At 43.9% G+C, this 58,462-nt stretch overlaps 3 protein-coding genes across 8 annotated transcripts; all 3 read left to right on the top strand.

Moving 5' to 3' along the window:
- Positions 1-27,849: 27,849 nt before the first annotated feature.
- On the top strand, positions 27,850-31,004 carry lancl1 (LanC antibiotic synthetase component C-like 1 (bacterial)). Of its 3 annotated transcripts, none has more exons than XM_028430210.1 (10): positions 27,850-27,902; positions 28,192-28,316; positions 28,382-28,499; positions 28,609-28,819; positions 28,949-29,096; positions 29,167-29,313; positions 29,393-29,575; positions 29,640-29,816; positions 30,340-30,412; positions 30,645-31,002. In XM_028430210.1, the coding sequence occupies exons 2-10, from the start codon at positions 28,230-28,232 to the stop codon at positions 30,719-30,721; spliced, it is 1,221 nt and encodes a 406-aa protein (XP_028286011.1). In that variant the 5' UTR covers positions 27,850-27,902; positions 28,192-28,229; the 3' UTR covers positions 30,722-31,002. The 3 variants fall into 3 exon arrangements, with proteins under 3 accessions (XP_028286011.1, XP_028286020.1, XP_028286030.1); XM_028430219.1 differs by having other exon boundaries at positions 27,855-27,902; positions 28,214-28,316; XM_028430229.1 differs by lacking the exons at positions 27,850-27,902; positions 28,192-28,316 and having other exon boundaries at positions 28,586-28,819; positions 30,645-31,004.
- Positions 31,005-32,744: 1,740 nt separating this feature from the next.
- Positions 32,745-34,721, top strand: mylz3 (myosin, light polypeptide 3, skeletal muscle). Its single transcript, XM_028430243.1, has 6 exons — positions 32,745-32,856; positions 33,024-33,072; positions 33,516-33,659; positions 33,743-33,913; positions 34,012-34,089; positions 34,163-34,721. Exons 1-6 carry the CDS (start codon positions 32,854-32,856, stop codon positions 34,189-34,191), a joined length of 474 nt encoding a protein of 157 aa, XP_028286044.1. The 5' UTR covers positions 32,745-32,853; the 3' UTR covers positions 34,192-34,721.
- Positions 34,722-35,384: 663 nt separating this feature from the next.
- LOC114432635 (cyclin-Y-like protein 1) lies at positions 35,385-52,606 on the top strand. Of its 4 annotated transcripts, none has more exons than XR_003670293.1 (14): positions 35,385-36,130; positions 36,204-36,278; positions 36,391-36,425; positions 37,257-37,357; positions 37,428-37,463; positions 37,545-37,596; positions 37,674-37,793; positions 37,861-38,027; positions 38,095-38,257; positions 38,341-38,489; positions 38,824-38,881; positions 39,007-39,156; positions 39,403-39,468; positions 52,528-52,606. XR_003670293.1 is itself a non-coding variant. In XM_028400773.1 (11 exons), the coding sequence occupies exons 2-11, from the start codon at positions 35,971-35,973 to the stop codon at positions 38,455-38,457; spliced, it is 1,026 nt and encodes a 341-aa protein (XP_028256574.1). In that variant the 5' UTR covers positions 35,387-35,475; positions 35,882-35,970; the 3' UTR covers positions 38,458-38,735. The 4 variants fall into 4 exon arrangements, 2 of the variants coding, with proteins under 2 accessions (XP_028256573.1, XP_028256574.1); XR_003670292.1 differs by lacking the exon at positions 52,528-52,606 and adding an exon at positions 43,046-43,247; XM_028400773.1 differs by lacking the exons at positions 38,824-38,881; positions 39,007-39,156; positions 39,403-39,468; positions 52,528-52,606 and having other exon boundaries at positions 35,387-35,475; positions 35,882-36,130; positions 38,341-38,735.
- The last annotated feature ends 5,856 nt before the right edge of the window (positions 52,607-58,462 follow it).

The following is a 58,462-nucleotide window of genomic DNA, read 5'->3' as shown; positions in this document are numbered from 1 at the left end:
ACATTTGACCAGGAACCAAAGAGATTTGTTTCATCGCTGCCCTCAAGTGGCCACTCAAAGAACTGCAGTTGTTACAAGCTTACATTCTGTAGCCCTAACCATGATTTTTCTCCTAACCATTGATCATTCTGGTCTTTCTACTACCTTGCCAGTATCAGGTTCATCATGTTAGCATCACATGGTTAGTTTCACAATATGGCAAAGATGCTCTATCCGGTAGCTGTGGAGGCAGAATACAGCATGCCTGAGCCAGAAAAATCCTCTTCTTTCCGGTCTTGCCTTGAACACTTTGATGTGTCTGAATGGAGCAAAAGAAGCTTCTAACCTCCAACCTCCTACTTTCCTGCACTAAGCCCGTCAGCTTGCAGCTAGATTCCCACAAATGTGAGAAAGTCACAGTAAGCAATAGCTATGTCCTGAGGAGCTGTGATTTAATTAATGTAACCACTGAGGGCCACAATGGCTCAACCGCTGTGATGAATCAGAATGAGTGCGAGCACTTGTTCTTTCAGTCCACGTATATTTAGTACTGTTCAAGCACAAAAGTTGTCTTGTGTGTGTCTGTGTCGGTGTGTTTGTCCTACCAGCTCCTGCAGTGACTGAGTGTCTCTAATTGAGTGTGCAGCTCACTCAGACAGGAGGTCTCAGACAGTGTTGACATTCAGGCAGTGGAAGGCCACCATTGGGGATGACAGCTGATCATTCTTCCAGCCAGCACCCTAATTACGCAGAGATGGAGGGAGAGATGGAGAGAAGCATACAGAGATGGAAAGAGAGAAGCTTTTTAAACAACAAACAGGTTCCGGTTGCTTCCAATCAAGCCTCCCGTCCTGCTGTTTGGTCCATTTATAATGGCTGGCCCCCCTGGTGGTTGGAGAAGCAGCCAACACCCCACTGTCTTCCTCCTCTTTCTCCGAGCTCCTCCTCCTCCTCACCGCCTAACATCTTTTGCAGCACCTCTATCCCAATTACACCAAAATCGTGAGCTCCTGTGTGTTTTTTGTGTGTGTCATCCGAATGCCTCTAACACAGAAACTCTGATGTATGGAGTCAATCAGACTTCATTGGACAGTGTAGCGATAGCCTCAGGATATTACCAAACTTGCTCTCTGCTCACCCAGATGATAAACTCTTTATGTGTCCACCGGCTTTTGTGGAGCAATAACAGCATCTCTGCCCTTTCTCGCCCCTCACCATCCATTTTAGCTATTTTTTTTCTTCCTATGAACAGCTGCACATGTTCATCTAACAACATCACAAGATTATCATAAACGCATGCATTTCTTTGTACAAAAGTGAATTGGTTTCATCTGGAAATATGGCTGCAGCTGATATGGCAGAATACAGCTCATGATCAGTGCAGCTATTGCGTTTTCAATTTAATTTTAGAAGTAATTTCTATAATCTAAAAAAAATAATTATTGTTCTCCAATATTTATTTCTAAATATACTCAATTAAAAAGCAAATCTTATTTATTTTATTAATAAGTAAATGTATTGATTTATTCTGACTATTAATTTTTGGATATTTTATTGTTTTACCTAAATTTAAATATTTATTTTAAATTAAATATTTTTTCTGTGCAACAAAACAAATTGTGATTAGCAATTTAGCATCAGCTGGCATTTTTTGTGCACTTTTTAATCAATAAATTTAATATAACTACCAAAACGAGAGTATTAGCTAAAAGCTATTTCTTTAGCAACTGCTAGATGCTAATGCCTATAAGCACGAATGCTAAAAGCTCTATTTGTCATATAGATAATATGTGATCCACTTGCCACAGCTAACACACATGTCATGCAGGGGGACTCATAAGCATTTAATGAATGTGTGGTGGGTGACAGTGTGTCTGACCTTGCTGTTATTCCTCTCTTATTGTCATACATCACACAGACAGAGCGCTGCAGACTGTCACACGACAGGGAAGTGACTGACAATTCTGTGTATGCATTTAAAATAATATGAGAAACACACACAAGCAGTTTGAGGAGATGCACATGTATGTTGGGTGTGCGTGCGTGTGTGTATGCGCGCACGTGTGGGTGTCCAACATGGTTGTCAAGTGCTTGAGAGGCCCAATCTCTCATCTGCCATCCGCTCAGATGAACTGACATGCGGCCAAACCAAACAGACATAAAGATGGAGCGGAAGGCATCACTATGCAGCTCAGCAGTGCAGTTTGTCCTGACCCTGTCTGGGGCCCTCTCCTCTTCGCCGATTCTAATGAGCTCCCCTGGGATTAGATTTAGGCGCCCAGCGTCACAATGAGGTGTTTGTGGTGGCAGTGGTGTTGGGGTTTGGTAGTGGGGGGGAGCGACATCAATACACACACACAAACAGTACACACACCTTCGCACACAAACTTGTAGGGAAGTGTTCAAAATTCCATCATCCACAATACCTACAGTAGGAGACATCAACATTTATTTATAGGCATCACCAAAATATATGAAGAGTTTCAGGATGTACCAAGATGTTTTTCTATACTGACGATAGCATGTTCTTCACAGAGAGTATTAGAGCAGCTCCTAACATCCTTTAGGAGAGCCCATTCTATCATGCCACAGTACCAGAACTGGTTGCAATTCACTGGTTTGCGCTCCAGAGATTGAAATTATTCATAATTCTACAACACTATTTTCTAGATTTTTCAAGAGCTCAGGAGCGCCACCTACTGACAGTGAGGTTTGTCTTTATACTTACTCTATAGTCTCATTCCATAAGTTGCAAGCATGTGTTGCTGCTGTTTAAACATAAACTTATTTATGACTGCAGCTGTAACTGAATCGAAGTAAAGCAGCATCCAGTAGGGAACTTCCATCCAACTACTATCCAGTTTTTAAAGTCATGTTCAGCCTTCACGACTGACACAAAAGCCTTATTTGTCTGCAATTTCCCGCACTGGTATCAAAGGTTAAATGGTAAGAGGGCTGATCAGGTATTGTCTGTGCTAGACAAGCTCATTAATGTGTCACAATTCATTATCAGAGCCTTGTCCTCACCTTGTCAGGTGGCTAATGGGAATATCAATCATAGGCTTCCCCATCACGACCCTCCTCACATCTCAGCTTTGCATCTCGCCTCTGTTGACTCCTTATCCCAAAATACCAGCAGGCCCAAACAGATCTGTCTGGAACAAATGTCAAACACAATTCGGCTCAGGAGTAAACACCCACAAACATGGCTGACATACAGAGGGGTCTTCTTCTTTTCACAAAGCCGAGGTGGCCGGTGATGTTGTCGTACAGATGTTTCCCAGCTTGATACAGAAGGTCCACTGTGACAGGGTGACGAGCCTGCTGCAGACAAAGGAACGGGATGATCTTTAACAAGAGGAATAAGTTCTAGTAAACTTTGTTATGTATTTTGATGTTTTTAATTTAATTTAATTTTAAAATGTAAAAAAAAGCATATAGTGGACTGAGAGACAGGAAGTAGAGATGACAGATCAAGTCAGTCGGTTTAGGTGAAACCAGTTGTGAGAGCACCTCAACACAACTCCCCAAACTTCAAATATAGTTCACATGTATTTATAATCTTTTTTAATGATTATTTTTTAGTCCATTGCTTCATCAAACACATTCATTTAGCCATTAACAACCTCATCACTGCGATTTGATTCAATTAAACAAACATAATAATAAAGTTTGTCAAAGAATTTAGTGATTTTTTTTTTTCCACTTTAAATCGAATCAGTATTTACAATGAGCTCCTTCACAAATGAGTCCCTGTAATTTAACTTAATATAACAGTGTTTATGCAGCAGGGTAAAAGCATGTCATTATAACACCTGAGCAGCAGGCAGACCTGTGGAGCCCTGCAGGCTCATTGTTGCATGCTCAACAGGGTGCCTTCTGTGATATAATGATTTAACACTGGTAGCCTAAGAAGCAGTGAAAGACGTGAAGAAATTTTAGAAATGACAGCTGGTCAGGAGGCCAAGCTTGAATCCCCTGTGTTGTTTTTTTTTATTCTTCATCTTTTGTTTCGAGCACCAACCCTTGCGAGGAGTTCATCGACTTGGACAGCTCGATAGCAGGCATTGCCACCAAAGCTCCTGCTCTCAAATTGCCTGTAATTTCATTTTTGTGTGTAAATATGTGTTTCTTGTCAGGTGCGTGGCAGCGAGAAGAAAAACAGGCACGCAGACAGCTCTGACAAGCAATTACGGCGCGCCTCGTTTGGGAGGCAGGTCGGGATGAGCTCTGGCCTGCTGGCGGGGTGGAAGATTGAACACTCCAGATATGTGGGGAGAAAATGGCCGCGGGGGAGAGATGCTGGTGAGGGTTTTATTTTATTCTAATTTGTGCGCTGTTGATTTGAGCATATGATGGAGGACGGTGAGCCGCGATGTCAAACACATAACACCTCCATGCAACACCTGCCTGGCCTGAAATGACATTTGAAGGGCTAGTTTTGTTAATTTTATGCTGATGATGTCATTGAATTATGTGAAATCTTTATACAACCACAAGATGGTGCTATATAGATTAAATACATAAAAAATTTTAAACATAAAAGTTTTAATGACCAAGTTATGTTCATAGAGTTCATAGAAGATGGCTAATGAAGTTAGCATTTAGCATGCTTGGATGAAATATCACTGTGGTCAGGTCACCCTCAACCTTTTGGCGACCACTGGCAAGATTCTGCACTTCACAACCTTTACAGGCATCCTGTCATCACATCTGACATGTAACTGTCCCACAGTGCGCACATATGTGTGTGTGTCAGAGCTGGCGGTTTTGAAGGATGGGACTGGGGCTGGTGTCATGAACCAGGAAGTGTCACCCACAGGGAGGTGCGGGAAACCCCGGAGCATCATGAGTCCGTCCAGTGGGAGAGTAAAGTTAGTCCATTCTCAGATGTTCCATTAAGTAGATTAATGGCCTAATTACTGCCAGTAAACACTGCCAGGAGATTGGAAACAGGAAGGCGGAGGAGAGTTGGGGCATGCTGGCTCATGGTCATCAGAACAGATTTTGTTTGTTTGCAGAGGTTGTATCACCTGGAAGTATTGATAGAGTTTGAGAGCTCCACTCAAGGGCACCTAAACAGAGGAGGAGTTCTGTTTTCCATCCTGACTGTTTAGGGCCAATCAGAAGCTGACTAAAGTGTTAGCCCAGCACTCACAATGCCGTTCCAGGGGGCTGTCCCAGTGTGTAGCTACTCTTAACAACTGGGCCCCCACATAGCTCATAAAAATAGTACAGAGTGATTTGCCAACATAAATGCAGCCATTTTTACAATTAGCCTGTAAAACAATGGAACAGGCTAATTGTAACACACACACACACACACACACATTTTTAGTAGCGTGTCTGGTGTCCACCCCAACCCTCCACCACCACCACCACCCTCCTCTGCCATCTCCCATCTCTGCGTGTGGGCGGCCGGCTCCAGCCTCGCTTCCCTCTCCCCTCGCCTCCCTCTACAGATGTGGGTTGAGTGCGTTTGCGAGGCCTTTGCTCTCCATCGCGAGGAAGCGGGCCTTCATCCTCCTCCGCACCCGTCTGAAACGCAGCCAAGTTCAGTGAGGCGGCCGCGACCCCACCCCGCGTCGCACTTACATGTAGTTCAGAAGCTGCCTCTTGTTGTAGTGACGTGGAACAGGAGTGTGGGTTTCTCCTGTAATCGGCAGATTAAAGCTGTGAAATGAGCTGAATTGATTGTGTAATTTGTGTAAAGGCGTTAACATTATGTATTGCCAGAATCAATCAATGATCGCGCCTGCTTGTCACTCTTAAATACTCCTAAATGGAGCGTCTTTAGCTCCGCTCAGCATCACAACGCAGATTATTTCCTTTAGGTCTTTGGCCCTTTCACAGCAACAGTATAAAATAGAACTCTAAGATATTGTTTTCATTGATTCTCTCATGGCAACCTTGTAACAGAGCTGCGCTTTATAATTGGATCGCTGCTACATTGGACACAATACCCCACCACTACCTTGCCTGAGCCAGAGAGAGGGAAACATAAAGAGTTGATTTGTTAGCATTTCATCTTTTACCTCGTGTGCAAGCATTAATTCAAATCCAGGGAGCAGAGTTAATGATTAGAGTTTAATGACCTATTTTCTTGTATGTATCCTCAGGCGCACTATGCGAGGGTTATTGAAGAATGCTAAACGCTCTTCTCTCTCCACTCCATTGGTAATCAATGATGATAGAAGTTGATAACTGCAGGCATTTCCACCTGAAATGTATATACAAAATTTATACACCCAAAGGTCCAAGCATTTGTCTCTCTTCCCCATTTGTGGCTTAGGGGGAAGGTTCTGCAGGTCACGTGAACAGGTCCACTACACTTTATTTTGTAGCAAAGTGATGCCTAGTGCACAAATACCCTTAGCAAGTAGCAGCAGCATTTTTCCAACTTCTTTGTATGTCCTGTTTTTAGCGACATTAGCCGAGAGAGTCTTAGCTGCAATCAGTTTTTTGGAGTTTTACAGTAATTGGGCGACATTCAGAACCTCGCCAGAAAGGCTTAACAGGGCAAGAAAATGACTGCCAGGGACATAAAACTGGATAATAAGGACACCACCCTGTCAATACACAGACTTTTTAATGATGGACTCTGGCGGCGGGGGCGTCGCAGCTTCACCGGACTCGCTTCTGTTCGTTTGGAGAATTTTCTTTGAGGCATGCTGTGCGGCACAAACAGGCACCGGCTGTGAGATAACTCTTAAGGAGAAGTTATCCAACTGAATCTAACTTATGTGTTACATTTATGGGGAGTGATTAAAGCTGCAGCTAGCTTAGAATCAGCCACTGCATGCGATTCCTCCAGCCTGAGATTTGTGAGCCACAAACTGAACCAAATCCAGCTGCCAGGCTCGGAGCTATGTGCTTGCAGCCAAACCACAAGCAGTTCTGACCTATTGGAATCCTTTGAGTAGTTAAAATGTGAAGGGCTAAGGGCAGACTAGAGGTTATGTTGACTCACTATCCCATCTTGTGGTGCAAAGCGGTATTACACAGTTTTATAGTTATTCTTTTATATCTAATTTATAATTTTCAACTTTTTTATGCTAACAAATTTTCAGATTTACCTTTAAGATGGTAAGCTAGCCAGCCTAAAATCCTTTAGTGAAGCCGAATGCAACAATGTTAATAAAAACATATTAAAAATGTCACTATGAGTAATATTTATGGTGACAGGGAGATGATTGTGTTTTTGGGTGTCCCACAGCAGAATGCACAAACTGCTGGAGGCTTGCCGCACGCCAGACATGACAGGCTGAGTCAAAATTAAAATCGCTAGCAGTCCCTGCAATCATTGCAAATCACTAGATGTCCACAGCTCATATTGATCCTGAGCTGTAGTGGGAGTGACAGCTGTAATTTGTGCTAAAAGTTTTCCACCTTCTTTCTTTCATGTTTTATTGTGATATTTGTGTCCTGTTGAGTTTTTAGCAAAGTGAAATGGAAAGCACAACAGATGGCATCTCACACCCTCGCCGTCCCCTGAGCCCACTCAGCGACCAGTGCCATGCTGCCACTCCGGGCACAGGCAATGTACGACAGAATTCATTAGCAGGATCAGGCTGGCATAAGGAGGTCCACAACATGAGGACTAGCCAATCAGAACATTTCCTGCATCGTTTCCTCCACGAGGAGCTCAGTTTGTCACCCGAGTTGTTGCTGCGAGTGCAAAAAAAGAAAAAAAAACTGCACACGAATGAACGATTATCACTTATCCTTGTGGCGAAGCTCCCTGAAAACGACTCATTGATTCAGGAAATGAAACTACCTTGAGCTAAACCAACTGTGTGTAAAGACTCTTTGTCGCCACACACCAAAACAAATCCATACAGAAGACACAGTCCTTCAGCTGAGATTTTCAAACGCCACAGTGTCTGGACCGCACCGGGGATGAATGGACAGAGGCAACCAATTTACAGCGGCCTAACCTTTCCCTGTAACCTCACCGCTGACCGCATCTCAGCTTTTTGTGTTTGGCCTTTTTTTTATACAAATCACATTACAGATTGTGTTATTCAATACTGAAGCGAAGTGGAGATAGACAATACAACAAAGTGAGGCTGTTTTAAAAAGCACTTTTATTTCCCTGTAAAACAGTCATCTTGAACCAAAGATGTTTCCCCTTCTCTCCACATCTGCTGCAAATTGGCACCAGCTGAGAACAGTTGGTCAGCTCTATTTCTGTCCAGCCTGCCTGTTTATCTGTGAACAACTTAGTCCCCAGAAAGGAGAAGAAGAAGAAGAAGAAAAAGAAGTTGCAGCAAGGTCCCTATTACATATTCTCCCTGAAGAACTCCACACTGTCTTGAGTGAAAAACTCCCGAAAACAGACTGACTGACTCTCTTACAAACAACATGCTTCTACAAACCTGAGCTGAATAACAAGCAGGAACCAGTTTTTTTAACAGATTGTTTCTTGATAGCTGCATCTCCTAAAGTCATCATGTTGTATGATTGGCTCAGGCTGAATTAGTGGAACACAAATCTTAAATTGTTTCCTTATCAATATGCCTCAGAGTAAATAATGATTTCCCTTGCATGCCTCTGTTTAACTCCCAGTTAAATCTGTCCTGTCTGAATGTAATGCAATATGCATTATCAGTTTGTGTCTAAGGAACAAGCGGTGTGCCTTTGGAAGTTCAGGTCCAATAGCACCACTGTCTGTCTGTCCTCAGGAACTGCCGGTGGTGCTTCAAATTAGAATCATCTCTTCCCTGTCAGTGGGTTGGGTGTATAAGTGAGCATTTAGGATTCAAGTGACAATGGCCTGGACCAGAGCATCTCCAAAACTGCATCTCCTTTGGGGTGATCCTGGTCTGCAGTGGTCAGTACCTAGAAAATGTGTTCCAAGGAAGAAAAAGCAGGGATTAGGGGTGACTAAGAGTAGTCTGATCCTAAAGATAAGCTACTGTAGCTCACAGATGTAGCCAGGTCTGTGTAGCCTCCGGGTGCAGGCACATCAGAACCAGACTATCGGGCACCTGTATAATTAGGAGTAGAGTGTTACCTTGGAAAATGTTCTTCTAAAAATCCTTGAGTTCTGCCGTTGTGGATAAATACACTCTCCACAAAGCAACAATGGTTCAGAAGCAGCTTGAAAAATCAAAGGTCAAGGTGTTGGCTTGGCCTCCAAAATCCAAAGATCTTTAGATCTAGTAGAGTACATGTTGTATATTCTGCACACAGGACTTTAAGGATCTGCTGCCAGACACACCTGCAGAGGTCTTGTGGAGTCCATGCCTCAATGAGTTAGGACTGTTTCGTTAGTGTACCCGGTACTAGAAGAAGTCTTTGACACTCCTGCGGAGTTGTTCTGACACTTTGTCTGACTCGTCGGCCACACTATCAGCTGGCATTTTCACCGAACTCGTCTCCTGAGAGTCCGCCCGAGGTCCAGGGCTGCCTTTAAAAAAAAAAATCCCCAGCAACATCATGTCAGACTCGCTCTCCTCCCATAACAAAAAGATGTGCACACACACACTCACACAAACATCTACACACTCCTGTCTGTCACCGCTCACCGCCCGGGTTGCCACAGACATGCACTGACATCACAATTAAACCGAGAACGCCCCGGCACTGCACGGTCATCCATCACATGCACACACACCAACAGAGAGAAAGAGAGAGAGAGAGAGCAGTGGCAGAAGTGTCTTTCTGCATGCTAAGAAGGATGTGTGTCCACAAAGCATCTTTATTGGGATGGGAAAACAAATTTGGTGGAGTGGATTTTCCTCCTAAATAAAAGAGCAAACTGCATCTCCATTACTCATATATGCTAATATCACCACTGTCTTCTCCAGCTAATACCCCCTCAGCGAGCACTCAGTCATGCCACAGAGGTGAAGATAATTCCCAGAGTATCAAAGAAGATGCCCTCTGAGGGGCCCCTGGCACTCAGCAGACGGACGGCTCGCGATTCTGATCTCATCAAGCGAGCACGTCCACCTCCATTAGTCTCTGGCATTGTGCTCGAAATTGCTCTGACTTGTCGGGTGATTACCTCAAATGAACAATTAGGTGGCTGGCTGTCACAATAACTTGCTCCCCGTCTGTGAATTGGTTCGACGGTTTTAACGGCCGTCGCCGCCGCCGTCGAGGTGCTCCAAATAAATGATCTGTTCTGGAGGGGGAAATGTCAGCTCATGGCGCTGGTAATGAATTGGTGCGCAACATCTCGTCACATGCACAGTAATGGGATGATGAAGGAGATAATGCTGTTATTGGGCAATGAATAAGTTGGAAGTATCTTGTTTTTTTTAGGTTTTTGTTTGGGGAGGTTTGTTTTGTAGGGCCTGGTTTTGTCCCTGTCTGACTTTATTAAGAGGTTTGGTTCTCTGGACTTGCCAGATGTCCTCTGAGAAGCGAGCCGTGTGTGTTTTGAACAATGAAGAGTGATCTGATTGGCCTTTTTCTGAAATGGAACATCATAATCTTGTTGGCCAAGAAAAGTTTCTGACACTGGTTCGAGAACAAAAAGATCTTCAGATGTTTTCATGGGATTGATATGGCAACTTGATCAAGTTGTTTGCTTTCACACTTCCACATGCCCAAGGAGCACATCTCTTTTATAGAGATTGGTCTCAGCTGTGGTGGGCAAGTCTTCAGAATCCTCAGGCATTTGTTCCAGACACATCTCAATGAGGCAAAGGCGTCTTCTGGAAATGTAATCTCTCTACACTTTTCAGCTAACAAGGAAGGAAATCCTGCATCAGTTCAGACCAGATTACCGATCAGAGTGTGACCAGTGTCAGAAAGCACCAGGCAGAGTAATGTGGCCTAATGGTGAGGCGAGCCAGGGACTCTTTAATGATAATGAATACACAATGTGAGCCCAAGGCGGGATGAGAAGGGGGGCTGGGGGGGAGTCGTGACAAGACTGGCGAGGAGGCAGAGATAACCACAGCGTGTGAGAAAGGAAAAGGTGTGTGTCAGTGTTTTGTTTTATATACACCAGCACATCTAGTAAGGCAGTCTGACAGAAGCTGTGGTCAGCACCGACAGATGTTCTCTTAGCTGTTAACAAGCAGTAATCAATACTCAAGACTGAGCCAGAGATTTTGGAGATGTAAAAACATCAGCTCTGTTCGGGTGTGATCTGGAAAAATGTGTGTAACAAGAACATTGAGCGGTTGAGCTGTAAGTCTGAAGTATGGGCTTTAAATATTTAAATATTATATAGTTTTAGTAAAGAAAATCAGAAGCTTGTTTATATGACACCATCAGAGCAGAATGTTTAGGACAACATAAGAATATTTTGCCTTCAAACGTGGTTTATACAGGGGTCTGGGGTGGCCAAAAAATGTATTGAATTAATTCATTTGTTCCCCACGTGTTCCCACATTAGTGCTAACGTGTTCCCATCTTTTGACTTATTCATCTCCACATTTCTGTTAATTCATTCCCTATATTTTGATGTTTTTGGCAGTGAGCCACCACAAAGAATTGTTTGACACTGAACAACTACAGTATAAAATAACGTTTTAGTGTTTGTTGGGTGTTTGTGTTATCTTTTCCATCACTGTGTAATTAGAGTTTTCACAAGAAGTAAACAGAGAAGTGATGGAGGCAGAGATGAGCTTGTATTGTTGTATTTCTTATTTCATGTCCTTGTGTGTCGTGAGTGCAGCCTTTCTCTTCGCCTTTGTGTAACAAAAGATTCCTACAGTGCTCAGCCAATAAAAAAAGGGGGATTAAACGCGATCAGAGGGGCTCTATACCTGCCTCATATCCTCCTGTGGAAGCCCCACCAGACAGACTCTCTCTGTCCTCTGTTAGCTTGAGGGGGATTTGGGAGTTGCACTATTTGGCGTTTTTATTAGTGCGTTTGATCAGAGACTGTGGCTAGCGGTCATGCAGGAAGCATCAAGTACACTAAATAGCTCTTCTAATATAACTAATTCCTAGTGAAATATACACACATTGAAGCAAGTGTACATTTGTAGTGTGCTCTTCCCTCTGTGTGTTACTTTCTCATCCTGAAGCTGAAAACCGATTACATTTTTGTTGTTTTAACAGTGAGACTAAAGAAGACTTAAACAGACTCAGCGTGAACACTTTGCACACGATTGTGCTGACAAAAGGGAACAAGTGCTAATGCCTTTTCCCTTCAGTCTCCTAATCTATCGCAGAATGTAATCTAGGGATGTGTGTTGAAACAGATCAATTTGCCTGAGAGATCTCACCTCCTGATTGGATCCAATAGACTGTGAGGGACACTGAGTTGCATTCTAATGCCGGTCCGAAGCTTGGCTCGTGAGCAATAGGCAATCATGCAAATGCAAATAATAGATTTTTTTTAAAAAAGGCTTAAATAATTTCAGCAGCAGCATGTTTTTAAATTATGCATTATACATTACCTAGTGCGTTAACATTTTCATAGCACTGCCTTGTTTACATAGCAACGGCCTGCAGAGCCATTGACCAATCAGAATAAAATATATCTAGTATTCATAGAAATTTGATGACTCATCCTGCACTCACAGGCGTGTTTCTTGCACCCAATGATCCATGTTAAGCTAACAGCTGGCTTCTCTGATGTACAAAGGTCAATGGAGTCTGCCCAAAACTGACCAATCACAGGGGAATAAGAGGAAGCATGGCTTCCTAGCATCCTGTATCCATTTCTTATATTTCCCAGAATTCATCAGAAACCTTATTTTGTGAAAAGAAAGTATATATATCACAGACACACACAAACAAAATAAAGCGTCCTTGTAGCATGACATGACAGCATCAAATATATTGAACATTTGTTTTCAATAGACGTCTTGTAACCAAATGACAGTGTCTTTCTTTTTTGTCATTTCTGCTTCCATTTACGCTCCATTAGGCAGCATCTCGCTGGCACCGTCTCTTCCCTTTTTAGAGCTGTGGTTTACTGCTGGCATGCTTGGTCGGGCATCAGAAAAAAAAAGAAAAGAAAAAAAAGATGATGAAGTAAGGGCTTATACCTGGCCAAAAAAATATATGGCTCTGAAAATGGATGTCTTAAATTTGGGCCACTTGGAGGGAGATGCAGTGCTTGAAGCACATCACACTATTTTACATATTTATTTGGTTTTGTTGTTGTTGATTTCTAATATTGTGTGATTTATTTTTTGGAGTCATGAGAATAATGGCTAATAATGTGAAGGAGAGATAAAAGAAGAGCATCTGAAATCAATAGAGGTGGATTAAGGAGGCCCTCAAGGCTTCCACCTTCTCTATTCAGACACACGCTTCCGCGACGAGAGGTGTAAATAGCACAATCACCGCGCCTGACCTCTTTATATTTTATATCGCTTCACCGGTTTTGATAGTATTTTATTGAATCCAGCCCGGAGCCATCTCTTTTTATGTTTATTGGCTGTTTAATGGAACATTATTTGGTTTAAAACTGAAATTTTTCTGCTTCTAAACATCACAGGGGATCACAGTTGGGGGTGGGCTGACATTTCAGTTTCAGTTAATACACATGGCCTATCATCTGAGGACACCGGCAAGATTATGGAAACGCAACCTCAGCAAGGAAGTGACCGCCCTCAGCTAGGAAATTACACTGCCGCACAATAATTAAAAGCCATGTCTAATTTAAATACATGCGCGCTAAAATACCCCTTGGACCTCTCTCGCTCTCGGTCTGGAAAATGCCGCTTCCGCGGGTTTTCAAAGCCCTCACAGGCGAACAATGATTGGATTGAAGTAACAGAAATAAGATGTAACCCTTTCAGCAGGATCAAGAATTCAGTGTGGAAAAATAAGCAATGAAGATGGAATAAAAGCATCTTCTTCATTCACACATATGTTGCCCCATTATGAAGCGGTGAAGCAGCTCAGGCACTATCCCAGACCTCGCTGACAACACTGTAATGTAGAGGGTGCCGTGCTCTCCGTGCCGGGATTCAATTAGGTGAGGGCCTGCCTGGAATGGGATGGAGGAGTTAGAGCCCTGTCATATGGGCCCAGTGGGGCGGCAAGCCTCCACTCTGTCTGCCTAATACTGGTGTCACAGCCGCAGGGAGGAGAAGCCCGCTGCCTATAGCTCCGACTGACTGAATTAACTTACTGGATTTGTTTTTTCATCGGGCTGCACTGCTCACAAGCGGCAAAGCTTTTTGTGCTAAATTGAATTTACACTCCTTCACCTAGACAACTCTTCAGGTTAAGGTCTTCAGTTAATGCTAGTTGCCTCTTGCACTTTCCATCTATTAGAGGCTGTACAAGCACATAAAATGTATGACATTTTTCATTAACCATAAAACAATTTGGATGAAAGTTCATTTCTCAGGCAAAATGTATAAAGCTCAATGGGTCCTGCTTGAAGACATTAGACTCCTGTCAGGCTGCAATATTTAACAGAGCTAAATTTAAACCCTCTAAAATTTGAGTCTTACCGTTCTTAAACTTCAAAAAAGAGACTAAAATATGATTTGGTATCAACATTTGATCACAGAGAATCTTCAGCTTGCAAGGGATGCAAATCTTGGCAGGTCCGTGGTTGGCTCTGCTGAATGTTGCATCCCCTGCTTGTAATGTCCTGCAGAGTCTCTGGACTCAAATGATGATAACAATGATATTTTGGTCTGACACAATTATATAATTGCATAACTACATCATTATTAGCATCAGAGGGGGTATTCTCAAAGGTTTAAGATGCTTGCATAAACTAAAATTAGTCCAACAGAACAGAAGCATTTCATAAAATCCAAACAAAATGTAAATTTGATGTTTTTAAAAGTTGCGCAAGTACCTGTTTCCCCCAACTTAAATCTTCTATTTTGAGTTGTCCTGCCCTTCCCAAACATCACACCTGCCTCTTTTAACTCTCCCCCTCCTTGGTGCAGCTGCTGAACACTATATCTTGATTTCAAGACCGTGTCCACAAGGCAAACCAAACAACTTTCCTCACGCGGAGGCCACATCGGAGTGTAATCAGCGACGGAGCCTCAGAAGCACAGCCCTTCTTCAAAACACTCAACGCGAGCGCAGGCAACCAGGCAGAGATATTCCTCCAACTGTCCTCACCGAGGCAGCAGCCAGCAGGGTGTTGGCCCCACCGCCAGCGACTCAGTGTGGGATAATCAGTGTGGAACCGCGGCCCAGGGCAGGTATGGCACGATGGTATGGGCTGAGGGCGAGCAAGGTGACGGGCATGGGTGGAGGTGAGGGAGCTTCTTCTGCCATCAGCAGACCCAGCGTGAGATGTGATAATCACAACCCCTCCACAAGCTGCCGAGTCGGCCCGCTAACCAGCCTTCACTGAGTGCAATCACGGAGGCACATCAGAAAGAAAGAAACAAAAAGACACAGCAGGCTGAAAACATATGTTACTGAGTGAGTACTTAAAAATCAGCGTGTTTGTGACATTTTAACTGAAAGTTTTGTGACATTCAGAAACCTTTTATATATATTTTATCATTTAAAATGTATGATTGTTGTGGTCTTGCATGGCCCGCCTTGTGTTGAGATACCAGACAGATGTCTTGTCATGTTCACTGGTATAATTCAGAATTCATTGTTACATCCTGGTTCAGATGCGGCAAAACAGGCCTAAACCATGATGCTACCACCACCGTGTTTAACAGGTGGGATAGGATCAATAGGCAACAGTTCTATTCTGGTCTCATGTGTCCACACAATATTTTCCCAGCAGCCCCTCTGGTTTGTCCACATGATCTTCAGACTGGTTTTAAATGCAATGACTTAGAGGTTACCCTTATTTATGTAGAAATATAGAACGTTCTACAGGGTTCACAAACTTTTCTTTAGTGTACTTTTCCCAGTTATTGGCTAATTTGGCACTGAGCCCAAATACCAAATGTTATTTTGCCTCTAGAGATACCCCATTGGTGTCATTAACACAAAATCTTTTTTTCTTTACTTTTCATGTACCTAATTGCTTTGCTCTTCACAGATGAATACACACAATGAGAGTGGTATTGTTATGATAACTGCCAAATGTACAATTACAAGTCCCATTAACATCCTTTTGAAAAGGACTCAGATGCACAAAAGAGATGGAATGGATACATGAGACAGAATAACAGACTGTCGATACCACTGTTCCACTGATTGGCACAGAAACACAATGAAGTCTTTAGTGGGTTGCACAAAAAAGGGAGGTATGGTGTTTTCCATTTCAGAGGTGACCAGGCTGGAATGTGACAGGGTCACTTTAAATCACACTTTTAATTCAACAGAAGATGACAGCTATTGTCAGCGTGCTTTGTGTCTAATTTAATCACTGAAAAAGAAGTAGGAAGGTAGGTTGATTTTTTTTCACTGTATGTGTCAGATTGTGTTCTTTTAAATGTGTATCTCAGGTGTCAGCATCTGTGTGTAGACACATTTCTCACATTCTGTAATGGCAGTGAGGAAAACGCAGTAAGATTAGTTAAATATGTGTAACTGCAGTTCCACAAATGGCCACTTTGTTTTGTTCTTTGTAGCTAATTATCACATTTGTGTCAAATGTGTGCTAATGTTGCTAATGATGCATGTCCCCTTTTGGCACTGGATTTGCCAGCATTGGACACTACAGTGATGAACATAGGACATTCACTTATCAAAACCTTACCTTGGCTGAATCTGATTGGACAGTTTCACCCTGAACAGGACGAAACCTCCTACCTTAAGTCGCCATTGAGGGTGACTCCTAAAGTTTCTACCAGGAAGTGGTAGATAATTGATGGGCATTTCATTAGACCAAATCAAGCTCAGGCCTTTTTGGATGGAGTTTGCATGTCCTCTAAATTGTGAGTGGTTGACTGTCTCTCTCTGTGTTACCTACAACAGACTGGCAACTGTCCAGCCGGTTTAGGGCAGTTGGTTGTTACCCCCAAGAAACAACCTAATGCAGGACTGAGAAAAAGAGGAAGTGCCAAAAATTGCGGTTCTTTTTGGCTCCCATCCTCACAGACGTCCATGTCAAACTGTGAAATAAGCAAGTTTGCAGTCACAGAAGGTTTATCCATCTTTATTTGTAGTCTATACTGCGCAGTACAAATCTATATTTCCAGGTTTCTGCAGGTCTGAAGCAATTCACTGTTTCCAAACACCTGTAGGATTCGTGGACACACTGCAGTGTCGTGAGCTGAAATTTAATCGGGTCTGAGAGCAGCTATACTGGAGGCTGTTTCTATTGTGTTGGACTTTATTGTTGAGCTGTAAAGAATCCTGGGTTTAAGTCAGCGGAGCACATGAGAGAAGTTTCTGAAAGAAAAAATAAAGTCTTTGAAAGTGATGAAAAATTTCCTGTTAGATAAGCTGATGGGGGGGGGGGGGGTGTTTACCTGGGTCACCAGTCCACAAATACAAATTAGACCCGAAAAAAAAAGCCATGCGTGTCATTTTCAGCCTTCTGTCTATCTTTGTGAGGACCGATCAGAGGTGAAGACCTTGGTTGTGACTTGGGGGAACAGATCTTCTGGATCAGGCTGCAATTCTCATACAACTGTGTGTTTGTGTGTGTTCGTGCTGACAGCAGCTTGTTCCACTCCACATCTCAGCGGTAAAATCTTAAAATATTCATGTTACCTCTTCAGCAACAATCTGAGCTTTAGTTTTGTCCTTCCTGGCAAACGTGGGTTTTACCGTAACACAGAAACGGATTATTATCTTGTCTGGCAGCGTCGATACGTCTGAGTGAAAAACAAATAATCAGAATTCACAGTGGAGGATTCACAGACTCAAACTTTTAACAGTCGTGTAATGATGTGTTGAGGCTCCTTCAGGAAACAGTGAGCAGAGTCCTGTTTTTAAAAAAAAAATTTCGCCACATCACATTTCAGCCAACATTCGAAGAAACTGGACAGATCCACGAAAGGATAATGAAAATGATTGTGAAGACGAGAGAAGTGTGGCTGATCTGTCCTGCTCTGAATGTGCGAATTTGAATTTCTTTCAGGCGAACTAAATGATGGATTTCATGCCGACGGCCTTCTTCATACTGAGATGTGTTCCCATTCCAGAAAGCTCTTTCAAAGACTGAAAAAATGTCAATAGTATGCAGAGCTTTTTGTGACAGATATGGCCATCACTCATGCCGCCTCTCAGTGAAGTACATCCTTGAACAATGGCTCCGTCTGACAGTAACAATAAGGCTCCTCGAGGTCGAGATGCCTTTGTATCAGTGTGCATCACTTTCAGCTGCACTTTGCTGGCTGTGCTCTCACATGGGATGAAGGATGTCCAACTGCGACCCTCTGGACAAAAGAAGTGGGGTGAGACAAGGCTGACAATCCTCTGAACTCAAATACTCTGCAAGTATTTAGCCTTTTTTTTTCAAATAACACAGCTTTATGAATGTTAAGCTTACCCTGCGTGAGGTTTTAGGCTGACAAAAGTGCCAAAAACTGCAGTCCCTCTGAGTAGACACTTGAGAAAGGCTCCAAAAGTGAGTTGGTCACATGTAGAAGGTCCAAAATGGGGGTACATTTTGAAGAAACTAGCTTGTATTAAGACCATGACCACTTGTTTCTTATGGCAATATGCCTACTTACGAACTTAAGGGAAATAGGGTGATTCATCCAGTTTTTTCTCTCTTCTCTCTTTCTCTCTTTTTCTAATGTTTTTACACACTTCTTTAACATCTCCTGACTCTTAATTTCAATAAACCAACACAAACACACGCTCTCACAGCCACGAGAGACAAACAGGACCCCACCTCATTCTGGCTCATTATAAACAAAAGGGTCAGGTTGGACACAGTGCCAAACAAGACGCTAGACAAAGGTACAATCCCAAAAAAAAAAGATATCAGACAGCAGGCTGCATTGAGACACAATGGCTAATGAGTAGCACTGTATTTCTGCAGCATTACTGTTTCCCATGCTGCGATCTGTGTTTTGTCAGCCCACTTGAAAAATGCATAATTTGGTGAGTCGATGCTTGTGACGAAAGAGAGGCTCCCGCAGCGCAGCAACTAATGACATTATGGTGTATGTGAAAGCCAGTTATTAGATAGATGGGTGTAATATTGGTAATAACTGATTGCACACAGTGTTTCTTCTTCATCTTGTGGTCAATACAGAAATCAGATTTCAGGTGTTTACAATCTTTCTGGGTGGTTTCTCTGGACTGCCAGTGGGGGTCCTCCTCTCTGCAGGGGAGAAGTTTTGGAGAGAGGAGAACTACCAGGTTTATGATTCTGTCCACGTCCCGTCCACGTGGTTCCCAGCCACTCGTGGATCAATAGCACTCTTTGAGCAAAGCAGAGGCCCTATTGTGGGCTGCGTTCACTAGGGCCAAGCTACTGACGCCATGGGTGCAGCTAAACCATGACGGATTCAGCGCAGCCTCGTTCTCCCATTACTCAGCCACCACGGGTGAAAACACAAACCTAAGGTCCCCTAATGGGAATTTAATGCACTTCAATGTACCTGCAGCCAAATAAAAAGAAAACGGTCGCTCCACAGATGATGACTCACAGTGGATATTAGATCTCCGTAGTCAGCGAGGACGACATGTATCATAAGTAGAGTCTTTTTGTGTGCAGAAGCGGCTCCAAATTGGAATTGGGACATTGAGTGCACTTGTGTGCCGCCGTTGGGTGTGAGGTTTAGTGGATGGATTGGTTGTTTTACAGAGAAGGAAGTGTGTGTTAAATGTGGAGTGAGGCTTGTCTGTCTGTGTGTGTTACCTTGACCTTAAGTGTGCACATGTAAGCACCTCTCAGTTGTGCAATAGAGATACAACAAAAATGGCTGTCTGTGGTTGGAATACATTATTTAAAGACACATTTTTGTTGTTGCATTCTCTAGAAAGGGGGTGCTGTTGAGTGGACAGACAGGTTGGGGCTAGCTGGTTAGCATGCTAAGTAGCATAAAATGTGTCATCTTTTGGTGTTTTCTTCAAACTGTTGACCCATGAAGTAGCTTAGGTAAGAGGTAAGAATTTGTATTTTTATATCCTCAGCTTTGGCCCTAATTGATCTAATTACTCGCTCAGTTTGACTCTCCTATCTAAACTTCCCTTAAAGAACCCTCGTTCTTTGTTACAGCAGTGCATGGAGGGGTGAATATTTTAATAGTGTCCATATGCTGAAAGTAAACAGTGTTTGTAATGCTAAATACTGAGCTTGGAAAATATTCCAGTTGTGTATTCACTGAATGCTCATTTGTAATGTGCAGCGGTAGCCTCTGAGTCTCAACAGGGCAGCAGTTAAATTAGCAGCATACTTCCAAGCCTTTCATTTTGTTCAGCCGTTAAGTTGCACTTTTACATTCTTGTTTAAACGGTACTACTTCTGCTTTATCAGCACTTCCAGTAACTGTTTGCCATTAGGATTCTATGTCTGTGGTTTCCGCCTGTGCAGTCAGCCAAAACATCATAGGCTGTGCTACCTCTGCGCTCCGTGCTCTGGCCCCTTTGTGCTGCTTATGCCAAGAGGTATGACACTGACCCCCCCCCCCAGACGAGTATAAAACATGACAGTATTGGCAGGTCCCAGGATGTTTCAGGCTATGTCTGGTCCTCCAAGGCGTTGGGACTCGTAATGACCCTGTGCGCTTCTGTCCGATGTGTATTGAGCGCAAACGACACATAAAACTGTCACGGCATGATACGAAATAAACGCTGTCAGGCCACATATGCGCTTCAAAAGATTTAAGGATGGACCGGCGGGTGGAGAGGTGGTGGGGTGGGGGGCAAAGGGGAGCCAAGCATGATTCATGACAGGACACAGGCTGCCGAGCAATACCAAAATTTAGGACACACTGCATGTCAGTGTCGGTGATCTGATCTTTAGAGGTCACAAAAAGTCCAAACTAATACAAAAAGTTTTTTGGTGTGTTCTTTGATATTTGGCTGCAGTGCTCCAATAAATGAATCAACAGCAGTAGTGTAGTTGTCGGGTTTAGGAGTTGAAAGTTTTGTGAGTTCCAAGTGAACAGAACTGGACCCTGGATAGACTCTTGGTGGACACCACACAGCAAGGAGTGTACTGTATTTACAGCTACAGGCCCACATAGAGAGTGAAGACTACCTAAGTGGATTACTTTCAGAAATGTGTCATTTGTGATGCAAGCTAGCTCACCAATGTAGCTTAACACAGACAGATCATATTCATTAATGTAAAAGTCCTGCCAGGAAAGTCATTTTCATCACTTCCCAGAGGATCCGGCTCCGTTTGCATACCGCTCTCTGCAGCAAATTACCCTTTAAGAGATCAAATCAGAGCCACATTCTTATTTCCAGTGTGCCTGTTAGACATGAAAAACACTTAGCCACAGGTTGTGCATCTAATTTAACACAGAGTAAAACACAAGTAAACAGTGTTTGATGTGTTTTCCCCCCCTCTCCCTTCACCGTGATGCTTCCAGGCGTGGTGGACTAATGTGATTTTGAATGATGAGACGCGCTCAGCATGTCTTCGAGCTCACACAGGGGTTCCAGGTGGGTCTACCTGTTAACCGGTGGTTAGCCTAAGCGTCTGAGCCCGCTTGCCTGTGGCGAGGCGAGAACTTCAACTCTGCAGGGAACGAGAAGGGAGGCAGAGGCGATGGGAATCATGCGCTGCTTCCCGATCGTGTCATCAGTCTTGCAAGATGAGGGACGTTTGTGGTAAAGTCAGGATCTCTGACATGTGACTAAATCTGATCTTCTTTTAAGTTATGAGGGGCTCACAGTAACTGCCCCCTCCCCTACCTGTTGTTTCCATGGAGTTCCCCACCACATCCGTTGCTTCGCTTCACCTCTCTCTCTTTTTCCTAGCCTCCAGTAGGTTTATGAACTGGCTTGTGTGTTTTTGTTTGGAGCAGTGGGAGGTCTCCGGACGCAACAGAATTTTTAATTTGACTCCTTCCTGAGCCTCTCTGTGCACGCTTCCTGAGGTGCCATGTGGGAGAACTGGGCTGGTGGTGTGGTGATGGTGTCGGTAGGATGGGTGTTGTTCTGTGGTTTTTAATGAGGATCCTGTTTATTAAGTCCACTCAGGGAGGCTGTGCAAGTGCTTAGCATTTGCTCTCTAATTAGCAAAGCTAAACAGTCCCAATTGCTAAGGATCAACCATTAGGGGGGAGAGGAGGCTCTCAGCAGGGCTGTGCATGGGGTCCAGCTTGCTGACGCAAACAGTGGAGGAAGAAGGAAAAGAAACAATCAAATGTAGAGTTATTATCATGGCAAACAAACGGCTCAGATTTTTGGAAGCATAGAATTGATTTCTACACTCACTCTTCTAGCAATGTTGAAGAAAGCAATCACATACAGAGCGCCAGCAGGTACTGCTATATGTGAGGGGAGATTGATCAAGTGTGGCCAAGGCATTACAAGGGCTCCACCTAGTGGACTGTAGCAGAGCTTGCTGCTGAGGCTGTAAGGCAGGGGTGGCCAAACTTTTTTCGGGGAGGGCCAGATTCGATAATGTGAAAGTCTCCGAGGGCCAACAGTCCCCGATGTCATTATTTTAAACAATAAAAAAATGTGTATGCTGTTTTGTAACATATTACATCTTACACAGCAAACAAAATAACATCGTAGCATTCAGACGACAGATCAGAAAATGTTCTGAATTTACAGCATAAATTTAAAACATTCAGAAACTGTGTGGTTGTGATAACAGAGCAACAGGCAAGTTATTGACTCTATTGTGAAGGTGAGATCTGATCATGTGTGGCAGGTCTGGTTTAGGAGCAGCAGACATCAGTAAAATGTCAGGTAGACCAGGTGGGAGTCATTTAGTGCTGATCTCAAAGGGTCTGGTAATTTAATGTTTACACAGGTTTGCAGTGCATGTCAACGAGATGTAAAAACGTAATGACGTGCCTTACGACAGATGTGTAATGAATGACGGAGTCAGTTTGAGAGAAGTGACGCGTCTCACTGTACAGCTGACAGTTTAACAACAGAGAACAAGCAAAGACGGACTGCTCTGCTGTTCCAGTAAAACATCACAGTTTATAACAGACAGTCTGCTCACACGACACAAACTAATTCATGGTTTACAAATGTTCGCATTTCTGGAGAGTTGCTTTTTTCCAGCCGCTGGTAAAAAGGCCCGAGCAGGCTGCCGACCAGGACGCAGCCTCCCCGTGCAGCAGGGAGCAACGAGCGTCCCTCTCCCGCTCCATCATGTCGCTTTAACTTCTCTAATGGCTCCAGCATCGCTCCCTGCTGCCCGCTCCTGCCCGCACCGGGCAGCAGGGAGCGACACGATGGACAGGGAGAGGGACGCTCCGCTCCACTCCCCTGCGCTCCTGGAGCCCCCCAGTACTCCGGCACATTCCCCAGAGAGGGACGCTCATTGCTGCACGGGGAGGCTGCTCTCTGGCCGGGCAGCCCACTCCCATGCGCCCCGTCCAAGACTTCTAATAGGGCTACTATACTACAACTAATAATAACAATATTTCGTGCGCACGTTATACGTAATTCGTGGCCACAATGTATTTCTTTTTTTACCATGTAAGGAGGGGCTCCGTAGTTTTGGAGGACTTGACTTGTACAGAAGCTCTCTAATAGCAGGCTGTATGCAGAAGCATGTTTAGTCTCGTAGTGAATTGTGTCGAAGTGCTGAAGCGGTGTTGTGCACCTTTGGAGCCCTCTGCGTAGCTGGAACCAACAACCAAGCCCTGCAGCACCGCATGACGCACCACGATGCAGACAGCAACAGAGAGTGATAATGTTCTGCTCAGAGAATCATGATGCAAACGTTACACAATAAGTTAAAAACAAAAACAAGAATTGCCTGTTGATTTTGTATGATTTACTTGGCTGGCGGGCCAAAAATAACACATTTTAAGATAGAAGCCGCGGGCCGTAGTTTGGACACCCCTGCTGTAAGGGAACAAGGTCCACATTTGTGCAGTCTATATTCGGGGAAACATGCTTCTCAGGGAGAATCAGGGATAAATCAACAAAAGTGGGTTAGACCCTACTCATTTGGTTATCCTGTGTGATGCCAAAGTCTATTCCAAGGTTACAAATACCTGTAGAAATCTTGATTGACAGATCTTGATTTAAAATAGATTGTGTTGTCAAAAAATTGGGGAAGAAAAATGGACATCCATATCTGGACTTCTGAGGGTTCTAATATCTCAGGTGTTTTGGTCATGTGATTGTAGGTCATATGACATCATGACATCTGAACCATCTGAGAAAAGGCTAAAATACCCCTTGACCATATGCTCCTGCTCTTCTTAAGAAATGCATGTTTTCCTCTGGATTTCCTCCATTATTACACCAAGCACAGTGTCCTCCTCCTCCTCCATTGCTTTCATTCATCCTCTCTATCTTTCTCTTTCTGTGTCTCAACTGATTCAGCTTGTATCTGTCTGTCATCTCTCTCTTTCTTTGCTACCCCTTTCCTCGCCCAGACAGTTGACTGGTATGGCGACACCAGACTGCATGTATTTTTAGCGCTGCCACAGATGGGGCCATGGCAACATGTCAGAGACCAGAATGTTCTTTATCTCAGCTGTCAGGCCATTCCACAGGATCGAAATGGATCCACTTGGGGAGAGAAAGAGGGATAAGGGAGGCTTTTTAAAACGTGTCTTCTTTGGCCATCTATGTCAGTGATCAATTCCTTTGCAGGTATTTTCTGCTATTGTCCAGATCAGTTTCAATTTCTAATCCAGGATTTAGCCACGGCCGAAAGCAGCATTCATAGCTGGGAGGTACCGATCAACTGGAAGCTGCAAGCAATGGGCGAAAATGGGTTCAAGCAGTCAACTTCATGCGCTTGCTGGGACTCTCCTCATGCAGCATTCATACACTTTAACAGCAGTCCAACTGTCCACATCAGAATCATGTTAATTGCCATGTAAGTGAAGAGGATTCACATCACTAGGAATTTGCCTTAGTGATTGGTGCATACATAAAAACGTATAATAATTAACATGAAATAAGATAAAACTAAGATTAAAAAATAAGCTCAATAAGATGAAATAAGGTCAAGTAAACAAGGTAAACAATGTAATCTAAAAGTAAGGCTATACATTGACATGACATAACAGACATACAATGAACAGAACAGGACATGAATGGAGGTTGTAATGGAAAACATAGGCCCTGATATAAAAGAGTCTAACAGTGTAACAGGTACCACATGGATCAGTGAGGTGGTACTGGTGTGCATAGTAGTGCAAGATGGAAGTAACAGTGCAAATTGTCATCATTGCGCAGTGACTATGCTAAAGTGTCATTGTGAAGCGACAGTTCAGAGCAGTGTATTAATTACAGTTCAACCATCCAACAGCAGAGGGGAAGAAGCTGTTCTTGTGGCGTGAGGTTCTGGTCCGAATGGACCGTAACCTCCTGCCTGAAGGAAGTGGCTCAAAGAGTCCATGTCCAGGGTAAGGCGGGTCAGCTGTGAGCCGACCTGCACACCTGGAGATGTACAGGTCTTGGAGAGATAGCAGGCTGCAGCCGATCACCTTCTTGATGAGGGAGCTGATGGTGAGCTCCCACTTCAGGTCCTAGGTGATGGTGGTACCCAGGAAGTGAAAGGAGTCCACTGTGGAGATGGGAGTGTCTGTCAGGGTGAGGGGGAGCGATGGAGCTGGCACCTTCCGAAAGTCTACAGTCATCTCCACTGTCTTCTGGGCATTCAGCTCCAGGTTGTTGTCAGCACACCAGGACACCAGCCAATCCACCTCCCTCCTGTAGGCAAACTCGTCCCCGTCTGAGATGAGTTCAATGAGGGTGGTGTCGTCAGCAAACTTCTTGACAGAATGGTGACCGGAGGTGCAGCAGTTGGTGTACAGGGAGAAGAGCAGAGGGGACACAGGGGGTGCCGGTGCTGATGGTCCGGGTGTCCGAGACATTCTTCCCCAGCCTCACATGCTGCCTCCTGCCTGTCAGGAAGTCAGTGATCCACTGGCAGATGGAGTCAGGCACATGCAGCAGGGACAGCTTGTCTTGGAGGAGAGCAGGGTGGATTGTGTTGAAGGCAGAGCTGAAGTCCACAAACAGGTTCCTAGCATAGGTTCCCGGGGAGTCCAGATGCTGCAGGATGTAGTGAAGGGCCAGGTTGACAGCATCATCCACAGATCTGTCATGAACATCAAGGAGCAAATTGAGATAGAGGTGGTGATGGGTGACAGGGTAAATCACTAGTTATTAATCACATCATAAGGAGGTACAACTTACTATTTAGAATTGATTAGTTGATAGGTTTCCTCACACACATTCCCCAAAAAACCCACAGCTGATAATCAGTCATCACTGTGTTACACTCTGTCTCAGTGTAAGCATGTACAAGCATGTACAAGGTCATGAGAACTGGACCCAGGACAGACCCCTGGGGGACACCTAACAGCATATTGGTTTTCCCACAGGAAGTACACCTGGAGGTTGCCACTTAAGCTAACCTAACCTAAGAGAATTTAGCATTTATTATTAGCATTTTAGCACAATATCATGAGGTTTGAATAAGTTGTTTGCTATTAAGTAGCTAAAATGTTAACGCAGTTTGGTATCCAACAGCTTTGTATCTATTTTAGCCACAAAATGGTGTTCATTTGTGAAGATTAGCCTTGTTATCTCCTCATCATCAGCAAAATAATGCCTGATTTAGCTTGCCGTGTGCTGGATAAACAAACAAACGATGATCAATACCCCTTTGATTTAATATTTTTGCTCCGTAAAGCTGCTTTTCTCAGCAGCACAGAGGGAGGGAGGCTCAGTTCGATAATGTGTCTTTCAACATAAAGCGCTAATCAAGCTCGAAGGTCTCTATCTGATCCCTGTTCCTCAAGGCAAAACAGTTCCGAGGTATGTGTAGCCTTCACCTGCAGCCCCGTCACTTGATGTGGAAATGATTGGCAGCCTTCTAAGTGAAGGAAAATGATGGAGCAGACAGAAAAAGCTGAGGGGTAAACACTAAAGCAGAAGACACATCGGGATGACTCAAGCAAATCTGGCCAATCAGCGTCATGTTCAAAGACAAGGTTACACATCATCAAGAAGGAAGGACGACAAACAATCCTGCATATCAGCAACACAAACATGTTGTGATGTTGTCCTGCCACAGTTTGCTCTCAATTCACAGTGTGGCGCATTCAAAGAGGGAGATCTGAGGGCCTCTGCAGAGCGCCAATCAATACCTCTCTGTGGCTGCAGTAATTATCATCACCATCCGCATGTTGTTATAGGGCTTCACCTAAGGTCTAGAGCAGATTGGTGGCACATGGCGTTTCCATGGTAGCGGCGTATGCTTGCCCCACCTTGTGATCATAAATGTATGCTTTTTTATTTGTATTGGAAGTCATTAGCATCGACAGCGCTAGCCACGGCATGCTCACTGATGCAGGTGAGGTGCAATTACCTCAAACATGTTGCTGGGCTAATGTGTAAGATTAGACACCTGCGTGACTGGAGCTCCACAAGGGGACATCATGTACTGGATGAGGCTATTGTTTGTTGTTGATGTCATCGCCACTTGATTCTGTCTCAGATTTCTTTTTGCATTCATTTTCACAGTGATTTGCTATCACTGCAGCACAACTTCTGAAAAAATTTTCACCATAATAATGTGTTATTATAACAATTACAATAATTCGTTACAGGTGTTATGTTATATTTGTATATATTTTGTTGTATATTATATTTTTAACATTTACGTATATCTTAAACTGTACTTGAGTGGAAATTCCTCAAGACAAGTCAGACTGAGGCTCAGTAGTGTGTGTGGCCTCCACTTGCCTGTATGACCTCCCTACAACACCTGGGCATGCTCCTGATGAGGCGGTGGATGTCTGGACACAGTGTATATGTAGCATATGTTATTTTAACTCTATTTTATATATATATATATATATATAAAATTAGTAAGTATGTTGCTTTTATCTATCCTATTTTTGTATATTTGCATTTGTTAGTGTTGTGAGACGCAGTACCACTTCCTGACCAGCAGGTGTCAGTAGCGTGACTGTTGATTCCATTGCTGTCCGGAAACCGTGAAGAAGAGTGAGCATCAACAGTGCAGCACTGCAGAGGTACTTGTCTTTTATCGTTATTAGGCTGTAGAAATATTATCTGCGTAGCATAGATATGACGCAGATGTAAATCATAATATAAGGTATTGCAGTTTTAGGACATTATTTGCACTATCGGGAGTTAGCCGCTAGCTGTTGCTACGCAGTTAGTGTGTGTGGGTGTGTAGCCCTGCAGAGCATGCTTGCTACGTTATGTGGTTTAATATTATGTATGTGTTAGTTAGAAGATAGACCGTTCACTATTTTTAGCCTTCACTCGCCTCTTCTTCGTGTCCTAATTTCTCTGCAGATAATTTTCTTGTCTGATCCAGAAACAGCGTTGAGAAAATGGACACGAGAGCTTTGAGGAATCCATATCACGACTATGATGGCAGTCCTGCGTCCACACAGGCGCTGTTCGACTCTCAGGGAAAGGTAATACTTGTTAAAAATCTGCGTGTTTTGCTTCCAGCATATTGTTTACGTTTCTTTACCTTCAGCTCACTGCGGAGTTTGCACAGCGCCTGAGCAGCAAAATCAGCGAGCTGCTAGCTGTCATGGAAAATGGGCTAAAGTCTGCTGATCCAAGAGATTGCACTACATATACTGGATGGACAGGTAGTATAGATATTCATTATTTATTACATATTCATTACATGTAATATTGTGGACCTTTGCTAAATTTCAACTATCTGCTACAACAGCATGCACCTGTGTTCCCACACAGGCATTGCTTTGCTCTACCTGCATCTCCACAGCATCTTTAGGGACTCCTCCCTACTGCAGAAAGCTTTAGAGCACATCAGCCATGCCCTGAAGTGCCTGACCCGCCGCCATGATGTCACCTTCCTGTGCGGAGATGCCGGGCCGCTGGCCGTGGCCGCTGTGGTCTACTACCGCCTTCAGAGGATGCAGGAGGCTGACGAGTGCCTCGGCAGGTCTGAATGTTGCATCCAGTCTTCTATTACTGTGTTTAATTTCCTGCTTAATGGTCTGGATCCTGGTTAATTAGCTGAGGTTGCATTTATGGGACAATTAATTGCACTTATGGATCTCTCACCTCCCAGACTGCTGCAGTATCACCAGACGGTGGTGAACGGTTCAGGCGGCCTGCCGGATGAGCTGCTGTATGGGAGGATGGGCTACCTCTACTCCCTCGTTTTCATCAACCAGCAGCTCGGACAGGACAGGATCCCGCTGCAGTACATCCAGCAGGTGTTTTTTTTTTTCAGTAACCACAGAATAAGAAGATATCAGTTTATTGATGGTGCATTTCCTCCTTCAGATTAGTGAGTGTGTGCTGGCGTCAGGTGAGCACCTCAGCAGGAAGTTCCGGGTCCAGAACCACAGCCCACTGATGTATGAGTGGTACCAGGAGCAGTATGTGGGTGCCGCCCACGGCCTGGCCGGCATCTACTACTTCCTCATGCAGGTTTTAGATCTTATCTAGCTAAACTAGTTCAAAATGTCACATTTTTGGGGGACTGCTAATCAATTTTCCATCTTCACAGCCAGGCTTCGTGTCAGCAGTGGAGCATGTGCACCGTTTGGTGAAGCCCAGCGTCGACCACGTCTGCCGCCTCAGGTTCCCCTCAGGGAACTACCCCCCCTGCATCGGGGATGATCGAGACCTTCTGGTGCACTGGTGCCACGGATCCCCAGGCGTCGTCTACATGCTTCTGCAGGCCTACAAGGTTCATATCTAGCCTCACTTTAACATAGCGATGCCTCGTGGTGACATCTTGAATTCTCTCCCAGGCTTTCGGCATTCCTCAGTACCTGGAGTACGCCCTGCAGTGTGGGGAGGTGGTGTGGCGATGGGGCCTGCTAAAGAAAGGCTACGGGTTGTGCCATGGAGCAGCGGGGAACGCCTACACCTTCCTGGCTTTGTACCGGCAGACGCAGGATCCGAAGCACCTTTACAGAGCCTGCATGGTGAGTTAATAATGTGATCATTCACTGGAGCCATCAAACATCTGCAAATAATAATTGAAGCACTCTTGCAGTGCATCCATCATAATTAGTGTCCAAAGACTTAATTAAGTTGTCTGCAGTTTCTTATCAGACTGGCAGGAAGTAAGATTTTTAAAGGTTTGATTGGAAAGTTTGCAGCCTGAGGTAGCAGAAATATTCCCATCTAGAAGGAAAGTCATATCAAACTCAAAGCAGCAGCCATTCACGGCACAGATGGCCACCTGCCAGCCTTACAAATTCACTCTGGAAACGGCTGGGCCTTTTATGTTTATTGACAAAAGGCCATCTGTGGCCTCTGTTTGGACACACTCCAGGTGGCCCAATGTGTACTTTCATTAGTATGGATGGAAATAGAGCGTTCAGATGTGTTGTAGTTATATTGTGATACCTAGACAGATTTCTAGGATTTCACAGACAGTCCTCCTGCTAACTGTCCTCCTGAGACTATACTATTACTGTGGTGACACCGTGTGTCTCTCTGCAGTTTGCAGACTGGTGCATGAACTACGGCAGACATGGATGCAGGACACCTGACACTCCATTCTCTCTGTTTGAAGGTAATATCCTCAGCTGAAAAAATATCAATTATAAGTTATTATTAGACATTTCTAGCTTTTATTATCATTATTTTTTAATATTTTCTTACCATTATTTTTTTATTGTTGTTATTTTTAATGTTTGTTTTTTGTATAAGCAGTATAAACAGTGCTGTATAATTATATTTCTATATTTTTCAAGCAGATCTAATGTAGCAGCAGAAATAAACAATCTCTCCCTTCCCATTCACAGGCATGGCCGGCACCATCTACTTCCTGGCTGACCTGCTGCAGCCGGCAGCAGCTAGGTTCCCGGCCTTCGAGGTGTAGACAGTGTCCACAGTTAGCGCTACACTGCATATCACATGACCACAGCCATCCTGCTTTCTGCTTGCACTGTGGGATGTTAATCGCAACACATAACAAAACAGGAAGAATTTGACATTAACAGGGACTAATCGTTAAAATGAGCTGTTTATTTCTGTTGTAAAAATGTATGTTTTACTATTTTTTTTGTTTTTTAGATAACACAACATAACCATGCAAGCTGTGTCGTTCTGTCCTTTGCACTGTCTGAGCAATAAACTTACAGCTGTTGTGCTCTGAAAGTGAAATCTTTTGTAACCACAGGGGGGCACCAGAGAGTCTGAAACTGCATATTCTGAAGTACAGTTGACCCTGAACTTCTGCCAGTTTAAAGGTTTGATTAACTTTTATGCAAATTTAGTGCTATTTAAAATATATATATATGTTATATATATATTGTATATTAGAGGTCATCGGGTTTCAGGCATTTATGATCCAAATATGACATTCAAAAGTGTCTACAACCCTTTGGCCCTTCCTCCACTGGACCCTTGGCTCCTGTAGCCACTTCTCCAAATAAGGCTCACGCAACGCCCTGAAAACCGGAGCAGCGACACAATGCCACTGCTCTTTTTTTTAAGCTGTATAGGCTCATTTATGACTAGTTGAGAGGGTCTCTGAGCACTGTACAGGAGGTGGGTGCAGTCTTAAGACCCACTCACTCAGCAACCCAACACCTCCAACAGGAATGGGAGTAAAAATAGTGCTCATCTGTCCCAGGGCGTGGCCTCTCAGGCACGACTGTCACTCGAGTTTACTCGCTCCTACAAATGTTCCTTCTGATGTGCAACAAGCGGTTGCCTCAGCCACGTCCTTCGGGACAGGTCTCAAAATAAGGCTTATAATTAGGCATTGTCATCATATCATATTTCTAGATGAGGCCCAGCCACAACAGGATTATTGTGCATGGGAAGCATTTAACTGCTGCTTTTCTACATATATTGCTGCTAGGATGACACATGACACACCGCTATTTTTATTAAAATGACCACTATAGCATTATATTGTTTAGGTCTTTCTATAACTCTTAATGTGTACTGTGATATCTGGCACCAACAGAGCAAAGTGGGTTTTCATATAGCCATCAGTACCATGGAGAGCTCTTATTGGAGATGAAACTAATTCACAACCTCAAAGTCATCATGTCAACTGTCATGGCTTTAGTTTATAATGATGCTGGCTTTTATGTTGTTAACGTTTTTTGCTTTAAACCTCAAAGTTCATTAGAAGTTCAGGGAAAATCAAACTCAAATTCTTAAAATCGTCACATTTAAATAGTCATTTAAAGAGTGAATTCATGGGTGATGTTAGAATTTTAATAATTACTGTTTATGATGATGTTGACTATGTTGATGTCAAATTTCATGGCTTTAAACTGCAGTTCTTCTGAAAATTAAAGGAAAAAAATCAGCTCACATTTAATAAAATTGTTGCGCAAAATTCTAAAATCATGATATTTAAAGTATTATTTAGGCAACATAATATTATTTGGCATTAAAATGTAAATAACGGTTTATGTTGGAGTTCACTATCTTGACATCAATTTCTTCACTCTGCTGCTTGTTATTGTCTGAGATCTATGACAATCTCCTTGCTGTTATTTAACCATAAGAGGAGGAGGAGGAGAAGTCTGCCTGTTTAAAAATACCTCCCTGTAAATGATCTCCGTGGTCCTCTGTGGAGAAGTGTGCCACCAGGTCGCTGACTTTTCGGCAATTTATCTCTGCATCAGCTGCACACTTTCTCTTCAAGAAAGACCAACACCTTTTACACCACAGGACAAATATTTCTCTCTGTGTGGGTGAATAAGCTGGCAAAACAGTTGAGAAAATGTTGCGACAAAGAACCTTGACGCTCCAAAAATAGCCTTGTCCCCTTCTAAAGTCTCTGTGGGGCATGCAGCTCTCCTTTCCATTTGCCCTAAGAAAGTTAAAGATGTTCCAACGTGTCATTTGATCCTCCTCATTAGCATACGTGACATCACATGCCCGGGATAAATAAGAGGGGGCTTTGACCATGGCTCAGGACCACTCTGTCTTGGGACTTCAGCTTCTCAACTCCTTTCTTTCCGCTCCTGCAGCTCTTTCTCTCCAAAAATGGTGTGTACAGAGTTGTGTTTTGGACCTGTGGATTTTTTGTTTTCCAAACACTTGGATTTTATTTCCTGAAGAGGAACTTTAAAATTAAAAAGAAAAATCCACATTTGCTGCTGGATTTTCTCACATAAATATCTGTGTTTCTTTGTGTGTGTTTGTCTGTGTGACAGACTGAGGCGGCACCAGCGGCTGCTGAGTTCTCAGCGGACCAGATTGAGGGTAAGTCGCACTAAATTCAGACTCCCTCCCCTTTTTGCTCGACCAGTTGTTGCAGAGAATTTCAGATATTCTCAGCCTTGTCTTGCAGCAGGGAGGGGAGGTGGGGTTAATTAATCCTGCAGGTCAGGAGGCGTCACCTTACACAGCCTCCAAACACCATCCTAAAAAAAAAAAAAAGCGCTGCTCCTTCACATTCTACTCCAAAGTATTGATTACACTGGTGTCAGGGTGTACAGGCAGGAATTTAAAGGGGGGTGGTGGGGGGTTCAGAAGCCATGTGTGAGCATTAATCTGTCAAAAAGGTCACTGGCTGTTTGGATTCATCAGAAATAGCCAACATTTGTTCAGCTGTTACCCTCAATTAGACGAGAACAATGACAAAAGAACGTGGATAGAACAGCGTCCACAATGTCTCTTATGACTTCTCTCTCCTTTGTCTCCAGACTTCAAGGAGGCTTTTGGTCTCTTTGACAGAATTGGTGACAGCCAGGTGGCCTTCAACCAGGTTGCTGACATCATGCGCGCTCTGGGCCAGAACCCCACCAACAAGGACGTTACAAAGATTCTGGGCAACCCAAGTGCTGATGGTAAGACACAACGAAAACCAAAAAACAAAAGCACTACACGTCACTGAGATGGAGGGTGTCAAACATTTGTGTGATCTCGACAGACATGGCCAACAAGAGGCTTAACTTCGAAGCTTTCCTGCCCATGCTGAAGGAGGTCGACTCCCTCCCCAAGGGAACCGTTGACGACTACGTTGAGGGTCTGCGCGTCTTCGACAAGGAGGGCAACGGCACAGTCATGGGCGCTGAGCTGCGCATCGTGCTGTCCACCCTGGGTGAGAGGCCATATATAGACGCACGCAAATTATAGCTTTAGCTTAGCAGTGTGAAAACAGAGATCCCTCTGACATGGATACTTGTGCGCCCCCCACAGGAGAGAAGATGAGCGAGCCTGAGATTGATGCCCTCATGGCCGGCCAGGAGGACGAGAACGGCAGTGTGCACTATGAGGGTAAGATTTCTACTTCTTCTTCTTCTTCTTTCTTTTGCTTCTTCTTGTTTCTGATTGAATTTTCTTCCTCCAGCTTTCGTCAAGCACATCATGTCTGTGTAAGAGGCCGGCAGCAGAAGTGCTGAGGAAACTGTAGCTCGCCTACAGACAGCCAGACGGTGTTCAGGACATCCACACTGTTTCAAAGACCAACAAGGAAAGACAAGGACTATGTACAAGGGATGTTGAAGCAAACCCATCTTGTTTATTTTGTTTTCCTTTCCATCACCTCCCTCTCTGTTGTAGACCCCTAAATCCCCCTCCCACCGACTCCATCACTCGGCCTCTATCCCCTTAACCCACCCCCTCCACCCCACCCAACACACCGGGGCGCGTCTCCACTGCTTTTAGCCTCATGGGGTGAGGAACGGGGGAGAAGGGGTGACCACTCATCAAGTGAGGGTAGATCCCTCCCTTCCCACCGCCACCTCATTCAGTCATGCCACCACTGGCCCAGCAAAATGCCAAAGGTGCTGGAGAATGGTCGTGGATAGACCGCCATATGTTCCCCGCTCCCTCCTTCTCCCCCCTGGAAAGTTTTATTTATTTTCACTCTGTTCATATCAAAATAAACTTTTCCAACGTACATCCCATCTGTTGATCTTTGATCTTTCATTACCCACACAGCACAAGGGATCTTAAATTTAATTCTATAAACATTTAACATGTTCTGTATTGTTTGTGTTGTTAATGAGCAAATTCAAGAAAGCCTGCCTCCTTGTGGTAAGAGGAGGAAAACACTTTCCTGATGTCATTTTTGTTGTTTTATTCAAAAAATAGGTAAATGCACCTTATATAAATAAGCCGTACATGAGGATTATCAATGATACACTTTTAGCCAATCATTTGGCGTCTTCTCTGAAGGTAACTAATGGGAACGCTTGTTTTTGCAAGGGGCGTGTCTGACAGGGTTTTTCTCAACGGCTTTGTAGCGGTGGGGGCGTGGTCTGCAGATGAAGCTGACAGGTCTGCAAAGCTGGTAACACGCAAGGACCGACCTAGTTTCCGGTTTGTTTGCGGTCCAAGCCTTAAAATAAAAGCACGGGCATATTTTTTTATCAATTTCATCTACTTTACGTTACTGTGTAGCGCTACACAGGCACATCTTTAATACACTAACTCAAAATCATGTAACATGTTGCAGTAATACGCTTTGACGGCTCTACTTCAAGTGCACTACAACACCAATTTCTTTTAGTTTGAAAAGCAGCAACCGGAAGTGTGCTCTGAACTTACGTTGTCTTTGACATCCAGGACGCATCTCCAGCTACTGCGACGACATGAGAGCTAACACTGGCTAACACCCGCTTCCCTTCCGTTTCCTGCGCTACCTAAGCTACTTCTGGAGTGGGTGCATTTGTCTTTTTGTCGTGTAGAAACATTGTTTTCAATTTATGGCATCGAAAATGTATTGCTGCTGAAGAAACCGAGGATGAAATGAGGTGCTAGCGTTAGCCGGCTAGCCATGGAGGGAGATAGAGGAGCTTGTGACATTAGGCTCTACTCCGTGAAATGACTTCACGTTTATTATTATTATTGCCAGACGGTGCAAGAGTGTTCACGCATGCCATTGTTCTCTGCGCACCCGCCCTGAATATGTCCTGCACACACCGCAGACATGGCTGTCACTACATGGATCCCACTCTGCTTATCTCTTGTCCATAATAATCTAAACAAAAATCTGTACATCGAGATTTATTTCTAATCTGGTCCCCCCAAATTAGAGTGAAACTAGTTTAAAATTCTTCAATAGTTGCAGAATCCTGCACCCCCTGCAGCCCAGCAGCAGTGTTGTCAGACTAGTTGTATGGGAAACAGCAGCAGGGCTGCTGTAGGTCAGCTATGGGAGGGTCGGTGTCCTGCTGCATCTCTCCTGGAGAGAGTCCCAAGATCCACAGGAGGGAGGTGGAGCTGGAGGAGTGTCCCATCACCACCACGGAGGATGTGAGCGAAGACACAGGGACGTACCTGCAGCACATCAGTGACAGGGAGCTCCCCGATGGTGAGACATGACGAGTTGGACTGCTGTAGCATTTGTATTCAGAGTAATAATGTGTCATTCTCTTATCCTACAGAATTGGCCCAGGAGGCCAACCCATCAGATCATCCCAGAGCCAGCACCCTCTTCCTGAACAAGTCTCAGACAGATGGTCAGTCCTGTGGAGGATGTTTTTCCACTTTATTTTACAAATCATAATCTCAGTGATATAAAAATATAATAATATATATAATATAAATAAGTGTTATTTCTTATTATTGCAGTGCGAGAGAAAAGGAAAAGCAACTACATGAATCATGTAAGTCTCAAAACATATCCACACACTGTTTGGGTCAAATTTTGACCCAATTTGACATTTGACAGCAGTCAAAATATCATATCATAATTTAAATACACAAAAATGTAAGGTGCTACAAAGGTTAGCACACTGAAGCTGTTTCGGGTCAAATTTGACCCGTATGTCTTTAGATGGATTTTAGACCTACCATTGTGTGTCAGTGGTGTTTTTTATCTTGAAACTGTGAAACTGCACAGGATGTGTATGTGTTTATTTTTAATGAGACAGTGGTACCAAGAGTTTAAGTGTTACCTTGACACTGTCACGAGAACTGTCTGTGCCCACACCACGTTCTCCCAGGTTCCTGCAGAGACATGCATGCATGAAGGGGCAGAGTGGGGGGGGGGTGACATCATGACCCACAAGGGGACAGAAGAGAAGGAGATGGCAACTTCTGCCATGTAAAGTAGGACTGCAGACAGGGACAACTGTAGGAAATGTAAAAACATGTTCAGGTTTCACATACGTAAAGTTTCCTAACACTGCTTTATATGCAGCCAATGTTTGCAGAAGTTAAGCTTGGTTATATTATATTATAAATTCCAACAGTTCCAGAATGTTCATGCTATTTTCAAATTCACTAAAGTACATTTAAATCATTATGGTTTTCATGTTTGAATGTCTTATGTATAACAGGACATAATACACTCTCCCTGCAAGGATTAATTAGACATTTATTTGTGACATATGCTGTTTAGACATTCTGAATAGATCTGTAGTTCAATTCTGGTAGACACATACTATAAAAGCATAAACTATAAACACTATGTAAGGGTTAAATGTCTCTATCAGACATCTCCAGGGCTCCTGACAAAAAAGTACAGCTCCTGCTCAACGATATTCATCGACGATAGCACAGTCAGTCAACCCAACTTGAAGAGCACCATCAAATGGTAAGTGACGACACTGTTATCTGAATATGTGCGAATTCTAAAGTAAGGTTTGTGTTTCTGTGTATTGCAGTGTTGCATTGGCCATATACTATCACATTAAAAATAGGTAGGAGCATCTTTTCTTCTCCTCAGATGTCAAGTTTTTCATTGAAAAACAGAGATAATCATACTCTTGTCGCACTTGCAGGGATTCAAACCGCTCGCTGGATATATTCGATGAAAAGAAGCACCCTCTAACGGTGAGTTGTGTTGTGTGAATGATGCTACAACATTTTTATACGCTGATGGACAAATAATTGCCAAATTTGCCCAACAGCGTGAGAAGGTTCCAGATGATTATGCAGTAGTCGACCCTGAGCACAAACTTATCTACCGCTTCATCCGAACGCTCTTCAGCTCTGCACAGCTCACTGCAGAGTGCGCTATTGTCACTCTGGTGAGTACGAACAATGATGAGAGACGTTTTATCTCTATTTGGGTAACTATTTTATATCCTGCCTTAGGTGTACCTGGAGAGGCTGCTGACATACGCCGAGATGGACATCTGTCCTTGCAACTGGAAGCGCATCGTCCTTGGCGCCATCTTGCTGGCCTCCAAGGTGTGGGATGACCAGGCCGTGTGGAATGTCGACTACTGCCAGATCCTCAAAGACATCACCGTGGAGGACATGTGAGTATCAAGGCTCGGTTGCTCAATGAAAAAAAAACAACAGTTCTGTAACTTGTTGTTTTTTCAGGAATGAGATGGAGCGTCACTTCCTGGAGCTGCTCCAGTTCAACATCAACGTCCCAGCCAGTGTCTACGCCAAGTATTACTTCGACCTGCGCTCTCTGGCCGACGACAACAACCTCAGCTTCCCCCTGGAGCCACTTAGCAACAAGCGGGCCCAGAAACTGGAGGCGAGTCCACATCCAGGCCTTCATGTATGCATCTGCTAGCAATCAGTGATCAGAGGTGAAAGTTGTCTGTTTTCTCTCTCCAGGCCATCTCCAGGCTGTGTGAGGACAAGTACAAGGACCTGAGCAAATCCAACATGAGGAGGTCCATCAGCGCCGACAACCTAATCGGCGTCAGGAAATCCAAGGCCGTGCTGTCGTAGTCATCCATTTTTATGTGAAAAAAGACCAGAAGGTTACCATACATCACTCAAATGTCTTTATTTACATGGAACTTGAGCTGTTATTTGCCGTCAAAGCATGGTCACATGGTGAATTTTTAAGATGTGGAAGGAATCAGCATGAGGACATCCTCTTCCATCCTGTGTCCCCCTCCCAGGCTTGTCTCGAACTACCCTGTGGTGTAGTTCTGCACAAAGACTTTGTTTTGCTTACTATGTAGGCTGTGAAATGTATCAGACTTTTATTTAACTCAAATAAATTTCATGCGCTGTTTAAAGTGGAGGCTGCTTCTGTGTGTGTGATTTAAACATTATGTTTTTAGTGGTGGCCTTTGTTCTCCTCTGCAGGGTTGTACAACAGGTGCCGGCTATCCACTACGGGTCCCCACAAGACCTGCAGACACGTGTGAGTGTTCAGATAATTAACACCATTAACTCTCTCTCTTTATTCACCCTTCACTGGCAAGTTCTTAAATAAAAACCTTTTAAGTTTATTTCTCATTATAATGAAAAAGATTATTTGTGCCATAGTTGATAGAAACATAACTAGGGTGGAACGGATGAAGCTGCTTGGAGGAGCAAACTTTGAACAAAACGTCTTCAAGAACACTCCAGTCTAGTGGCCTTGCTTCACCCCTGTGACTTCATGAACATGAATCGTGGTTACAATGCATGCTGGAGGTACAGTACTTGACAAAATTGCAACAGAAGAGCACATATAATGTGAACAACTGCTTTTAGGGCTAGTTATTCATTTTTAATAAATGGTACAGTGTTAATAATAATAATGTGCGGATCGCCAGCCTTTTGAGAAAGACTCCATCATAGCTGCACTTTAAATGAAAGGCATAATTCAGAGCTTATGATTGGCTGTTTTTATTACAAATATAATATCAGAATCTGTAAAATTCACATTTTCTTTTTCAGTATGTGATAGAGCTGACCTATGTAATGGAAGGAATCAAGCTGGATGAGCATAACAGGCTTTTATAGGTAAGGTTTTTTTTTTGTAAATTTGATAGATTTTGTGACTATCATTCTACTTTATAGCCATTTTTTATTAGGGATGTCCCGATCCGATCACGTAATCGGAAATCGGGCCCGATTACGTGATTTCAGACTCGATCGGAATCGGATGTTACCTCCCGATCAGGACTCGGATATATATTTATTAGGGCTCTCAAAGTTAACGCCTTCTGTGCAGGGTGGCTCTGTGTCCTGTAGCGTAGGGGTATGACTAGGCCTGTCGCGATAAACAATAAATCAATTAATTGCACGATAAGTTAAGTTTTTCGGCCGCGATAAATTACATTTGTATGCTGGTTTGTTTTCCTCTCTTTCTCTCTCTCTCTCCCTCTCGCTGCCAAAGAGACTGGATGACAAAAGGCGTCACTCCGGTGCGTCGTAGCGTATAAAGGCCGTCGGACTTTATATGGCCCGCGGCTTCTGTCTTAAAATGTGTCAAATCAACAGGTAGTTTTTATTTTTTTAACTCATTGTGTAACGTTTACGGGATGTTCTGAGCAGACCACGGTCAGCTCGCTGTCTGCGTCGCCACGGTGCGTCACAGCGCTGCAGGGCTTGGACGTTACAGCAACACAGAGAGCTGTGAAACTGCTCAACACCGTTTCAACACTTTGCCACAATTCACCACAGCACTAAACATGCTCGTGTATTGAACCTGCTATCAGAGAGAGTCCGCGTTGTACGAGTGAAGTTCTCTGCCTTCTCACTGGCGACACTCGCTGCAGCGCCACCCATTCTAGTTCTCTTGCCCAGTCCTCTTGTGCCATCTCTGCTATCAGTTTCTATGTGTTTCTGTCTACATGGTGGCGTTTGTAAAATTCACTGCAGCGGCCTGATGCGCATACACACATGCAAACGCAAACGCGTGCGCACACAAGCACATGTGCATACAGGTGAGCCCACTCCCAGAGAGTGCGTGTTGTTTGGCTCTGTTGCTCATGACGTGCTAGTTGGTTTGACTTAACTCCATTGACTATGCTTAGATAAGCTATGGTAATAGGCCTACCACTACTCATAATAATAATAATACTAACATTAATATTAATATCATTAATAATAACAATAATGTTGATGATTGAGGGCCTTTCCAGTGTTAAATGTTCTTTAGAAATGAAAGTTTATTGATCTTTGAAAGGGTGTACTTGCATTGTATGTCGTTATCATTATATTAGTTGAACATAGTCTCAAAACGACAATATTATCGAATATCGCAATAATTTCTCTTGGCAATTAATCACCCAGCAAAATCTGTTATCATGACAGGCCTAGGTATGACAGTTGCTTTTGGTGCGAGGTCTCGATGAGCTGCTGCGTGTCTTTATAGAGAATCTTGAAAGTATCGGATCGGGACTCGGTATCGGCAGATACTCAAAATCAAATGACTCGGACTCAAAGGCAAAAAAACCTGATCGGGACATCCCTAATTTTTATGCAGCTGAATGCTTCTCTAAGGCCCCAAAGTTATATATACTAATACCTATAGAATTAATTTCAGAAAGCCAGCAGCCTGTTTGTATGGTTCTGCTTGATAACTTAAAAAATGCTAACCATAAAACATGATTTTAAATTATTTTAGGTGTTTTTAATGTTGGTGCAGACTAATCTCACCAGCATGAATTTATTAGGTGTTTATTAGGTAATCAACCAATCACATGGCAGCACCTCATTTGTAAATGAAAAGGCACGCAGTGAGTGTACAGTATGTGGACAGAGGGGCTCTGTTGCAGCATGTAACACATCTGACCTGACTGCAGGTGTGAGATTAGTGTGTATGTATATGGGTCCTGTTGGTATCACACTGACAGGGGATGGAGACTGAAGGTGTCTTGTTGCGCTGTGCTTTTATAATTCAATTTTCAATTCAATTCAGTTTTATTTATATAGCACCTTTTACAATCAACATTGTCTCTAGGTGCTTTGGAGATATCTAGGCAGGACAGAGAGGATGAAATAGAGAGAGAGAGAGACATACATTACAGAGAACGGTAATTGTAGTGCTGAAAAACTATGTATTATTTTATTTTTATTAGTATTGTATTTATTTGTTTGTTTTTAAGCTTATATGTTTTTTTTAAGTTAAATATACCAGCACCACATAGAATGACATAGGCAGGTGTTGACAGTAGACACTGGATTTGTCAGAGGCTGGATGCAGTCCAGCATGTTGATGGAGGGAGAGAGACCTGCAGAAAGATACAGAGAGGGAGAGAGAGAGAGAGAGAGAGAGAGACCCAAATGAGGGTAATGTCCCTGTACCCCTAATCTCATGTTCTAATCTGTGTAATAAATTGCAGTGATCTTCAGTGTCAAAGGCAGCACTGAGGTCCAGTAGAACAACATGTCCACGGAGGTCATTAGTAACTTTAACCAGTACTGTTTCTGTGCTGTGGTGGGCTCTACATAACCTGTTGATCTGATCTAAGATCATTTGAATCTCCAATCAGAGGAACTACTTCCTTGAGGAGTTTAGGAAACAATACTGGAGGTCAGCTCAGGGAGGTCTAGGGGCAAGAAGCTGTCCAGAGGTGGGATTAGGACTAAAAGAGGTTTCTAAAGATGGCAGTATATTAAGATCTTGATTGATTTTCATCTCTAATATTGATTTCATTGACCTGGCTACAGTGTTAAAGAGAAAGTGCAGGTTGTTCTTGTTTTGCCTTTTTATAGTTTATAGTAAACTTTTTTGTTATGTACTGTTAGGTCTGTTAGACTTAGTTCAAAATGTTCTGAAAGGAAAGGGTTTTGAGGGACAACTAAAAGGATCTCAGTTTCTAGGCCATAGGTGAGAACCAGATCGATGGTGTGATGTTGACAGTGTGTTGGTTACTTAACCTTCTGAGGAAAACCTATCGAAGAGTGAATGAAAAGGTTCGATGTCCATATCAATGTTGAATTCACCCACTGTACTGACTTGATCTGTATAGTCTGAAAACACAGGGAGAGGCAGATGGAGAGTGAGCAGAGGAAGCTATGCTAACATCAAATTTAGAGGATTGTGGAGTTAACTTTTACTAAAGTGCTTGAACCATCACAGCAACACCAAACACATGTAACACATGAAATCATCCATAGCTATCATGACCCCCTCAGAAACTTTTCAAGAGTTTTAGTTCCGTATGTGTAACCATTTGCAAAATACAGCCCTTTCAAATGTCATTTATTTTTATTTTTGGTTGATTTGCTTTTGCATGTCACTGAACAATTATTGGGCAAGGTAGGTATTTTCTTAATCATAACATATCATGGAGAGGTCATCTAAGGGAGCAGTGCGTCATTAAAGCAGGGCACGGGGTAATCATTTCATTGATGTTGTGTACTAATGTGTGGATGTAAATATGGACCTGGGCATTTTGGTAATTTTTATTTCAGTTTTATTCAACTTGCTGTTGCCAGGGTACTGAAAAGGGTAATTTCCACAATGAAGAGTCTTTTCAGCTCAACTTGAGATTAATTAAGATTCTTAAGGTTAAAAGGTCTCTACACGTAATTCTGTGCTGGTTTTCTTTGCTCCTCCTCTTATCACACTGTCTTTTTCCACCTTCAGGTCAACATCACACACATGCTGTCATCACACAGAACATCTCTGAACTGCTCCACCAGCACTCTCTGGTTTCTGGCCATGCCGACTCAACCTGACACCTGTCCTACCTGAACTATCCCTTCTCAGACACAACTTTCCTGGTGTTTTTCTTGCTATTCCTAGGCGCTGCTCTCTTTTCATTCTCTGCAAATGGATTTCTTTTTATCCTGACGTTGTGGTACAAGCTCCTGCTCTGGCAGCCGCAGTACCACCTGATCAGAAACTTGTCAGCTTGCAGTATTGGGATGACCTCCTTCACCACTGCGGTTGCTTTGTCCTCTCTGGTCCAGAAGAATACTCAGATCTACGGATGCTGGTGCATCACACAGTTCTGCATCCTCTGCTCCTTTTTCCTTGCATCCCAGATGACTTCGGCTTTGATGGCTGTAGAACGCTACATTTTTATCTGCCATGGCATTCACTACCTTAGATTGATCAATAATCACAACATCTACGTGAGCGTCAGTGTGACTTGGCTGCTGAGCGGGGCCATGAGCACTTATGCCGGGTTGGTGCTCAGCCAGATGGAGTTTGACTACCAGCAGCCAACTATTGGTCTCGTGTGTGAGGCCGTCTCCCTTAAAGAGCACCTCCCATTCACCACAAAGGAGGACCTGCTGGTGTTTGGGCCCCCATCTGTAATATGTCTTTGCATACTGACCATTTGCTACTGCTATGGGTATGTGTATCGGGCTGCACTCACAGTGAACACGATCTTGAAGTCCAGCAACCACCGAGCCAGATGCACCATAGGACTCTACTTTTTATTGTTGTTGCTCCAGCTGTCATCAATCATATTTCTTATCATCTTTACCATGATGGTGAAGAGAGAAGCCCTCTGCAACGTGACCACCTCCATGGTGGTGCCTCTTATAATCATAATTCCCTTGTGTATCAATCCTTTCCTCGCCGCCAGGAATCCACAAATCAGTTATCTCCTCTTTTCTGCATCCAGTCAGAGGAGACGGGCTAAAGAAGTGGTAAAGATGGAGGTGTTTCAGGAGAGCAGGGATGATGTTTGTGTTGAAGAGAGCAGCATTCAGGAGGAGGTTTGTTCTCCAAATTCAGAATAACTCGACAAAAAACAACACGAATGTGTTTTTATTGTGTCATTTTGACTTTATCTAATGGTGTTCTGAAGCTGAATCATTTCTGTTACAACTTCTGTATTTGTACAGTCCTTATTTATTTATTTATTATTTGTCTCATTTGTTGAACTTGTTTGCTGACTTTAAATAGCATATTTATTGGATTTCTTTATTGGAGTTCTTTGCAAGAACAAATTAAATCTCAAAATTAAAAAAAATCTTTATCAGAAATCTGAGTTTAGATTTAGGATTTGGGGGAAAAAATAGTCTAAATGATCAGAATTTAAAGTCAGAATTGTACATTTAATCTAAATGAGCTATATATTTTATATAAATATTACAAAAATACATTTAATTTGTAGTAATTTAATGTAATCCCCAATTTAATGTATTCATTGGAAAAAGTTATATATCCCATTGCTTATTTTGCTGTTTCAGGTCCCCCATTAAAATTCACCCCCTCTTGTATTATATCTAACTTATTGTCTGCAGAGGCAGCTGAATGATACTATCACACTGTATTAAAAAAAACGAAAAAATAATTACATAGAGCATAAATGAATTGAGGAAAGACTGCAATCACTTAAAAATAACAAATTCTACATTGAATCTTTGTGGCATGTGTGATACGTCTCTCCATTTTAATGGTTGGTTTTTACTCTAGATATAATTAGTGTCCGTGCAATTATCACAAAATTGCTTTTCTGGCACATGCTGATTCTGACATATGTAAACAAAGACAACAGGCTTTTACGAACAAGAAAGAATAGGTTGGAAAACAATTACTATTGTTGTACACTGTCTATACCTTACAGTGCTATATATCTCAGCACTGTAAGGTTTCTGAGTGGAGATCTATCAATCACAGATCAATCACAAAAATATCTTCTTACAAAGCTGTATTTATATCCAAAAGTTAAGAATTTAGGATTAAGAGGAGTTTAGGATTATGTCATGATATCTGTTAAAATTGTGATGTAAAGCTGCAGAATGTGTTTGGTGCTTAACTTAATCAGCCAATCACGTGGCATGGCTTTGCTTTTTTTTTTTTGCATTAATGATCAGTTTGGAGACTTGTAGGACCCATATATGACCACAGAGGGGCAGTGCTGCAGCATGTAAGACATCTGACCTGACTGCAGGTGTGAGATTAGTCTGTTTGTGTTAATGCGACATCCTCCTGAGCTTTGGTGCAGCTTGTATCATTGCAGGACTGTAGGATAGAGGGCTCTTTCTTCCTCTGTTTGGTTTGTCAAATCTCCATCCTCATATCTGTGAGTGTCACACAGAAAGGGTGTGTGTGTATGTGTGTGCCTTGGTGTGTGTCCTGTCAGGATCACAGCACCAGCACAGCTTCATTAATCTCTCAGCATCATGGGACTTGTCTGAACTCTAAAAGAGGGCTGCAGAGAACACGGCACCCCCCCCCCCCCCCCCCCCCCCCCCCGGGGGAGTCACTCCGTTTACCCTCCATGCGCTCGGGTCACTCTTCACATCACACACTATTCAATGTCAAACTGCTGCCCTGTGTGTCCGTGCATGAAGGGGTGAATGTTAGACTGTGTTTCCAGCTGCTGTATGTGGGTCAAACTGAATGAGTTGCATTATTTCTTCAAACAGCAAAACTGTACCATATAAATATTTATCTGCCATCAATAATGCATAGTAAAGCATATATACTGATTAAATTACAAAACACGCTGCTATAAATATCTTATAAGGAAACACATAAAACAGGTTTCAATTTTCAAGACAGTGCCTAAAACAGTTACAGCAGTTAATCCAGTGGCCACTTGGGGATGGCTCTAAAATTAAATCCCACAGGTGTTTTGTTAAAATGTCAACAGCAGAAATTTTTTAATTCAAAGGAACAAAGCTGATCAAAACTGCAGTTCCTTAAATGACCATTCAAGGGTAGCTCCAAAATTGAGTCCCATAGTCATTCATATTAAACTGTCAGCAGTAGAAATGTATATGTAAAGCTAAAAAAATGTTTTAGCAATCAAACATATATAAATAAATTAAAATAACATAAGAAAGAAAGAAAGAAAATCTGCAGTTCCTTAAATGGCCACTTGGTGGTTGGTCCAAAATTGTTTCTATCCTGATAGACTTCCACATAAAAATATCCAATTTTACAGCAGAAAATGTATTTTCCCATATTTTAATTAAATTTAAGTGGCCAGATAAAAAAAAAAACTACCATATCCACAACCATTGCGGAGAGATTGTTGAACTTTATATGCATATCTAATTCAAAGTCATGTGGTTTCTGCAAATCAAAATAAAATCATGTTTTTATTTGATCCAAACTCCTACTGCTTCGTGGCACAGCTTCCATTTCTGTTTGCCACCTCACCGATGCTCCTGCTGCTGAACTGGCACAGAAACAGCAGCCTCCAGTTTGTCTTTCCTTTAATGAGCCCGGCGTACGATTTGAAACCTTGTTCTGCGCCCCTGGCTCCTGGCATCGCAGCTAAACCAGACGTCAGGCAGATGCCAAAAGACGGCTGCACTTCGACCTTTAAAGGGAGGAAAGCTGCGCTGCGGGGTTAACATATAAGGACACAGAATGATGAGTGGAGCTGCGATTGAAAATGTTATCCGTTGCTGAGCTGCTGTGCTGATGGCGGCCCGGTTCACTACAAAAACTGCTCATCTGCATACATGTTTTCATTTGCACAGCAAATGAGAAAACGGCTGGTGATATTCTCCCGTGAGCTGAAGGCATCTGATTTTGTCCTCCTTATTTTGGTGCAGCTAACATACAGGATGCACCCTGTCATGTGCATTTATAGCTTCATATTGCAGACTGCCATTTTATCTTGTATGTCTTGTTGTATAAACCAGTTTCCACCAAACTTTAACTGTCAGACAGATGGACTCACATTTGTCTCTAGAATACTCTGGTATACAGAGGAATTCATGGTCCACTTAATGACTGCAAGGTGTCCAGGTCCTGTGGATGCAAAAAGAAAAAAAAGCCTGTATCATCTGTCCTCCACTGCCATGTTTGACAATGGGTATGAGGTGCTGTTTGGTTTTTAGCAGACATAGTTTGGTCTTATTGTTTCACAAATGTTGTGGCTCGCTCAGATCTAGTTTTGTGAACCTGTGAGCCGGTGTTGTGCCAAAAAGTGATCGTCTGCCAAAAACTGAGCCTTAAAGCCCTTTTGCCAAATGTCTGTAGCTTGCGCTACGGCTGTGTGGTCTCATCCATACTGTTTCAGTGCACAAATACTTGTAACTTCATCTCCACAAAATACTTTGTGAAATGGTAGAATTTGTGAAATGGAAATGGTCACGAGTGTGCAGGAAATGATGATATTTGCTCATGTCGTTATGAATAAAGGTGAAATTTATTGTGGTTGGTCTTTCCTTGATTTAAATATATTTCATTTTATAATAGAAATGTCATTAAAAAGCCAGTACACAATGTAAAGTGTTTCTGAGGTTAGTCTTGTCTCCAAATGACTTGAATAAATAGCCATTGTCTTTGCCCGTATTTGGATTTAACATGAATTAAGAATTCCCAGGTGGCCCTATTTGTGTCGTTACTATAGTGACCTGTGCAACTACATTAGGTTACAGGCACAAATACACAAATTTAGACTAAATTTCCAGATGATTTTATTTTATTATTCAATATTAAATTGCTCTAAATAAAGTTTAAAGTGCTTCTAGGAGGTCAGTGGTAGCTTGTGGGAAAACCCTTTCACTGACTGCAGAACCGCACAAAAGCCTCACTGGATCTTTTGTTGACCTTCATGATCAAGTAACTGTACAACAGCCTGATTCCTCAGCCAAGAGACTGTAATAAAGCTAATGGAGCAAAAAAGAGAGAGACCCGGGGGGGGGCACAGGGATGCGTATGTCCCTATTGCGAGGCTGCATGTATGTAACGTCTCATCATCCCAGTGTGCCTATTTTTCCTCTGTTCCTCTCCCACTCTCTCCTCTTTCATGTCTGCTTAATCCTCTTTTGTATGACTCCTTCATACACTCTGCCTTTTAATCGGGATAATTAGGTTCTCCCTCTCCTGCACCAAGAGGACTGCGTGAAACAGCGCCTCTATTATTGGAAGATAATCATCTAAAAAAAATTTTACGACTGCGGTGAAGGTTGAAGATAAGTGAAAGAGGGGTTTATGGGCCGTGATGCTTTAGATTGTGGAGAGTGGTAGGATTTGCCTCATGTTGACACAGAAATGATGTTTTTTTGCAGTCTAAGCAACAAAATCTGCCCCAAATCAATTTTTTTAAAGCAGCATTTGTTTCTTACATTCACTCATTTTTCTCCATAAAAAACACTTAAAACTGCCATTTTTTGCAGTGCATTGCTGAAGCCTGCACAGCAGCAGCAGTAACAGTTAACAGGATTAAGCATGGCTTACATAAACATCTCCCATAGCAACCATGCACCAGCACAAGGAGAAAGAGCCACAAACATCTCCATCACTGCGGTCAGCTGTTTACATGTACTGAAAATGTGTCCAAATAGTGTGCTGCATGTGTTTGTATTAGCACAAGTGTGTGTTTGTGCGACGATTGCTTTGTGGCCTGCCAGTGTTGTGACAGTTTGGCAGCGATGCCCGAAGTTGTGTCCCATTGGATATACTAGGCCTTTAGAATGGTTCATTTCCCATAATTCCCTCAGGAGAGACACATTGCTCACCGCCTCTCACAGCTCTGAAGGAGAGTCGAGGTCTCTCTTGCTGTTTGCATCCAGATCTTGCAAACATTTTCTGCACATGACAGGGTTTGGCTTTAATATGTGCAGACTGACTCACAAAATAAAAACACATTTACCCTTGTACTCCTGGCCACTCAGTTTGGAACTGAAGGGAAGGCTGATTGGCCAAAAGCCCGGTGAATAATAAACGTGTTGTCAGGCATGAATGATGTAGTCCATGTCACCTTGTTGTGCAGTGAATTGGGAGCCCTCTGGCTTGGCATTTTAATTTGGAAAATACCAAATTGTAGTGGATCAGAAGCTGTCCTTGGTCGGTCAAATTCCTTATTATTAAATTTGATTTTTTTTCTGCATTTTTTTCTTATGCAATTTGTAATTTTTGTCAGATTTGCTGCTTTTGTCACATACATTTGGTGGATGATTTTTAATATTACCTGTTGTTTCCTCCACAATGTAAACCAAGTGGTTCCTAGTCTGGATGTAGTTGTCTCAGGTGCATGCTAAATGCATGAATTGACAGTGGAACATTGCCCCTGGGATGATAACAAGTCCTGGAAAAAGGTCTTTGTCATTTTCAGTGGACCTTTAACAGCATTTCTCCTTTATTTTCCTTAATTGTCTGCCTTCATCCACCTCCAGTTTCAGCTGCGATGTGACCTCCCTCCTCCTCCTCTCTGTCTCTGTTTTTGTCTGCTTCGCTCAGTCCTTTCCCCGTTCCTCCCTTTCTTCTCCCTGCCTCTAAGCTGAGATAAGGAGATTTAGAAGGAAGGGAGCTGCTCCACTGCCTGACAGGCAGGAAGTGTTTTGCCTTTTTTTTCAGATTTTTGTGAAGAAGAGGCAGACTGACTTCAGTGTTTCTCATCCTACATTTATTCTGATTTCCATCACGGTGACAAATCATGCAGACTGTGGCCTTCATGTAGTCGATCTCCACCTCTAAGTCCCATTAAGTCGACTCCACATTGGTTCAGACAGATCTCTGCATCTCCCTGCTGCTCAGTAATTGTTGGGATTACAGCGTTTTGCTGTGAAAGGCTTTAAGTGTGTGTCCATTCATTCCATTGCCATGCAGCAGACAGCTCAATGTATTTATCCACCTCTGCATGAGGTCAGTTACAATATGGCTATAAGCAACTGTCTGTAATGCAGAAAATTAAAGATGAAGTAATCTAAGCTTTGCAAATGTGAAGACTGGTAGAACATTTGACCTTCCAATGGTCCTTGAATGCACCATGCAACCAAGTCTTGAAAGTATGTTGTAATTATTTTTCAGGTTTGGACTGTTTGTCGTGAAGATTGGCTACATTAATGGAAGGTCAGGGAGAAATGCTGCCTTCTCCTTACAGGCATGTTGTGCAGTTATCCAGGAGACAGTTGATGTCCTCTCCCTGTGGTTTTATGGTTATTCCTTCTCATCTGTATCCTCAGCACTGCAAATTGCCTGCTATCCTGATATCACACTGCTGAGTCTTTCTTTCCGGATGAACTGGATTGCGCTGAATTGTCACTTTGCCTTACAGTAGGATACGGCCTCTGCAGTCTGTATTTCAAACCCAAGGCTGTGATTGGTGATAAATGTGCATAATTAGACTGAGTAAAGGCTTCGTATCGATTTCTTTGCACATTTAGGAATTAAGGGGTTTGCAAATACCTAACACAGCAGCCAGGATGGGGGGGGGGGAATTTAAAGCAGAAATTTCTTCATGTGATTACTTCCTTTGTCCTGTGCCAGTCAGAAGAAAATCAATCACAGCTTAAATGTGTCTCTGACATTGTTGTTTCCGTGCTATTTGTCATTGAACGCCACATTCACCTTGAAAAGTCTCCCCTGGCACCGGCGTGTTTGTCGACCACGAGGGGGTCTTTAACCTACATAGGTAGCAACATTAGCGGGGCTAAAAGCACGCCACAACCCCACTGGAAAACAGCCAAGTCAGCAGCAGGACGTGAGCTATGAGTTAGATGTTCGGACATAAGGGTTGAAGGAGAGGGGGGCGGGTGGTTTGGATAGCTTCCCCCCGGGCTTTTTCTAAAGCTTGTTCCAAATGAAAATAGCTACAGTACTGTATCCTCCTGCTGCGGTGCAGGCACACACATCTTGTGATGGCCAGAAGGAGGACAATAAGAGCTGGATTTTTAGATCACGCAGCAGAAACAGCGCAGTGACATTGACAGATGTTGTTTCTTTGCACATTTATGTCTGTTTTATTGCTTCGCTCGGGGGACAGTGCAGTTGTTGGGTGGTAATTTCCTCTTACGTAGAACTTCTGAAGAAGTTTAATAATCTGCGTTTTTATTATGTATCAAGTGAAAAGAAGAATCCACTTTTCCCTGTGAAGGTGAAAACTGCACAGTGTGGGTGATTTAAAGAGCGCACAGAGAGCGCAGGGTCGATTCTCATTTGGCCCCCTGACTGCAGCTGACTGTGACGATAACGGTGCTGTTGAGTTCCATTACACTACTGTCATCTGGCTGATACCTGATTGTAGCTTATCAGGGACGTTTGTATCGCTGATTATTGTCTGTGGCTGGACCACAGCCATGTACGACAGTAAAGCAGGCAGTCGTCCATGTAGAATCTGATAATTACATGTGTGTTATACTCAAATTTAAGGGAACAAACTCACAAAAAAACTTGGTTTATTGGCTAATATGTTAATGATCATTGAAAATATAAATGACATGAAACCACGTGAGAGGTTTAGAGGGGGAAATAAACAACATAAGTGAAGTTGTTAACAACTCATACGCCCATTTATACAGATGGATGCTTTATCCCCATCTCCGTCACCATTGTAGCCCAGAAAATGGAAGAAAATGTTTGAGATGTAGATCTTAAATTTGTCATTTTAGCATCCTTGACCTATTCTGTTGTCCCAGATTTCACTGATTACTCTTAGTAGCTCTTTAAAAACACGCAGCTGTGAGTACAAATTGATCACGTTGTTGCAAAATGTCCTGAGAGAGTGCACATACACTTCTCTGTCAATAGCTTCATCATCACCACTTCGCTCCAGTCTCTTCCACTCCCATGGGGCCAGAAGAAAGGTTGGAAGTGTGTGTGTATTGGGGGAGGGGAGCAGACGTTTCTAGATAACTGAGTTTCCCTTGGCAGCGGGCCCCAGAAGTGTCACCCCTCATAGACCTCCGCTCTAAGCGCATCCAAGTGCTTCTTCCTTGTCCCTGCACATAAGTCGCGCCTGCTAAAGATGAATGTGTCACCTGAAGGCGGAACGGCCTCTTCTGAGCGCCATGTTTAAATCTTAACTAAATGTTTACAATGATAATGGTGTCATGGAGGAATCACTGATCAAAGCACCTTAGCTTAATAGACTGAGTCATTGATCACAGGCCATGAGGGTGACCTCTGTCTCTGCAGTGCTTTTTTTCTCTATTAGATGTGATGAAGAGAAATGGAAGTGTCGTCATTTTTGCGTAGTGTTAAACAAAGCCACAAGAGGATGTGTATCAGTGATTTAGAATGCTTAAAAAGTGAGTGAATTAGCATGAAAATCTGGAGAGGAGTGAGTGTGTGTGTGTTGGTGAATGATGAGGTGTGTGATGGGACCTAATCTGCTGTCTGCTCAGTGCAGTGCTCGCTCTGTGCTCTGAATGTGAATAGGATGCTGGTGCAGAAAACTAACCTCCCTCTGTCTCCTGCTTCAGTTGCAGCTCGGTCCGACGTCACAGCGAGCCGGCAAAATCTGAAGGTGAGACGCTTTTTATTCATTTTGACTGACGGGACAAGCATCATGACTGTATGCTAAGCTAGCAACAGCCTGCATCCTCTCATGCAGTCATGTATCTTAAAGTATGACATTTTAAGAAACACTTAGCTTAACTAGCGCTGTTTGTTTCTTACCAATGTGCTATTTTCACAATATCCAAGTTACTTTCACCTTACAAGACCCTTATCAAAGTGTTACTCTCTTCATATGTAGATGTTGTTTTCACCTTATCAAAGTGTTACTCTCTTTATATGTAGATGTTGTTTTCACCGTATCAAAGTTACTCTCTTCATATGTAGATGTTTTCACCTTATCAAAGTGTTACTCTCTTTATATGTAGATGTTGTTTTCACCTTATCAAAGTTACTCTCTTTATATGTAGATGTTGTTTTCACCTATTCAAAGTGTTAATCTCTTCATATGTAGATGTTGTTTTCACCTTATCACAGTGTTACTCTCTTTATATGTAGATGTTGTTTTCACCTTATCAAAGTGTCACTTTCACTGTATGAAAATGTTGATTTTGTTGTAACAATATGCTACTTTCACCTTACAAAAGCATCACACTTGCTTAGTGAAAGTGTTACTTTTGTTGTGTATCTGTGTTGAGGGTGTTAGTGTTCTGTGTTTTTGGGATGTTGGTGGTTCCTTTTTCCTGTAGGGGGCGCTCGGTCCCCATAGTGGGAGCGCAGTGGAGCTTGGCTGGAGGCGGATCTATGACACCTCACTTCCTGTCGGTCCTCCTTTAAAGTTGGGGCGCGACTTACCTTCGACGCTGGATTGTCTCCTTACGTGGTACACTCTCGCCGCTGTTCTTAAGAAAGGAATTCTCTGATCAGTTGAATTTTTGAGAAAGGATTTTGAGAAAGACTCACGGTGCTCTCTGCTCTGTTTCAGGTACGAACCTTTGGATTCATTGTGCTCCTCCAGCCAGTCACCTGCGCCTCGCCACCTCATCTTCATACACTATTCTGTGACCACTTGTAAATATTAAACTCACCGTAAAAACGCCACCCTCTCATGTCCTGCTTTTGGGTCCTACACTGAAAGCCTTACAGTACAATCCAGCCAGCTATGGACCCAGTGGACACTGACCCAATAACCAAGGCCCTGAGTGCCCAGGGCATAACCATCGGCAGGCACGAGACTCAGATTCAGGAAATGGCCGAAAGCATTCGCGGCCTAACCCACACTGTCACTGGGATGCAGGCCCAACTCACTCATCTGACTACTCGTCTGCTGGGCCCCGAGGGGGCCTCACCGGCACCTGGTCCATCGTCACCTCCAGCCCCGGCATCTACACAATCACGTGAGCCAACTGTTCCCCCACCTGAACCCTACTCAGGGGATCTAGGAACTTGTAACCGCTTTCTTTTTCAATGCTCGATTCTGTTTGGTCAGCAGCCAGCTCAGTTTACCTCAGATAATGCTAAGATCTGTTATATGGTGAACCTATTGAGGGGCAAGGCTAGTGATTGGGTAGTGGCTTTGTGGAAAGGGAATTCCCCTGTGTTACACTCTTTTGATTTATTTGTCACCGAGATGCGCAAGATTTTTGATTACCCAGTTCAGGGTCGCGAGGCAGAGGGACGTTTGCTGAGTATCCGCCAGGGGGCTAGATCAGTGGCTGAGTTTGCGGTGGACTTCCTCATTTTAGCTGCAGAGGCTGGGTGGGAGGATCAAGCGTTACGGGGGATTTTTTATAAGGGGCTCTTGGATAAAATTAAGGATGAACTCTCACACAGGGACGACAGCTCCTCCTTTGATGCGTTGGTTGCTACCGCTATTAAGTTGGATAACCGTCTTAGGGAACGGGGTCGAGAGAAAGGAACTCCTCAGGGAGTTGGTGCCAATCGCCCATTTACCCGAACTGGCCCTATAGTTCCGGTTTCTACCTCTCATGTTTCTCCGGCAATTACGGAGGAGGAGCCCATGCAGTTGGGCAGAACTAAGCTGTCTCAGGCTGAGAAGCTCCGTCGCTACGAGGAGAAGCTCTGTTTGTATTGTGGAAACACTGGCCATTTCAAATCCGTGTGCCCAAACTCTCCGGCTCACCACCAGTAGAGGGAGCTCTGGTGAGCCGAACAGCCTCCCTATCCTCTCCTGTGCAGTCAGGTTCACAATTGACTCTACCTGGTGTTCTCCTTTTTCCGTCTCAGAATTTTCCCTTGTCGGTTTTGATTGATTCCGGTGCTGATGAGAGCTTTTTGGATGAAGGGCTGGTGTCTAGCTTAGGACTTTCAGTGGAGAAATTAGATATTTCCAAGTCGGTTAATGCTTTGAATGGCCATGTTATGGCCACGGTCTCCCATCGCACTGTTCCGGTTACTTTGCTTCTGTCGGGGAATCATAGAGAGACCCTGTCTCTGTTTGTAATTTCTTCTCCTACCCATCCTCTAGTGCTAGGGTTACCTTGGTTAAAGCTGCATAATCCACACATTGACTGGCCCACGTGTTTCATTCTCAGTTGGAGCCCTCGTTGTTCTGCAGTTTGTCTTCACTCCGCCTTACCCTCTGCCCCAGCTTCGACACCCTCTGAAGCCCCCAGTCCTGATCTGTCCTCTGTTCCTCCTCAGTATCATGATCTGGCTCCGGTTTTCTGTAAGAAGAAGGCAGCGTCTCTTCCCCCCCACCGCCCCTATGATTGTGCCATTGATCTCGTTCCCCGTGCGTCCCTCCCCAGCAGTAAGCTGTACAACATCTCCCGGCCAGAGAGGGGCGCCATGGAGAAATATATCAAGGAGTCCCTCAGTGCAGGATTAATCCGACCCTCTTCCTCTCCTCTTGGCGCTGGTTTCTTCTTCGTGGAGAAGAAGGATAAATCACTGAGGCCGTATATTGACTATAGAGGTTTGAACCAGATCACTGTCAAGAATAAATATCCTCTCCCCCTCATTGACCCAGCATTCGAACCGTTTCACCGTGCAAGCATCTTCAGTAAACTGGATCTCCGGAATGCATATCATCTGGTCCGCATCAGGAAGGGTGATGAGTGGAAGACGGCTTTTAAGATTCACCTGGGACATTTTGAGTACCTGGTCATGCCGTTTGGCCTAACTAACGCCCCAGCCATTTTTCAGGCCATGATTAATGATATCCTTCGTGACATGTTGAATCATAATATTTTTGTGTACCTGGATGACATCCTCATTTTTTCCCAGAATCTGTCAGAGCACGTCCAGCATGTGCGGCAGGTCCTGCGGCGCCTCCTAGAGAATCAGCTCTTTGTCAAGGCAGAAAAGTGTGATTTTCATGTGTCTAAGATTAGCTTCCTGGGTTTCATCATCGCTGCCGGACAGCTGCAACCCGACCCGGCCAAGATCGAGGCAGTTGTCAAATGGCCCGTTCCACAGACCCGCAGGAAACTACAGCAGTTTTTAGGTTTCGCCAACTTCTACAGGCGGTTCATCAGGAACTACAGCAAGGTGGCTTCCTCCCTCACCTGTCTCACCTCCCCAGCCAAGCCCTTCGTTTGGAACCAGGAAGCCCAACACGCTTTCGACACCCTCAAGACTTTGTTCTCCACAGCCCCTGTCCTGATTCACCCCGACCCCTCAGTCCAGTTCATTGTGGAGGTGGATGCGTCCGATGTGGGGGTGGGAGCCGTGCTCTCCCAGCGCAGTTCGTCAGACCATAAGGTTCATCCCTGTGCTTTTTTTTCTCGTCGACTCTCTCCAGCGGAGAGAAACTACGATGTGGGCAGTGCTGTTGGCAGTGGTTATGGCACTGCAGGAGTGGCGGCACTGGCTGGAGGGAGCTGAGGTCCCATTTTTGGTGTGGACCGACCACAAGAACTTGGAGTACATCCGTTTTGCCAAAAGACTCAATCCACGGCAGGCGAGGTGGGCATTGTTCCTTGGTCGCTTTGATTTTACCCTCACCTATCGTCCTGGTTCTCGCAACACTAAACCTGATGCCCTGTCTAGGCAATTCTCCCCTGATTCTTCTCCCACAGAACCTTCTCCCGTTATTGCCCCCTCCTGCATTGTGGGAGCCGCTGTATGGAGTGTGGAGTCCAAGGTGAAGGAGGCATTGAAGGAGGTGGAAATCCCCGCTGAGTGCCCCAAAGGTCGGCTCTTTGTTCCCACCGATCTCCGACCAGCTGTGCTTCAATGGGCCCACACCTCCAAGGTCAGTTGCCACCCTGGCATTCGCAGGACGCTTTACCTCCTTCAGCAACGTTTCTGGTGGCCCCGCATGTCTGATGACACTCGGGAATATGTCAACGCCTGCTCTGTTTGTGCCCATGGGAAGCCCAGTCATCGGCAACCAGCGGGCCTGTTGCAACCCCTCCCCATCCCTCACCGACCTTGGTCCCACATCGGGGTGGACTTTGTTTCAGGACTTCCGGTTTCCCAAGGTAACACCGTAATCCTCACTGTGGTCGACCGTTTTTCTAAGGCTGTACATTTCATTCCCCTCCCCAAGTTACCCTCTGCCTTGGAGACGGCAAGCCTCCTCTCGGAACATGTTTTCCGGCTTCATGGACTTCCCCTGGACATCGTTTCCGACCGGGGCCCACAGTTCACATCTCAGGTTTGGTCAGCCTTCTGTAAATCTCTTGGTGCATCAGTCAGTCTAACCTCTGGTTATCATCCCCAGTCCAACGACCAGACAGAACGGACTAACCAGAGCCTGTAGACTGCCCTCCGCTGTGTGGCCACCCGTAACCCGTCTTCATGGAGCTCTCAATTAGTGTGGGTGGAGTATGCGCACAATTCCCTCTCCAATTCCTCCACAGGGATGTCACCGTTCATGGCTGCCTACGGCTTCCAACCTCCCCTGTTCCCCAGCCAAGAGAACGAGGTAGCTGTTCCATCTGTGCGCGCTCACCTCCGCAGGTGCCGCGGAGTCTGGCGGACGGTTAGAGCTGCCCTCATCCGGTCGTCGGCCTGGTCCCAGCGGGATGCCAATAAGCTACGCAGGCCAGCACCGAACTATCAACCGGGCCAGAAGGTGTGGCTGTCCTCTCGTGACCTTCCCCTCCAAGTCCCCTCCCGCAAGCTGGCCCCTCGCTACATCGGACCCTACACCATTGAAAAGATCATCAATCCCTCCTCGGTGAGACTCAGATTGCCCTCCTCCCTTCACATTCATCCCACTTTTCATGTCTCCCTGCTGAAACCTTACACCCCAAGTGATTTGTGCCCACCTCCTGACTCCCCTCCTCCCCCCAGACTGGTCGATGGACACCCAGCTTATTCAGTGAAGGAGGTGCTGGACGTGTGCCGCAGAGGTTTCAATATCTGGTGGACTGGGAGGGGTATGGACCCGAGGAGCGGTCCTGGATTTCACGCAGCCTTATATTGGATAATGACTTATTAAAGGACTTTTATACCAGGTTTCCTGGGAAACCTGGCCAGACGCCCGGTGGCGTCTGTTAACAGGGGGGTACTGTTGTGTATCTGTGTTGAGGGTGTTAGTGTTCTGTGTTTTTGGGATGTTGGTGGTTCCTTTTTCCTGTAGGGGGCGCTCGGTCCCCATGGTGGGAGCGCAGTGGAGCTTGGCTGGAGGCGGATCTATGACACCTCACTTCCTGTCGGTCCTCCTTTAAAGTTGGGGCGCGACTTACCTTCGACGCTGGATTGTCTCCTTACGTGGTACACTCTCGCCGCTGTTCTTAAGAAAGGAATTCTCTGATCAGTTGAATTTTTGAGAAAGGATTTTGAGAAAGACTCACGGTGCTCTCTGCTCTGTTTCAGGTACGAACCTTTGGATTCATTGTGCTCCTCCAGCCAGTCACCTGCGCCTCGCCACCTCATCTTCATACACTATTCTGTGACCACTTGTAAATATTAAACTCACCGTAAAAACGCCACCCTCTCATGTCCTGCTTTTGGGTCCTACACTGAAAGCCTTACAACTTTATTCTT

This window comes from Parambassis ranga, chromosome 2, assembly GCF_900634625.1.
Source record: "Parambassis ranga chromosome 2, fParRan2.1, whole genome shotgun sequence".
Lineage (NCBI taxonomy): Eukaryota > Metazoa > Chordata > Actinopteri > Ambassidae > Parambassis > Parambassis ranga.
This window is presented reverse-complemented; position numbering and strand designations above follow the sequence as displayed.

Excerpts from the sequence above, each read along its gene's own strand:
- lancl1 (XM_028430210.1), top strand. The coding sequence starts at position 28,230 with ATGGACACGAGAGCTTTGAGGAATCCATATCACGACTATGATGGCAGT. Across the intron at positions 28,500-28,608 it reads TACATATACTGGATGGACAG|GCATTGCTTTGCTCTACCTG; the intron begins GTAGTATAGATA and ends GTTCCCACACAG. Across the intron at positions 29,817-30,339 it reads ACCTTTACAGAGCCTGCATG|TTTGCAGACTGGTGCATGAA; the intron begins GTGAGTTAATAA and ends GTCTCTCTGCAG.
- LOC114432635 (XM_028400772.1), top strand. The coding sequence starts at position 35,971 with ATGGGAGGGTCGGTGTCCTGCTGCATCTCTCCTGGAGAGAGTCCCAAG. Across the intron at positions 37,464-37,544 it reads TACTATCACATTAAAAATAG|GGATTCAAACCGCTCGCTGG; the intron begins GTAGGAGCATCT and ends TCGCACTTGCAG. Across the intron at positions 38,258-38,340 it reads AGCGGGCCCAGAAACTGGAG|GCCATCTCCAGGCTGTGTGA; the intron begins GCGAGTCCACAT and ends TTCTCTCTCCAG.
- mylz3 (XM_028430243.1), top strand. Across the intron at positions 33,914-34,011 it reads CATCGTGCTGTCCACCCTGG|GAGAGAAGATGAGCGAGCCT; the intron begins GTGAGAGGCCAT and ends CGCCCCCCACAG. Across the intron at positions 34,090-34,162 it reads CGGCAGTGTGCACTATGAGG|CTTTCGTCAAGCACATCATG; the intron begins GTAAGATTTCTA and ends TTCTTCCTCCAG.